The 72089-nt window shown below is 44.5% G+C and overlaps 2 protein-coding genes across 3 annotated transcripts; both read right to left on the bottom strand.

Annotated features, from left to right (window-relative positions):
• Positions 1-21736: 21736 nt before the first annotated feature.
• On the bottom strand, positions 21737-47746 carry LOC132832626 (interferon-induced very large GTPase 1-like). Its single transcript, XM_060850709.1, has 5 exons — positions 47537-47746; positions 43600-43875; positions 43205-43483; positions 30479-30586; positions 21737-27360 (listed from the first exon to the last, which is right to left on the bottom strand). Exons 1-5 carry the CDS (start codon positions 47652-47654, stop codon positions 22343-22345), a joined length of 5799 nt encoding a protein of 1932 aa, XP_060706692.1. The 5' UTR covers positions 47655-47746; the 3' UTR covers positions 21737-22342.
• Positions 47747-55207: 7461 nt separating this feature from the next.
• On the bottom strand, positions 55208-66827 carry LOC132832389 (class I histocompatibility antigen, F10 alpha chain-like). 2 transcript variants are annotated; one of them, XM_060850344.1, is made up of 8 exons: positions 66667-66827; positions 64922-65182; positions 60431-60706; positions 60036-60314; positions 57635-57754; positions 57158-57190; positions 56417-56449; positions 55208-55421 (listed from the first exon to the last, which is right to left on the bottom strand). In XM_060850344.1, the coding sequence occupies exons 1-7, from the start codon at positions 66716-66718 to the stop codon at positions 56421-56423; spliced, it is 1050 nt and encodes a 349-aa protein (XP_060706327.1). In that variant the 5' UTR covers positions 66719-66827; the 3' UTR covers positions 55208-55421; positions 56417-56420. The 2 variants fall into 2 exon arrangements, with proteins under 2 accessions (XP_060706327.1, XP_060706328.1); XM_060850345.1 differs by lacking the exon at positions 64922-65182.
• Between the last annotated feature and the right edge of the window lie 5262 nt (positions 66828-72089).

Here is a 72089-nt window from a genome sequence, read left to right as displayed (position 1 = left end):
AATCAGAAAGCAGGACGATGGCTCACGGACTCTCGGATCTTGAAATATGAGACAATCTTAATAGAGCAGGATGGTCTTGTGTTAGTCACAGATAGTTGCTTGAATCCAGCTGCATTTCTGTGTCGGGGAGAGGGGCTGGCCCTTGGCAATCCAGAACATGACTGCCTTGATATTACTGAATATTAGACTAAAGTGCGACTGGACCTAAGGGACGTCCCACTGCATGCGGGAGCTCGGTTGTTTATCGACGGGTCCTCCCAGTGATTGAGGGTAAAAGGCACAATGGATATGCTGTACTAGACGGGATAGGGGGAAGAGTTATTGAGGCTGAAAGACTGCCTGGTGGCTGGTCGGCCCGGGCTTGTGGGCTCTGTGCCCTAGAAAAAGCTCTCAGAGACATGGGTTTCTCAGGGGCAGGAATGGTTGCTGGATGTTCCAGGGTTTACAGCATTTAACAAGAATAGGGAGGGGGGAAAGAGCAGGGGGTGTAGCACTACTAATCAGAGAGGGTATCACAGCTCCAGAAGCTTCCATTGTCGAGGAAGATCTGCCGACCGAGTCAGGATGGGTGGAAATTAGGAACAGTAAGGGAGCAGTCACCTCGTTAGGGGTTTACTACAGGCCCCCCAATAGCAGCAGGGAGATGGAAGAACACATAGGTCGGCAGATTTTGGAAAAGTGTGGACGTAATAGGATTGTTGTAATGGGTGACTTTAACTTTCCCAATATTGATTGGAACCTCCTTCGAGCAGAAGATTTGAATGGAGCTGTTTTTGTAAGGTATGTTCAGGAGGGTTTCCTAACTCAGTACATTGACAGGCCGACGAGGGGAGAGGCCATTCTAGACTTGGTGCTCGGAAATGAGCCGTGGCAGGTATCAAATCTTGTGGTGGGAGAGCATTTTGATGATAGTGACCACAACTGCCTCACATTCTACAGAGCTATGGAGAAGGAGAAGATTAGGCAAAATGGGAGGATATTTAATTGGGGAAGAGCAAACTATGATGCGATTAGACATGAGTTAGGAAGCATGGATTGGGAGCAATTGTTCCATGGTAAAGGCACTATAGACATGTAGAATCTGTTTAAGGAACAGTTGTTGCAAGTGATGAATAAATATGTCCCTCTGAGACAGGCAAGAAGGGGTAAGATAAAGGAACCTTGGATGATGAGAGCGGTGGAGCTTCTCATCAAAAGGAAGAAGGTAGCTTACATAAGGTGGAGGAAGCTAAGGTCAAGCTCAGCTCTAGAGGATTACAGGCAGGTGAGGAAGGAGCTCAAAAATGGTCTGAGGAGAGCCAGGAGGGGGTACGAGAAAGGCTTGGCAGGAAGGATTAGGGAGAACACAAAGGCATTTTACACTTATGTGAGGAATAAGAGAATGGTCAAAGAAAGAGTAGGGCTGATCAGGGATAGCAGAGGGAATTTGTGTGTGGAGTCTGAGGAGGTAGGGGAAACCCTAAATGAGTTTTTTGCTTCTGTCTTTACGAAATAAATTAACTTTGTAGTGAATGAAACTTTTGAAGAGCAGATATGCATGCTGGAATGGATAGAGATAGAGGAAACTGAGGTGCTGACAATTTTGTCAAACATTAAGATTGACAAGTCACCAGGCCCAGACCAGATTTGTCCTCGGCTGCTTTGGGAAATGAGAAATGTGATTGCTTCACCACTTGCAAAGATCTTTGCATCCTCGCTCTCCACTGGAGTCGTACCTGAGGACCGGAAGAAAGGAAATAGGGAAATCCCCAGCAATTACAGACCAGTAAGTCTCACGTCTGTCATCTGCAAGGTGTTAGAAAGGATTCTGAGGGATAGGATTTATGACCATCTGGAAGAGCATGGCTTGATTAAATGCAGTCAATACAGCTTTGTGAGGGGCAGGTCATGCCTCACAAACCTTATTGAGTTCTTTGAGGATGTGACTAGAAATGTTGATGAGAGTTGAGCTGTGGATGTGGTGTATATGGACTTCAGCAAGCATTTGATAAGGTTCCCCATGGTAGGCTCATTCAGAAGGTCAGGAGGAATGGGATACAGGGAAACTTAGCTGTCTGGATACAGAATTGGCTGGCCAACAGAAGACAGCGAGTGGTAGTAAAAGGTAAATATTCTGCCTGGAAGTCTGTGGTGAGTGGTGTTCCACAGGGCTCTGTCCTTGGGCCTCTACTGTTTGTAATGTTTATTAATGACTTGGATGAGGGGATTGAAGGATGGGTCAGCAAGTTTGCAGACGACACAAAGATTGTAGGTGTCATTGACAGGATGGAGGGCTGTTGTAGGCTGCAGCGGGACATTGACAGGATGCAGAGATGGGCTGGGAGATGGCAGATGGAGTTCAACCTGGATAAATGCGAGGTGATGCATTTTGGAAGGTCGAATTTGAAAGCTGAGTACAGGATTAAGGATAGGATTCTTGGCAGTGTGGAGGAACAGAGGGATCTTGGTGTGCAGGTACATAGATCCCTTAAAATGGCCACCCAAGTGGACAAGGTTGTTAAGAAAACATATGGTGTTTTGGCTTTCATTAACAGGGGGATTGAGTTTAAGAGTTGTGAGATCTTGTTACAGCTCTATAAAACTTTGGTTAGACTGCACTTGGAATACTGCGTCCAGTTCTGGTCGCCCTATTATAGGAAAGATGTGGTTGCTTTGAGAGGGGTTCAGAGGAGGTTTACCAGGACGCTGCTTGGAATGGAGGGCTTATCTTATGAAGAGAGATTGACTGAGCTTGGACCTTTTTCATTGGAGAAAAGGAGGTGGAGAGGGGACCTAATTGAAGTGTACAAGATAATGAGAGGCATAGATAGAGTCGATAGCCAGAGACTATTTTCCAGGGCAGAGGCTGTTAACACGAGGGGTCATAGTTTAAAGCTGATTGGAGGAAAGTATAGAGGGGATGTCAGAGGCGGGTTCTTTACACAGAGAGTTGTGAGAGCATGGGATGCGTTGCCAGCAGCAGTTGTGGAAGCAAGGTCATTGGGGACATTTAAGAGACTGCTGGACATGCATATGGTCACAGAAATCTGAGGGTGCATACATGAGGATCAGTGGTCAGCACAACATCGTGGGCTGAAGGGCCTGTTCTGTGCTGGACTGTTCTATGTTCTATGTTTATGTTCTAACCTTAGAAGTCAAGGAAGGAACAGTGTACACAGAGTCCAAATATGCGGTTGGAGTGGTACATACCTTCGCAAAGATTTGGCAAGGAAGAGGACTGATAAATGGCAGAGGAAAGGAACTAGCACGTGAGGAATTGATAAAAACAAGTGCTGGAATCCCTGTTACTCCCGAGAGAAATAGCGGTAGTTCATATACCCAGACATCAGAAGGGGAATGACCCAGAAGTAAGGGGAAATAGACTGGCCGATGAGGTAGTTGAAGAAGCGACCCTGAATCCAGAAGGAGCAGTGATATACTCCCTAATACCTACAATTCCAGATCTTCAGGGAGCCCCGTTGTTTACTGCAAAGGAGGAAAAGGAACTAAAAGATTTAGCAGCTGCAAAGACAGCAGATGGGCGCTGGATGTTACCTGATGGGAGGGAAATGTTGAATAAAATGATGATGCGAGAGATTATGGTGGCACTTCTGCCTCACGCTACCAGAGATCCGGGTTCAATTCCAGCCCCAGGCAACTGTCTGTGTGGAGTTTGTACATTCTCTCTGTGTCTGCATGGGTTTCCTCCGAGTGCTCCGGTTTCCTCCCACAGTCCAAAAATGTGCAGGTTAGGTGAATTGACCCACAGTGTTCAGGGATGTGTAAGTTAAGTGTATTAGTCAGAGGTAAATGTAGGGGGATGGGTCTGGGTGGGTTACTCCTCAGTGGGTTGTTGGGCTGAAGGGCCTGTTTCCATACTGTAGGGAATCTAATCTAATTACATGGAACATTGTCATTGTTCCTTCCCCCTTCATTTATCCATCCAGCCTTGTGAACACACCTAATCAATGATTGACATCCCTATGAACAGCTCTTGGTTCCCCATAACCTGGGTGCCTCTGGCTAGGTCTCTGTGATCTGTACGTCCTTGCTTACTATGATGTGCCTGTACAGCTCGTAAGCAAAGCTTTTCACTATACTTCAGGGCACATGATAACGCATCAATTAATCATGATGCTGACCGGACATCACTATCATCAGACCATTCATCTACATTTGAAAGTTAGTGTTTATGTTCTCTTTTAAATGTTTCCCAGACTTGCTTATCTTGAAGGGCTGCTCAATTCTGTTATCCATTGTATTCAATGCAATCCCTATCAAATTCTGTTGCTCATCTTATATTTCCCATTGTCCAAGCCATGGGAGATACAAAAGGAGCTTAGTTCTTGCTAATTATTTGCAAGATTCATAATAGTATTTCGACTCTAAAGTTAGTTGTATGTAAAGTTTTATTTTCACACTTACTGTTGGCATTCTTTAGCTCATAAGTTGTGAGCAGATCCTGTCCCACCTGACCTTGAATGCACAGTTAGACACTCCCCTCTATCTTGCAGCTGCATTATAACTCATTCTAGTCACATGAAATATACTGCCCCTACTCTGACTAACATTTACCTAATAAGACAATACCTTTTTCATTAATAAGACTAAAACTCAATCACTTTCACCGCTCAATCAACTTGCCAGATCTGTTACGTTTTTATGAGACATAATCCCAACCTTAGGAGAAAGTGAGGACTGCAGTTGTTGGAGATCAGAGTCGAAGAGGGTGGTGCAGGAAAAGCACAGCCAGTCAGGCAGCATCTGAGGAGCTGGAGAGTCGACATTTCGAGCATAATTTCTTCATCAGGAATAATCCCACCGTTTATCCCTGTTATTGTGGGATCCTATTTTTATTTTTTATGCTTGCTACAAACATCAAGCTGTCTGTTTTCATAAATCTCTTACCAAACTGTCTCTTACAGACATTGTTTTTACAGAACTCCCTGTATATTAATTGGTAAGATTCTTTGTTCAAAGGGGACCCTGTTACCTTGGGATAACTCCTTCTCAAAGCTACCATTGTGCGAACATGTGACCTCACTTTAATGCAGCATCAGACAGGCGAATACCCTTACTGCAGTTATATTAATGCCAATGGGAACCATAATGTGCCACCTCTGACCAAGGGCTGCCCCAATAACAGATAAAACATTTCTCATTCCAAATTCTGAGTTCAAACTGGATATCTTCCAAAATGTTTATCTATGTTTTGAGAACAAACGACAACATCTTTCCACGACATCTTTTTATAAAGAAACTCACTTATTCAACTTTCCAATGAAGTAGGTTTGAGAGTTTTGAACCTGTGATGCTTTTGGATAACTCCTTGTTTTCGTACAGATTTCAGTTGAGTTTATGGGGTACTCTCGTTGTAAATGTCTTGGGAACTCCCTGTGAATACAATCCAATGTTCACAGGCTTTAACTTCTCTGACATAAAGTGACCTGATGATCTCTTCCTTAACTGTGCCTAATGGCCCTACACCTTGGTGCACCCCGTCCTGCCTCTTGGGAACCGCTCTTTCAATCCGAAAGCTCTTTCACAAAATGTGAGAGGAGGAAGGTCTTTGGGGAGTTTAAAACTAAAGGGCATCATTTTAAGGTGGGAGGAGAAAGATTTAAAAGGGACCTGAAGGGCACGTTTGGAATTAACTGCCAGAGGATGATGTCAATATTGATACAGTCACAACATTTAAAAACACATTTCAACAGATACATAAGTAGGAAAGGTTTTGAGAGATATGGGCTGAAAATGTGTTGCTGGAAAAGCGCAGCAGGTCAGACAGCATCCAAGGAGCAGGAGAATCAACATTTCGGGCATGAGCCCTTCTTCAGGAATGAGGAGAGTGTGCCAAGCAGGCTAAGATAAAAGGTAGGGAGGAGGGACTTGGGGAATGGAATGGGCGTTGGAAATGCGATAGGTGGAAGGTGGTCAAGGTGAGGGTGATAGGCCGGAGTGGGGGTGGGAGCGGAGTGGTCAGGAAGAAGATTGCAGGTTCGGAAGGCGGTGCTGAGTTCGAGGGATGGGACTAAGACAAGGTGGAGGGAGGGGAAATGAGGAAACTGGAGAAATCTGAGTTCATCCCTTGTGGTTGGAGGGTTCCTAGGCAGAAGATGAGGCGCTCTTCCTCCAGCCGTCATGTTGCTATGGTCTGGCGATGGAGGAGTCCAAGGACCTGCATGTCCTTGGTGGAGTGAGAGGGGGAGTTGAAGTGTTGAGCCACGGGGTGGTTGGGTTGGTTGGTCCGGGTGTCCCAGAGGTGTTCTCTGAAACATTCCACAAGTAGGCGGCCTGTCTCCCCAATATAGAGGAGGCCACATCGGGTGCAGTGGATGCAGTAAATGATGTGTGTGGAGGTGCAGGTGAATTTGTGGCGGATATGGAAGGATCCCTTGGGGCCTTGGAGGGAAGTAAGAGGGAGGTGTGGGCGCAAGTTTTGCATTTCTTGCGGTTGCAGGGGAAGGTACCGGGAGTGGAGATTGGGTTGGTGGGGGGGTGTGGACCTGACGAGGGAGTCACGGAGGGAGTGGTCTTTTCAGAACACTGATAGGGGAGTGGAGGGAAATATATCCCTGGTGGTGGGGTCCGTTTGGAGGTGGCGGAGATTACGACGGATGATACGTTGTATATGGAGATTGGTGGGGTGGTAGGTGAGGACCAGTGGGGTTCTGTCCTGGTGGCGATTGGAGGGGCAGGGCTCAAGGGCGGATGAACGGGAAGTGGAAGAGATGCGGTGGATAGCATCGTCGATCACGTCTGGGGTAAAATTGCAGTCTTTGAAGAAGGAGGCCACCTGGGTTGTTCAGTATTGGAACTGGTCCTCCTGGGAGCAGATGCGGCGGAGACGAAGGAATTGGGAAATGGGATGGCATTTTTACAGGGGGCAGGGTGGGAGGAGGTGTAGTCTAGGTAGCTGTGGGAGTCGGTCAGTTTATAGTAAATTTCCGTGTTAATTCGGTCGTCCGAGATACAAATGGAGAGGTCTAGGAAGGGGAGGGAGGAGTCTGAGATGGTCCAGGTAAATTTGAGGTCGGGGTGGAAGGTGTTGGTAAAGTGGATGAACTGTTCAATCTCCTCGTGAGAGCACGAGGCAGCACCGATACAGTCATCGATGTAGTGGAGGAAAAGTTGGGGGGTTGTGCCAGTGTAGCTGTGGAAGATGGACTGTTCCACATATCCTACGAAGAGGCAGGCATAGCTGGGGCCCATGCGGGTGCCCATGGCTACTCCTTTGGTTTGGAGGAAGTGGGAGGGTTGAGTCCCAACCCTCAAACTCAGCACCACTTTCCTAACCGGCAATTTTCTTCCTGACCTCTCCACCCCCACCCCACTCTGGCCTATCGCCCTCACCTTAACCTCCTTCCACCTATCACACTTCCAATGCCCCTCCCCCAAGTCTCTCCTCCCTATCTTTTATCTTAGCCTGCTTGGCACACTCTCCTCATTCCTGAAGAAGGGCTCATGCCCGAAACGTCGATTCTCCTGCTCCTAGGATGCTGCCTGACCGGCTGTGCTTTTCCAGCAACACATTTTCAGCTCTGATCTCCAGCATCTGCAGTCCTCACTTTCTCCTTTGAGAGATTTGGGCCAAACACAGCAAAATGAGACTAATTTAGTTGGGGACACTTAGCCAGCATGGACGGGTTAGTCTGAAGGTTTAGTTTCTGTGCTGTATGGCCCCACTGACATCGACCTTCAGGGTCACCTTGCCAGCATTTGTTAGTCCACATTCTCAAGGGGTCTACCATATCAGTGTTGCAGGGCTACCGCTGCTGGGACATGGGGGTTATGTGTGTCAGATGTAACCAGTGCAGGGAGGACAAACAGACAGACAGACTGAATGGAGAGGAGACCTCACCTACCTTTTCTTCAAATATTGTTGGGAGAGATTGACATTATGACATACTCCCAGGGGTCATGTCGAAGTATCCCTCACTGGGAAAATCATTCATGGAGAAAATATCTACTGTATGAAACCCAGAGCAATCCGGATGGATTCTCTTCACAAAAACCTTCCAGTCGACCAGCATACCTTCCCCCATCTTCTTCACAGTTACCCTCGAATGTATTGCAGCTACTCCACTGGCCTGGAGTTTGGGGGCTTTCTCTGATTGACTGGACATTGAACTGGTGTTCGGCTGAAGCCAGCATAAAGGTACACCAATTGCACCTCAGCTCAAATGATGATCTCCCAAAGTTCAATCACGATCCAGTCATGCTCTTGAGACCCTGTGATGATTCTCAACTCAGAACTTACACTTAATCTTAGACAAAAAGCCAAGAATCAATTGAAACACGAATTCAAGATTACAATTCACAACCAACAAGACCCACATTGGTAATTCTGGAGCCTTTTATGCCTCTAACCCTTTATTTGTGTGTATGTATCTGACATTGTGTCAGTACATGGCCATGTGTGTATGTGTGTGTCTGTGTACATGTCTCTGTGTGTCAAATAAGATCTTTATTCACAGATCCATGCTGATGATACCCAATCAGAGTATTATCAGTCAGGTACCCAATTAATCCATAATTTATAATAGATTCTCACATTTACTTTCACCCTAATGTGAGGCAAAAGGGTTTGTTGTTCCCTGTGTTCTCTCTTGCAACTTTTTTTGTCTTATTGGATTGCATTTACCACTTTCCAATCCATGGAAATCATCAAATATTCCTGCAAACATCTCACTCAACAGTGTCAACCTGAGATGTAAAGCCTCCATAATTTCAGCAGCTTTATCTGATCAAATCAAATCCCCTTCAGCTCTTCATTCTCCCCGATCATTCAGATCTATATTCATTAAATATGAGCACAAAGTAATCATTTACCTTCTCTGTCATTTCTGCATTCCCCAATATAAATTATTCAGACAGTCCTTTTAGTTGACTTCGTGACATTTTAATTAAATGCTTTCCTTTTACGCACCTATAAAAGCAATTACAGTACTGTGTTTTTGCGACATACCTCTCATATTCTATTCCCCATACCCCCTTTCTTAGTCCTCCTTTGTATTCTGTGAACTTCCCAAGAATTCCTGATATTCCTGATAACATTATGGATCCTTTCTTTTAACCATATGGAATTCTCAACTTCCTTTGTTGGTAGGACTCTGTAGGGCCTCCCTTCCATCCTCCTCCTCTAACCTAACTTTTTTCAGTGTTATTGACTCAGTGTTCTTGTTTTAGAGACAAAGTGTAGAGTCATGGCAGCGCAGGCAGTGGAATGTTCTTCATGCAGGATGTTTGAAGTGGGGGTGACCACCGATACTCCTGCCGACTTCACCTGCATGAAATGCAGACAGATCCTGCTCCTCACCGAACGAGTTAGGGAACTGGAACTGGAGTTGGACAAACTGAGGATTATTCGAGAGGCTGAGAGGGTGATTGACAGAAGCTACAGGGACATAGTTATGCCGGAGAACAGAGGTAGTTGGGTGACAGTTAGAGGTGGGAAGGGGAAGAAGCAGGCAGTGCAGGGTTCCCCTGTGGTCGTTCCCCTTAAAAATAGGTATACAGCTTTGGAAACTGTTGGGGGGGACAGCCTTGCAGGTGTAAGCTGCAGTGAAGGGGTCTGTGGCATGAGGTCTAGTTCTGAGACTAAGAAGGGAAAGGGGGAGAGGAGGAGAGCGTTAGTTATAGGAGACTCTCTAGTTAGAGGGACGGACAGGCAGTTCTGTGGACATGGGCGAGACTCTCGGATGGTTTGTTGCCTCCCGGGTGCCAGGGTCTGAGACGTCTCGGACCGTGTCTTCAGAATCCTTAAGGGGGAGGGTGTGCAGCCAGAAGTCATGGTACACATTGGCACCAACGACATAGGTAGGAAGAGGGGTGGGGAGGTCATTCAAGAACTCAGGGAGTTAGGCTGGAAGCTAAAAGCTAGGACAGACAGAGTCGTCATCTCTGGGTTGTTGCCGGTGCCACGTGACAGTGAGGCATGGAATAGGGAGAGAGTGCAGTTGAACACGTGGCTGCAAAGATGGTGTAGGAGGGAGGGCTTTAGGTATTTGGATAATTGGACTGCATTCTGGGGAAGGTGGGACCTGTACAAACAGGACGGGTTGCACCTGAACCAGAAGGGCACCAATATCCTGGGGGGTAGGTTTGCTAGCACTCTTCGGGGGGGTTTAAACTAATTTGGCAGGGGGATGGGATCCGGACTTGTAGTCCAGCAAGTAGGCTAGCTGTTTTTCAGGATGTCCAAGAATGTAGGGAGGCTGTGGAGAAGGTAGCACTGACAGGGAATACTTGCAGACATAGAGATGGGCTGAAGTGCGTATACTTCAACGCAAGAAGTATCAGAAATAAGGTGGGGGAACTTAAGGCATGGATCAGTACCTGGGACTATGATGTCGTGGCCATCACGGAAACGTGGATAGAAGAGGGACAGGAATGGTTGTTGGAGGTTCCTGGTTACAGATGTTTCAGTAAGATTAGGGAGGGTGGCAAAAAAGGAGGGGGGGTGGCATTGCTAATTAGAAATGGTATAATGGCTGCAGAAAGGAAGTTTGAGGGGGATCTGCCGTTGGAGGTAGTATGGGCTGAAGTCAGAAATAGGAAAGGTGCAGTCACCTTGTTGGGTGTTTACTATAGGCCCCCCAATAGCAGCAGAGATGTGGAGAAACAGATTGGGAAACAGATTTTGGAAAGGTGCAGAAGCCACAGGGTCGTAGTCATGGGCGACTTCAACTTCCCAAATATTGATTGGAAGCTCTTTAGATCAAGTAGATTGGATGGGGTGGTGTTTGTGCAGTGTGTCCAGGAAGCTTTTCTAACACAGTATGTAGATTGTCCAACCAGAGGGGAGGCCATATTGGATTTGGTACTCGGTAACGGTGGCACAGTGGTTAGCACTGCTGCCTCACAGCGCCTGTAGACCCGGGTTCAATTCCCGACTCGGGCGGCTGACTGTGTGGAGTTTGCACGTTCTCCCGTGTCTGCGTGGGTTTCCTCCGGGTGCTCCGGTTTCCTCCCACAGTCACAAAGATGTGCGGGTCAGGTGAATTGGCCAAGCTAAATTGCCTGTAGTGTTAGGGGTGGATGTAGGGGTATGGGTGGGTTGCGCTTCGGCGGGTCGGTGTGGACTTGTTGGGCCGAAGGGCCTGTTTCCACACTGTAAGTCTAATCTAAAAAAAAATGAACCGGGACAAGTGATGGGCTTGTTAGTGGGTGAACATTTTGGTGATGGTGACCACAATTCTGTGACTTTCACCTTGGTTATGGAGAGAGATAGGTGCGCACAGCAGGGTAGATTTTACAATTGGGGGAAGGGAAATTACGATGCTGTAAGACAGGATTTGAGGAGCATAAGTTGGGAGCATAGGCTGTCAGGGAAGGATGTGGTGGAAATGTGGAACTTTTTCAAGGAGCAGATACGACGCATCCTTGATAAGTATGCACCTCTCAGGCAGGAAAGAAATGGTCATGTGAGGGAGCCTTGGTTGACGAGGGAGATTGAATGTCTAGTAAAGAGGAAGAAGGAGGCTTACATAAGGTTGAGGAAACAGGGTTCAGACAGAGCAGTGGAGGGATATAGGATAGCCAGAAGGGACCTGAAGAAAGGGATCAGGAGAGCTAAGAGAGGGCATGAAAAATCCTTGGCGGATAGGATCAAGGAAAACCCCAAGGCTTTTTATGCGTATGTGAGAAACATGAGAATGACGAGAACGAGGGTAGGCCCGATCAAGGACAGTAGTGGGAGATTGTGTATTGAGTCGGAAGAGATAGGAGAGGTCTTGAATGAGTACTTTTCTTCAGTATTTACGAACGAGACGGATCGTATTGTTGAAGAGGAGAGTGTGAAACGGACTGGTAAGCTAGAAGAGATACTTGTTAGGAAGGAAGATGTGTTGGACATTTTGAACAACTTGAGGATAGACAAGTCCCCCGGACCTGACGGGATATATCCTAGGATTATGTGGGAAGCAAGAGAGGAAATTGCAGTACCGTTGGCAATGATCTTTTCGTCTTCACTGTCAACAGGGGTGGTACCAGGGGATTGGAGAGTAACGAATGTTATGCCCTTGTTCAAAAAAGGGAATAGGGATAACCCCGGGAATTACACGCCAGTTAGTCTTACTTCTGTGGTAGGCAAAGTAATGGAAAGGGTACTGAGGGATAGGATTTATGAATATCTGGAAAGACACTGCTTGATTAGGGACAGCTAGCACGGATTTGTGAAGGGTAGGTCTTGCCTTACAAGTCTTATTGAATTCTTTGAGGAGGTGACCAAGCATGTGGATGAGGGTAGAGCAGTGGATGTAGTGTACATGGATTTTAGTAAGGCATTTGATAAGGTTCCCCATGGTAGGCTTATGCTGAAAGTCAGGAGGCATGGGATAGAGGGAAACTTGGCCAATTGGATTGAAAACTGGCTAACCGGTCGAAGTCAGAGAGTGGTGGTAGATGGTAAATATTCAGCCTGGAGCCCAGTTACAAGTGGAGTTCCGCAGGGATCAGTTCTGGGTCCTCTGTTGTTTGTAATTTTTATTAATGACTTGGATGAGGGAGTCGAAGGGTGGGTCAATAAATTTGCAGATGACACGAAGATTGGTGGAGTTGTGGACTGAGAAGAGCTGTTGTCGTTTGCAAAGGGACTTAGATATGATGCAGAGCTGGGCTGAGGAGTGGCAGATGGAGTTCAACCCTGCCAAGTGTGAGGTTGTACATTTTGGAAGAACAAATAAGAATGCGGAATACAGGGTTAACGGTAGAGTTCTTAGTCAGGTGGAGGAACAGAGGGATCTTGGGGTCTATGTACATAGATCTTTGAAAGTTGCCACTCAGGTGGATAGAGCTTGTAAGAAGGCCTATGGTGTATTAGCGTTCATTAGCAGAGGGATTGAATTCAAGAGTCGTGAGGTGATGTTGCAGCTGTACAGGACTTTGGTTAGGCCACATTTGGAGTACTGTGTGCAGTTCTGGTCGCCTCACTTTAGGAAAGATGTGGAAGCTTTGGAGAGGGTGCAGAGAAGATTTACCAGGATGTTGCCTGGAATGGAGAATAGGACGTACGAGGACAGGTTGAGAGTTCTCGGCCTTTTCTCGTTGGAACGGCGAAGGATGAGGGGTGACTTGATAGAGGTTTATAAGATGATCAGAGGAATAGATAGAGTAGACAGTCAGAAACTTTTTCCCCGCGTACAACAGAGTATTACAAGGGGTCATCAATTTAAGGTGAAGGGTGGAAGGTATAGGGGAGATGTCAGGGGTGGGTTCTTTACCCAGAGAGTGGTGGGGGTGTGGAATGCGCTGCCCGTGGGAGTGGTAGAGTCAGGATCATTGGCGACTTTTAAGCGGCAATTGGATAGGTACATGGATGGGTGCTTAATCTAGGATAGATGTTCTGCACAACATCGTGGGCCGAAGGGCCTGTTCTGTGCTGTATTGTTCTATGTTCTATGTTCTATGTTCTATGTTCTATGGTCAGGGTTGTTTGACCTTTCATGAGGTTTTGTTCTTTGAAAAATGCATTCTTGCTGTACGTCATGCAACTGTTACCGAAACCTATTCATTATTGTGTTGAGACATTTGTTTTATTGTAGTTTCGCAATTCACCTCAAACAATTTGAACGCCTTTATCATTTCCCCTATTCAAATTTAACACCCTTCCTAAACTTGAAATATTCAGTTCCCAGGGCTGGTTATGATGCAACTATTGTTTTTGGAATGACAATTTTATATCCTTCATTAGTGCCTCTACATTGTTTCCCTTCTTGTGAATGCTTTGTGCATTCAGTGAAGGGCCCTGAGCTTTCTAATTTTAAAACTTGCTGTTTTCCCTGCCTTCTTGTCTCCCTGGCATCTTTTGACTTCCTGGTGCTATCTTTACTTCCTTGCGATTTGGGTTCACCTCAGCTCAGCAGGAGGATGGGATCCTGTTTTTAATTCCATTCCAACAGCACAAACACATCTCTGTGCAAGGATATCAGTTCCAGACACAAAAACTCTTACCTGTCCAAGAATGAAGTTGAATTGCTCTGAAGTCTGATACCTTCCCAGAGGGTTGTAAATCTGTGGAATTCCTTGCCCAGTAAAGTAGTTGATGCTACTTCGGTAAATATTTTTAAGCTAAGATAGATTTTTTTTGAAAAATAAAGGAATTAAGGGACACAGTCAGAGGGTGGGTAAGTGGAGCTGATTCCATGAAAAGACCAACCATGATCTTATTGAATGGTGGAGCAGGTTTGAAGGGCCAGGCAGCCCACTCTTGCTCCTGGTTCTTATGCTCTTATGCCCTCCCTTTACACCAGTTCTGTCGGCATATATTGAGACACTGGACCTTTCTGTTTACAAACTCACTTCTTACTTTGGATTGTTCAATGTTCCTATTCCATAGTCAGCAGAGACTTCATGTTACAATAATCACCATCCAATGTATCATTCCCTATAACATGTAGCACTCCTCATTCCAAAGAGCAATATCTCCTCTTTTATTGAACTGGAATTATAACATTATGGCAAGTTTTTTGAGCACACTCTTAGAGCTATTGCATTTTCCTGTTCTTTATAATCACCAGTTTTCCGAACCTGGTTCTGAATTAATTGATTTCACCACTATTCCCCTATTCGCAGTTCACATCAGATAATGGCTGATTCGTTGCTCAGCAGTCCCTGTGGTGTAGAAAACCGCTATTCAGACCCCAGGAGAACAGTGCACAGACACAGTACCACCCTGGACTTGGAGCATGTGCAGTGCAAGCTAATGGCCATGGGTGGTGCTATCTTTTCTCCACCTGCAGGCGGTGTGGATGTGGGAACTAGGAGGGAGGATTAGAGGTGGAGGGTGGACAGGGAATGGTTCTAAGCATTAAGAAATGATTGCAAACCTGCAAATTCAGTGTCCATAATTCAGGGCTGGAATTCCAGATATTTGGTCAAATGTCAGCGATGAAGCCGTGATACATTTCCAAGTCAGGATGATGGTGTTCTCATTTGTCTTCTGCCTTTGACCTCCTGGATGGTAGTCATTGTGGGTTTGAAAGGTGGTGTTTCAGGATCATTGGTGAGTTTCTGATGTGCACCCCCCACCGCTGTGGATGTCGCGCACTGCTCCTATTGAGCACCCATGCTTGAAGGAAAGCATATTTGTGAATGTGGTACCAATCAAGTAGGCTGTTTTGACCTGGATGGTGTTAAGCTTCTTACGTGTTGTTGTCTTGGCAAGTGTCGAATATTCCATCATACTCCTGACTTGTGCATTTAGATGGTGGACTGTCTTGGCGGAGTTAGGAAGTGAGTTATTCACCACAGAATTCCTCTTGTAACTGTGACTGAGTGTTGTTTAAGACAGAGTGTGAGCTTGTGAATTGGTGAGTGGGAAAACCTTGGAAATTAACATTAAGTTCTGCTTGGCTGCAGCTGTGGTGGTGGAATCCTGAACCAAGACTCCACTGGTCCCAGCACAGGCCCAGGACCAGGCCCAGGCCCAGGCCCAGGCCCAAGGCTGGCTCCAGCTCAGATATTCCTGCAGGATAGCCAGTTGTGGCAGTGGAGACCTCGCCAATATCCAGCATTGGGAAGGATAGCCAAACCGAATCACAACCACGCAGGCAAGTAGGAGCCAAACCCTTGGCCACATTAAACTGGACAAAATTCCAAATCTTTGTTTTAGTTTCTTGCTTTTTTTTTGTTCTGTTCAAAAGACGATGAAGAGTGGAAGCTCTTTACACTTACACTGTATTCCAATACATGTAACAATAAATCTAATCTAAAGATTAGTTAATAAAATATAGTCAAATTTGAATTTAGTATTGAATGACAATTTACCGTAGAAGTTTGGTTTATCTCAGTCTTAGTCAAGGATATATTTGCTATGTTATGAAGAACAACTTTGTGTAGTGAATTAAATAGCTATCTAGAGCTGTTCTCTAGCCAGCAGTGCCACATCATCGCTGCACCATTTATACAAGTATTTAAAAAAAGACCTTCCTGAACAATTGAATGATAGCAGCTGATCACTGAGAGCATTTTGAAAGAGTGTGAGAATGGAAACATAGTGGGTGAGAGAATTCAATGCAGTGAGGGCAGAAATACAAATCTCATCCTTAACATAAAAGGAGTGGACCAAAGAGAGAGGAGTGACAGAGATGAGCAGTGGGATATGCCAGCTGAAGACTGGAAACATTATTTAGGTGATCAAATGGGTGAGTCATGAGTGGATTTTGTTTCTTTTTCACATTATTTGTAAACCGAGACAGAAAGGTGCCACATAAAAAATATGCTAGATGATAAAAAACAAAAAAATACATAGGCATGATTACAGGACTGGCTAAATAACAGGAAACTGAGAGTTGGGAGAAGTAATTTTACATCAGCACATGGTAGATATTGGAGGGTGAAAGGAGCAGTGATGAGAGGAGGACAATGAAAGTACTGAAGGTCCGAGTGATCTTAGTGTGCACATCCATAGAGCCTGAAGGTAGCAAGGCAGATAGATGGTAATTGAGAAAGCATATAGGATACTAGCCTTTAACTGTGTTTTTTCCAGAGGGGTCATAAAGTCAGAGGTTCTGATATGTCTGTGTTTATCTACTTGAGAATGTTTTAAGTCTTTCTTTTAAAACACATGTACAATGAAAGGAAAGTGGCCATTTCTCCCAATACTGGGTTGTGTTTTGTTTGGTTTTAACAAGCTGTTATGTTTTCAGCTGCTGGTCAAGTTTTAGCTGGGAACCCAGAGAAGCTGCCCGACCCAAAGAAACAGCTCCATGCTGATCCTCTCCCTCCCTCTCTGATATCTCCCCTGTAAGAACCTGTGTTTGATTCTACCTTTTTTGCCAAGGGGGTGTTTGTGGGGATTTTGCAAGTATTTGGAACAGCATCATTAGTGGAGTTGATTGGGTTTTCAGATAAATTATGTTATTCTGTATTCTGGTTTCTTTTGTTCATGTATAAATAAATGTTATTTTGTTTAAAAGGGTGTGATTGGCCAGCTGCATCACTCCTGGAATATCCACTCTACACTTGCATCAAATAACTAGAAAAGTTAGGATCTGGGCTGCTTTCTTGAAATGCTTTGAGGGGGTCTGGCCTGGTCTATAATACTGGTTAATCCACAGCTGAGTACTCTCTGCAGTTCTGTTCATCACTCTACAGGATGGATGTGCTTGCAGTCTAAATGCTTTCTTTTATTCACTCGTGGGACTTAAGCATTACTAGCTAGACCAACATTTATTGCCCATTCTGACTTTCCCTTGAGAAGGTGGTGGTAGCTGACTTCTTGAACTGCTTCAGTCCGTGTGCTGTATCTTAATCCTTTTGGGAGGAAATTCCAGGATTTTGGAAGGGAATTCCAGGATTTTGATCCAGAACACTGAAGGAAGAGCATCACAGGACAGTGAACAGCTAGGAGGGGAATTTGCATGTTTCTGTTGTAGGGACACCATGGTAATTAAGAAAGATGGACTTTTTCATTGCAAGGCAGATACAGTATCAAAGCAGAGGTGCCTTGCTGCAATTGCATTGGGCATTGGTGAGCTCTTCAGTCCAACTTGTCCATGCTGACCAAAGACAGCACTTTTCAAACCCATGACCACTTCCGTTTAGAAGGACAAGTAAGATCCCTCTCATTCTTCAGAACTCAACTAACTATAGCTCCAACTCCACTTACTTAATGCTTTCTCATCAGTCACATGGCTGATCCCAGGAATTAGAGTAATTCTTCTCTGAAGAAGGAGAGGGGATTCTATTGGCATGTACAAATTCCTGAGGGACTTGTCAGGCTGAATGTTGAGGGGATGTTTAACCTTGCATGAGAATCTAGACCCAGGGCAAAAGATTCGATAATAAGGAATCTTCCATTCCTGATTAAGATGAGAAGGAATTCCTTCCCTCAGAAGATCATTACTAATTGAAATTCTTAACCCCAGTGTGATGGAAGTTGGGTTATTAAACATATTCAAGTCTAAGTTAAAATATTGATTGACAATTGTCATGTACCATCATGATAATGTGCTGAAAATAAAGCCTTGCTTTTTGTGGAGTTGCATGAAAAGTTTAAGGTTTTAAACAGTGTGCAAAATTCCCCAATTTTTCAGACTTTCAGACCCAGATTGGTAGAAAACACAGATCAGCTTTCTGTGCTGTGTAAGGATTACCCCTACTAATACACACATGCACAAAAAAACGGAAAGGAGAAATTAGGTTGTTGGCAGAGAAAAACTGGGAGGACAATTCCTCTTCATGGGTTACTGTGATGATCTTGATAATTCTTATGCTGGTCAGAACTTATTTTTCAATCACCTTTCTCCGGATGCTTCTAATAGGTTGCAAGGGACACACAATGCCTGGTTCACAGATAAAAGGTCTCTACCTTATCAATTGAAAGTACAACAACAGCTGAAGGAAATGTTGCCTTGTACTCTTCAGGTTTGCAATGAGTTTTGCTTGCACATAACAGACAGGCAGCTGCTGAAGTCGGGAGAACTGAACACCTCTCTCTCTTTCTGTAACTTATTCCCAGTTTGAAACTGCACTGTTCCCTGAGAACCAATCACAGTTATGGGCAGGCAAAAGGTCATATGATCTGGTGTCTACAACTGGTCACTAGTCCATAGACCAGTGAGCATCTTGTTGTAAACAAGAACTATATCTGTACATCCCCACAGATTCAATCTGTCTACAAGCTAAACTTCACTTAGCACTTGTTCAAATGGCTGTTTACACAATGTTTGCCATGTCTGTGAGACTGCTTACTTTTCAAACCATACAGCATCATTGTAAATCACTGGTGTTTGAAATAACATCCTGCTATTTAAGTCCACAATTTTAAAAAGTGCAAGAATAAAAAGATAAGGTCTTTACCTCGGGGATTTGAGCATGATGGGGAACAAGCAGCGGAGCAGAGTCCAGGTCACAATCAGGCTCACCATGATCTTATTGAAGAGTGAAGGCAGACTCCAGGGGCTAATGACCTACTTTGCTCCTATCTCTCATGATCCTGGCTACTCCAATGTTACTGACAGGATCTGTCAATGTGTTGTTCAAGCTGACAATCTCTTATTAATGAGGGCATCCAGGTTGGCCTTTTCCTGGTTTTCCAACATCTCCAGGTGGGTGAGCCTGCTGAAATCTACCTGGTGATCAGGTGACCTCCTCCTTGGATCCTGAGTCCAATGGTTTGTTGACCAGGAATGGCTCCTCATGTTGTGTGCCACTGCCACTGTTCTGCCTTGATGAGCTGATAGCTATGATGTAGTGGGTCAGATATTCATTTATATCCAGAAGAGATTCTGCAAGTATGGCTGCATGGCCTGATGTCCTTCTGGTGGTGGGTCTTTTTCCAGCCTTTGAGCTGCCATGGAGCTGAAGCCTGTCTCTCCGCCCTACCACCATCACCATTTTCAAATTCAATACTGTACTTGAACCTATCTAACTCCCTTTTTCATAAAAGTCTGAAACTCATTCCATCAAATGAAAAGTTTCAGCACTCAGCTCAGTGGCAGAGCTGGGTAGAGTTACCAACTTACTCTCTTTTCTGTGCCACTGAGGATAGTCAGAGCTCCTTGTTATTTTTCTTTCCCATTACCTTAAATCTGTGTTCCCTGGTTGTCACCAAATTGCAAAGAAGAAAGAGAGTTTGAGAAATGTACACTATTAGAGATGGATTTCCAGATCTTAGGTCCTTTGCAGCTAAAGGCAATTCAATCAATATTCCACCAATATTTAATGCTCAGGGATTGCATAATATGCTGAAGGTCGAGAATAAGAGATTTTATTCACTTTCTGTTCCAGCCTATGTTATCAAATATTAACAGTTATTTTTTGGCTCTTCAGAACTTGGAAATTACTGAAAACAGAGACATTTCCTCAGAGTTTCAATTTGTACTCATCAGGACACACACAAGAATATCAAAAGAATACAGATATTTCGACACCAGAAAAGTGGTGCTTATTTTTTGGGACAAGATGATTGATTCACTGAGCCATTGCCATAAAAAGAGAGGATATATAGGCTCCTCAATATCTCAGCTTTTTTAAGAAAAAGTGAGGTTAAATATATTAATTTTGGTTGCAGAGAAGGGATCCCAACATATAGATGTGTTTTCTATCAAGGGTCAATCAACCACGTTATGAGCTCATCTGACTACCTCAAGTTTTTTTTTCAAATGATACTCCCAGTACACTCAAGATTGTTCAGCAAATGTCTGATTGTTGAAGAGATTGAACAATAAATGTTTTGTTTCAGGTTTTACAGGCTTAGGTTGGTTAATTATGGTCTGCATTCTGCTATTATGAACAAAGGAACATACTGATTGAGTCAGTCAGCCTATCAGTGGGATATATTGCCACATATCTAGCATCACACTGACACGGAAATGTATACAAAGCATTGCTCAGTTGTGTGGGAGGCAGAACATATTTTTGAATGTCCTAAGGAAAATCCTGTTTGTGGAGAATACCACTCACATTACCACTACACAGTAACAGAGGGACTGGGCTTGTTTAGTCTTTCAGATGTTTAAAACTACTGTTAAATGTGGTTCTCTGATTAGTCTGCTCTTGCTGTAGTGAACAAAATGGAGACCAAGAACAAAATTAGGATTATCATAAATATTATTTTTTAAATTTCCAAATGTTTTGGGGTGTTAGTTACCCATTCCTTTCTACATAGCAATGCTTTAACCAATTAGGTTTACTTTTCAACCAATCAGCACCTCTACTCTTGGTCAATTATTGTTGTCATCATTTGGAATTTGGCATTTTTACATTTGTTCTGATAAGTGCAAAATGAAAAGCATTGGCATCATGTCTCAGCAAATATAAGGTATGAAACATTTACAGACACCCTCTGATTTATAGATACCATAGCAGGGTAGGGATGAGATATGGATTCCTGATGAAGGGCTTTTGCCCGAAACGTCGATTTTGCTGCTCCTTGGATGCTGCCTGACCTGCTGTGCTTTTCCAGCACCACACTCTTGACTCTGATCTCCAGCATCTGCAGTCCTCACTTTTGCCGAGGAGCAGGAGTCGGCCATCTGGCCCTTTGAGCCTGCTCCGCCCTTCAATAAGATCATGGCTGATCTTTCCATGGCCTCAGCTCCACTTACCCACCCTCTCACTATATCCCTTAATTCCTTTACTGTTCAAAAGATTATCCAACTTAGCTTTAAAAACATTGGATGAGGAGATATCATTAAGGGATATGAGGAAAATATTTCATTAAAACAGGTCAAGCACTTAACAGATAATATATAGAAATCTATCCTCCACTCATTTACTTTCTACACAGGTTGTCCAATCAGTTATTTGTTCTTAAAGGCAACACTAAGTTGGATTAAATCATTTGTTTTATTGACAAGGAGGTGATCGCTGATTAAAGTTTATATTTTATGAAAAAAGTTGAATCGAGGAATATCTTTATAGAAAATTCAATTACATTCAAAACTGTAGAGCAGAATACAGATTGATTGGATACAATTTCAAACTATCACCAGCAAAGAATTTCAGAATACGATCTTAGTTGGTATTGTTTGGATGAAAATTTTAATATTCTATTGGGATAATATTGCCAGGAATCATATTTTCTCCAATAATTGTTCGTAAACAACAACAAATCTGTCATCTGTTATTTAATTATTTAAGGAAAGTCTCGATAATAATAAAACACCAAAGCCTAAAGGAATAGTCGTGTTTGTTAATCACATGTTTATTATTTCTGCTTCACAGAATGAGAAACCTGTTACAATTACCACTTTATTCTGAATAATCCATATCGTTGTGACAGCAATTACACTGATTCAGCAATGGCAGTCTTATTTGACTTTCAAAGAGATAGTTCAAAATAGAAGATCAGGTGAATTCATGACAGATAGTTGGAAGAACAAAAAGGCAGCTTCCCTTTTCAGATGAGATCCTTTTAGTGACATTAAGAAGAGGAGTGTCAACTTCCTGCCTGGCAGTAAAGCAGGAGACCCAATCAGATACCTGTCTCACTCTGGTTTGTAGGCATTATAGAAATTACTTATTAAAGGTGAATAAACAATAACCCCAAATTTAATTTTCTGGTCAATTATTCACATGTGGGAACGGGTTTGTTTTTCCACCTGCTAACCATCAGCTGCACATTTAGAAACTCCTTCAAACCTGGTAAATAGGCTGGAAATTTCTCAGAGCTGCTGTCTCTGCCACTCCATGACCTTCCAGTAGGCCAGGGTGTGAGCTGAAGAGATACCAATAAAGCACTTTGGAATGAAGGTGGGAGGTGGGGCTGGCAGATTTCTGGAGATGAGTATCATAACAGGGAGGTGGGGGGGAGCAAAGAGGAAGAGGCAGACAGCTTCCGAGAGTAAGTGGGATGGTATGGATGGGGGCGAAGAGGAAAAGGGGCTTCTCAGGGTCTGTGTTTGAAGTCAGCAAGCTATTTTAACTCACTAATTGTTAATTTGTATTTATCTTCAATATCTTTTTCAACTTGTTCCCAAGATATATTCCAACTAGAAATGCTGTCTGCTGGTTTCGCTGAGTATTTATCAGCAAATTTGGTGTTGTATTTATAGAAAACCCATTTCCAAAAGGCTGACGTCTCGATGCTGGTATCAAATGGAATGTTCCAGCGTTTGTACCGATCATTGAGTTGCCTGTAGTTCTTGGTAGGAAACCATTTCCCGCCGGTATCTTCATTCATGAAACTGCCATCACTCCCAACAGCTGTTGTACAATTCTCTGACACCAATATCTCAGTAGTGAAATATCTTTCTCCATTCAGCCCTTTGCTCCGGTGATATTCAGTGCTGTGCTGTGAGTGCTCCCTGCTTGTACAATCACACAGGACTCCACAGAAGGGACACCGCTCCCCACAGCCGCATAACATTGTGTACAGTTCACTGGATGGATCTGTGGGGAGAGCAGAGATTTTCCCAGCAATATCCTTCCCCCAATCTTGAACCCTTTCCTTCAGATCATTTGTACTGATAAAGTTTTCAATTTCTTGTTTGAAGTTCTGGGCGTTAATCTTTTCAGACTGAAAAGTAACAGGTCCCAGTGTCTCTTGTGGAATCTGTATCTCATCCCCCAGTTTTGCCCTAAATGTCTGAATGATCCCAGTCACTGATTGCTCATTATTTGGATGTGTGATATCTGTCAGAGTTTCCCTCACCTGGGTGATAACCCCTTTCAGAATAGTGAGTGCGTGAGAGCACAGCAGAGGGACTTGTCCATCATCTGTGGCTGTACAATAAAGGACAACTTGTTCTTTCAGCCAATCTTTTTCAAATGACATGGTGTGATTTATATATCGGTAATATTGTTCAAAAGTATCTCTCTCCTTCAAGTGAAGCATCAGAGCCACTTGGAAGTTTTTCCGGTACAAGAATTTCCCTCCCTTGCAGTTGTACCTCATGTGATGAGCAATATTCGATCCCAGTTTGTTCTCCACAGCTTGGATTATGGCTGGAATCAGGCAATTTTCACAGAACATTTCTGCTCTCCGTTTAGTTTGGTCTTTCTCCTGGTAGGTGTCCTTAAAACTTTGGCAGTAAGCTGCTTTCTCCTTTTGTAACTGCTCCACAGGGTTGTGTTTCTTCAGGAAGTTTTCCTGCACTTCTTCATATTTTTTAATGGCAAATCCACAGATATGAAGTTTAAAATCCACACTGAATTGTTGAGTAAAAGTGAATCTCTGATCCTGGTGTGTCTGGATTTTCCCATCAATGACTCTCAGGAGTTCTCTGCAATGATTAGAATCATAATCCTGTTCCTGGTTCACTGTCTGATTCACAAACTGTTTACACTCCCTCACCCACTGAGCACACAGCTCCTGGGCACTTGGTATGTCATTTTTACCAGAAAAAAAAGACTTCACTTTATTAACACATTTCCAACCATATTGCTGAATATGGCTGTCATTTACTTGGAGTTTTACGTCACTCAGTTGACATAGGGTTTTCTTGCTAAGTTGCTCATTGAGGAGTTTGGTGTTCGCAGGCATGTTCTGCTGTAGACTTTGTTCCATGTCCTTCATTATATTGGCTTTTGGGGGTGGTGAGTAGTTAAACATTGAAATTGTCTCTTGCCACATTTTCTCAAACGCGCTCTCCAGTTGTGTTTCATTCATTTCCCTGTTTTCCTGTCTGCACTGCTGTAGGAGGTTATTGACCTGTTCTTCAATCTGACTCTGATATTGTTCCTTAATCTCATTCACCTTCTGCAAAGCTCTCTTCCTTTGCACTGCTTCATTACACTTTCTGTCCATGTACATCCCACGTTCAATGATCAGAGAATTGATGCTTCCGACAAAATCTTCCCTGTATTTTTCGACAAGGTTTGAGTTATTGTCAGTGGAATAATATTCCTCTAATTTTCGGAGAGCTTTTCCTTTCTGATCATTGAGCAATGCAATCTGTTCACTTTTCAAGTTTTGAGCTTCCCTTTCTGGATCCTGTTTTGTATTAAAGATTCGGTTCTGTGCCCTTTGCAGGAAGGAATGTATCTCTTTCCTCAGTTCCCACTCCAGGTCGGTGTATGTGACAGAGAGTTCTTTATAAGCTTCGGCTACCAGACTGTTCCGGAAACTGAAGATGAAATTCTCATATTTCACTGCGTTCCACAGGGATTTAGTCCACTCGATAAACTCCGAGATGGTCGACAGTCTCCCTTTTCTTCTCTTCTCTTTCAGATTCTGAAAAAGCCTTTTCTTCAGCTCAAACACCTTGTGGCTGTAGCTGGTATTAACAGCTGCCATGGGTGGATTCCCGTGCCACAGGCCTGGGATATTCCAGTTATTCTCCATCGGATCATACTCTAACACATCGGAGAACTTGCTGAACTGTCCATCCCTTTTTTCCATTTTAGCTGCTGCCCGTGTCACCACATCCAGCTGTTCCAGCAGAAGTTTGCAGCCTCTGATATTCTGATCATGAGCAGCCACGTCACTCACATTCTGGTGAACAAAGTAACAAACTGGCCTTTTCCCTACTTCTCTCATTCGTATAAATGCATGGACCACTATCTGCAGCACGTCTTTCATCTCGGTGGAGTTCTCCATGGCCATATTTATCAATGTGACATCACTTAACCCGATCACCAGGGTGGCGAGCTCATTGTCATGTTCATAGCTGCCGTCAATGTCTGACAGTTCTGGTGCTTTCAGCCCCTCAGTGTCGATCACCATGATGTACCCACAGCCCAGCTCCTTCTGCAGATCTCCTGTAACCTTAATGAGCTGCATGAAGGCCCCACGGGTGCAGCGCCCACTGCTCACAGCAAACTGCAAACCAAACATGGTGTTGAGAAGTGTGGACTTGCCTGTGCTCTGCACACCCAGTACCGTCAGCACGAACACATGGGTCTCTCTGCCAATCCTGGCTTCAACTGCCTTCAGTACATCAGCGACCCACTGTAAAGGGATGTTGGAAACATCTCCATCGATGAGCTCCAGAGGGAACCCATCCAACATCAGGTCAGCAGCAAAGTGGGGTAATATTTGCACTGTGTCTCTCTCTTCCTCATTACGGTTCTCCTGTTTTATCAGTGTTTCATAGATCAGTCCGATTTCTCGCATGAAGTGTTCAAGTCCAAGGGAGCTGGCAGTTATCTGTCGGTCTAATTCCTGTAACTGTTTGTTGATTGTCGGGTCTTTCTGCTCTGTTGACTGTCCCTGAGATTTCTCATACAAAGCTTTATACTGTTCACGTAAAACAGAGAGAGTGTCTCTCGATCTGGAATCCAACCGGAATTTCATCCACTGCAGGAAATATGTCCTCTCATCCCTGTCTCTCAGGGCTGTCATAAATCTTTCCATATCAGCCGATATACCTTTCTCTCGCTGCTGCTTTAGGAGTTTCCTCTTCTCTTCCTCAAGGTCATTCCAATATTTTTGTGGTGAACTCTCTTTTCCCTGTTTTAGGCGACATTGTTCTTTTTCTATTTTGGAAACTTGTTGCCAAGTGAAACCCTGAAAAGACATGTTTTTTGATTTGCATTGGCTAATGGTCTCTCCTTCAATAGGGTTAGAAATGTTACCAGATTTTTCTTTACCCTGTGAACACAGCTCGTCATCCTCATCTATTGCAAACCCCATCTCCCTTGCAGTTACTGCCAGTGTCTCCAAATGGCTGGGGTTCCGAATATTATTTTGATGGGTTATTTCCAAGGCCTTTTTCAATGTGGATCGCAGTGTCTTAGTAAACTCTGCATTGTTTCTTTTTCCTTGAAAGAATATTTGTTCCTTTTTAAACACTGAGGATGTAATGAATTCCTTTAAATGCCCTTTAGTCTCACTGCTCACACTGCTCCCAGTGAGCACTATGTATGTACTCGCTGGAGACTGGGCGAGAGACTTCAGGGTCTTGCTTGAGCCACTGTCAACATTATCAACCCAAATAAAAACAGCTGAAGAGATGGTTGTCAGAAACTGAACCTGTGTGTGAAACTCTTTACCGTCACCTCGAAGGTTTAATATGGTCATTGGCTCTGGGAAAAGGTCCAATTCCTCACTCCCACTGGGCAGGTACCAGCACAACTCGACAAGACCATCAGAAATCCTGCGAGGGATATCACCGCCCTCCATGTTGTGATGGATGAAGAAGTTGTGATGTTGCTGGGAGGGGCTGAGGACTTCATTTAGAATCATTGATTTGGAGATGGAGCAGGAACCGAGTCGAATGAAGGAAAAGATGGGAATGTCGGCAGTCACCATATTTGTTTCCTTAAAGACTACACTATCTCGGAGTGAGAGTGGGCACCACTTCTTCACAATGGAGCGCAGGGCCCACAGGAGGAAGGTGCAGCCTTTGTTGCCAGCAGGCAGTAACAATGGCAATGCAAACTGGCACAGGGACATCTTTACCATCAGCTCCTGCTGCACGAATGGGTCAGCACACAGGAAAATAGACACAATGATATCCAGGGGATGGTATAAACCTTCACTGCGTTCATCCTGAGATAGAAAATCCAAGTTTTCTGATTCTGACTGATTTTGTGTCTTAGTTAGTTCATAATTAAAATTTCTTGCCCTGGAATGAACCATCATTAAATTCCGGAGAAAATATCCTGGTATTTCCTGAGGTGAATCAGGTGATTGATTTTGAAGTGTTTCTGTATTTATGCTGAGAATGTCACTCAGGATCAGCTTCTTACTTTGATACTCTAATTTCATGAGGAGTTTGGGAATACTGTTTCCTGTATTAACTTTTCCATAACTAATATCAGAATAATTGTTTTCAGAAACTGAATTATCTCTTTGGACTGAATTCTGTTCTTGTTCAGTTGTGGTTTTGTTTCCTTCCACTGAGTTATGTGGTCCTGTGCTGTGTTCTGATTCTCCCAGAACAGGCTTTGTTGTGAACTGTGAGTTAGATTCAGTTATCATCTGTTCTACCTCAGTATCCATGGCTTCCTGATGGTGGAGAGCGTGATCAGGCTCTGGTTGTGCCGAAACTAAGAAAGATATCATATTAAATTATCTGATCAACATTATTCAGCCAGTAGTTCAAACAGTGCTGTAAAAACCAGAATTATACTGCTCTGTTCCCCTATCACCTTACACACTGCATCGGCCAACTCTGGCCATAAGCCCCCAGCTCATGAATTCACTCTCATTCACAAATTCCCCTTGGTGTCACTCTGACTATCGTTTTCATATTGTTTTCTAGAGTCATTTCTTGTACAGAACTTAAATATTATTGAACAAAGTCTCAATATTTCAAACATGTTTGGGTCCTGCATTCATGAGGATTCAAAGGTGAGGCATTCATGATTACCAACTCAAAGACCAATCAGTATTAACCTGCCTGATTTAAAATTTAACAAAGCTTGGCTGTTAACTGTTGATCAGCATTATTGGGTTCAACACAGCCAAGAGTCATCTAGACTTGAACCATGAGCTTGCTGTCTCTCCATGGATGCTGCTTGACCCACTGTGATCTCCAGCATTTGTTATTTTCAGTACAAATTCCACTTGTTGACCAATCATGATCCTTCTTTAACATAGGAGAAATGTTGGTTTTACCTTTGGATTTGTTCACATGCAAAGCATCTTCATGTTTGTAAGATAAAAATCTTTGACAAAATGTGTTTTTTCAGCAATATTATTTTCTTGCTCTGTATCAAGAAGAAAATAACTGCTCTCCTGTTTTCTACATATCGCTTCTTAGATATCAGAGTACCTGGACAGCAAGAAACCTCGGCTCCATTGATCTTACATTCCTGATGTACATGCAGAATGTGGTTTTACATTACATGACACTGAATTGCTTTGTTAACTGCTGCCAGTCCCACTCTGTGAGCTGCTGCATTCAGTCACAAATGTGGCTTCAATTTGGGATCTGCAGATGATGTATTATCAACAAAAATCCAAAATGGGTCTTTCAGGAACTTCCCTCAGTTATTCCTCATGTCTGTTTGAAATCTTTCTCCTGTCACTTAAAAATATGCCATTCAGTCTCAAATACCTGCACCCACCTCTGTAACCCTAGGGAAAAAGCTCCTAACATTCACCTTATCTCTACCCCTCATGCTTTTATAAACCTCTATACGGTCACCCTTCAACCCCCTGCACTCCAGTGAAAAAGTCCCAGCCTATCCACCATCTCCATATGCTCAGACACTCCATTCTTGGTAAGTCACTTCTGAAATCTCTCCAGCTTAATAATACCCTTCCTATGACAGGGCGACCAGCAATGGACAGTACTCTAGAAGAAGTCAAGAGTGTGGTGCTGGAAAAGCTGGGTCAGGCAGCATCCGAGGAGGAGGAAAATCGATGTTTTGGGCAAAAGCCCTTCATCAGGAATGTGGCTTGTGGATCAGGGATGAGAAATACATGGAAAGGGGTAGGGTAGGTGGGAAGGTACCTGGGAAAGTGATAGGTGGATGAAGGTGAGGGAGAAGGAGATAGGTCAAAGGAGGGAGTGATGGACAGATCCGGAGCGTGTGCGACTTGGTGGCTTGGGAATGGGATAATGTGGGGGGAAGGGAAATGAGGAAGTTGTTGAAATTCACATTGTTGATCGTGTGGTTGTTGGGTCCCAAGGCAGAATGTGAGGCGTTCCTCCTCCAGGCAGTGTGCGGGAATGCTTTGGTATTGGAGGAAGCCCAGGACCTGCATGTCCTGATCGGAGTGGGAGGGGGAGTTGAAGTGTTCAGCAACGGGGTGGTTGGGTTGGTGGGTGCAGGTGACATAAAGATGTTCTCTGAAAAGATCTGCAAGAAGGTGTTCCGTCTCCCTGATACAGGAGACCATACCGGGTGTAGCGAATGCAGTAGATGACATTGGTAGATGTACAGGTACTCGAGAAGAAGCCTCCCCAATATCCTGTATTATCCCAACAAGACATCCATAATGACATCATGATGGACAATGTTTTATAAATTCCTGAAGTCACAAGCAGAGTAGGTTTTAAAGGTCGGTGGGACAGGGTCAGGATGGGAGTGAAATGGGTCTGACAGGGTTTAACAGTGACTGGGAGGATGGGACAGGGTCAGGAGGGGAGGGGAATGAATCTGACAGGGTTGAACAGTGCCTGGGAGGGTGGGACAGTGTCAGGAGGGGAGGGGAATTAGTCTGACAGGGTTTAACAGTGACTGGGAGGGTGGGACAGGGTCAGGGACTGAGGGGAATTAGTCTGACAGGGTTTAACGATGTCTGGGAGGGTGGGACAGGGTCAGGAGGGGAGTGAAGAATTTCCAAATCAGTCTACAGACAGAAATTGATATCTCATTGACTAAATTATGCAGAAGCTGGAATAGAGACCTCCAAAACTGAGAAAATAAAAGAGAATGTTTGAAATGGAATGAAATATAGTTACACACTCTGAAATATTCTCTCTCACTTACTGGACCCAGGATTCAAACACCCTCAGCACTGACTAACTACATTCACACAGCACAGTGCAGAAGGAATGAAGGGTGAAGGAGTGGAGGGAGAGGGAGTATGGAATGGGAAAATAGGGGGTGAGGATTGGATGGAGAGGTTGTGGGGGGATGGAGTTGGGGAAGAGAAGGATGAGAGAGTCATGAAGAACTGAACCGTGAGGAAACTGATGAGTGTCCCATCCAGGAGAATGTAACTTTACACCTTTCAATCCCTCTCCCATCATTCCCAACACTCTGTCCCCTCAGTCACTTACTGGGAGCTGTTGTGTAGGTCCCACTTGGGGAACCTGCAGAAACAAAATAAACATCCATTAGGATGGGGAATAATCCATTCTCAGAGAGTGAGAACACAACAACTGTGAGGGGATGGAGATTGTGTCAGAAATCCTCATTCCCACACTCCCCTCCATCCTTACACTTTTTGGAGATTCTGGAGATCCCTCCCACCCCATTGATATTCAGTCTGTGAGGATGTAAGTGTGTGTGATGGGTTTATTGATCAATGTTAGACCTGATCTAGGCCAAAGGATGATCAGACAGGGAACAAGACGGGTTTATATGTGTGTATCTGTGCTGGAATTCAATCAGTTCCATTCCCCACAGTACCCTATACTCCCAGTACTGGAGATTCCCCCACACTCACTCTGTCCTCTCACTTCCACATTCCCCTCTCTCTGAATCTTACCTCTCCAGGGCCTTTTCCAGATGATTATTCCGAAAATTGCAGCCATTGCAGCGATTAATCCAATCAAAAGTATAAGATGGGAACGTACCATACTGTTTTCTGGGATTTCTGAAACACATTGGAATAATATCAGGATTATCTCTGTTCCTGGATCCACTCTCGGTCTGTGTTGATTGGGGACAGTTTTAGTTTCACCCACCCATTGGGAATTGATGGACTTGGTTCAATAAATTTTGAACTCCAGATCTCATTGATGGGATCAATGTAATAACTGCACAGAAGATGGTATCCATCACCGAACCACCCTTTATTTATACATAAACAGTCCTTGACTTTAGGACTGACTCTTTCAGAGTCAGGTAGCAGAGTGTCATCATCTCTGACACTTCCCTTTTTATTTGTCAGCCAGGGCTCCCTGATTGGGGCTGGATCAATCAGGGAACTCATATTCTCTGAGGTCCTGCTGGCTAGCCTCGTTACAATCACAACTTCCCTCCCCCTCTGAGTCTGAGAACATAGGCCAGCCATTTTCCTTGGAGAGCATCCTGGGGTGTTTTAGCACTGGGACAGCTTCCTCCATGTTCAGCAGATAATAACAGCAGCATCGACTGCACAGGAGCTCGCCTCTTGTGACAGGAGTGCCTTGGCAGGATTTTATTTTCTTCTTCCAGTGGCAAAGGCATCAAGTTGGCTCCTCCATCATGTCCATCTCAGATTCTAAACTCTCAACAATGCTTGACAGATATAGTGAACCCATGAGTTCTGGCAGCTCAGGGGGGTATGGTATGTTTTGCTCCTGCATTGTTTACAAATTTACAACTTTCAAACAGACCTTGCGCTGGGTGGGGGGGTTCAGGACCATCACACCTGCCTGACCTTTCCACATCACTGGTCCCGATCTCACATGGAGAATGCCTCTTTCCCATACAGGACCATTTCCATCATTCTTACACCAAACCTCCTCCCCTTACTGTGATGATACTGCGACTTTAAGAGATTATTTTGTCCTGTTTCTTTTCAAAGAGAAGTTGTAAAGCAGAGGTGTCAAGCTGTCTGGTTGGAAAGCCAGTGAAGTGACTGGCTTACGAGGCCTTGGGTTTTTTAAAGCAGGAACAATAGAAGCAGCCTGGATGGGTGTGGCCAGCTCTCGGACCGAGATTTCTAATTTGTAGTTTTTTAGCTTTGCAATTCAGCATCAGTTACTGTTGGAGTCTCAACAGGCTCGGAATTACAGTAAATGTCTCCTTGCTGCTCCTCTCTCTGAGCTTTCTCTTGAAGCTTTTCCTTCTGGCTTGCTGCAGTTACCTGTGAGACAAATCTATTTTCTGAACTTTGCCAAGGGGTGTGTTTATGAGATGTTACTACATTAAATCATTAATTAGTAATCGGCACTGTGTCTATTGATTTGTTAATTTTTCTGATAGATTTATATATTCTTTGGTTATATTTTATCTCTAGTGTTTTGATAAAGTGTGTTTTGCCTAAAGCTGAGTAGTGTGACCAATCGAATTGCATCTGGAACACAGCATTTTACATGTGCCTTTAAAATAAGATAAAGTTAGGTCCCAGGCTGCCTTCTTAAAATATTTTGCAGGGGTCTGGTCTGATCCTTAATTCCTTGTATTAAACAGTTTCTCTTGTTTGGCGGAGACTTGTGTCCAGCATTGGTGTTCCTGAGGCCATTACACCCCACCCCCACAGGTCCGGGAAGATCAGATTCAACCTGGTGCAGAGTCTTCTACCCATCAGCAACTCTGCTGGTCCCAACTCTGCTGTTGCATGTGGGGTGATCCCATAATCAAATAAGAACCATGATACCTTGGTAACTATCAAGAGGGTCGGCTGTTTTTCAAGCCAGCCTTTAAAGTTTGGACTGCTTTTTCTGCCAGGCCAGTCAATGTTGGGTGGTATGAAGCTGTTCTTACCTGAAGAATCTCAAACCATTTTAAAAACATGACAAAATTTCTGTCTTGTAAATTGTGGTCCGTTCCTTGTGCTACCTGGGAGGCTTTATCGTGCTACTCCAGAGGCTTTAAACTAGTAAGGGGATGACTCAAATCAAAGTAACAGTGAGTAAAGAGAAAGGGCTGAGGCTGGTACAGCTCTAAGGGGAACAGCTCAAATCGTCAAAACAGGCAAGAACTTGGCAGTGACCAAGGTCAGAATGATAAACTGCATTTACTTCAATGTAAGAGGTCTGTCAGGGAAGGCAGATGAACTTAGGGCATGGTTAGGAACATGGGACTGGGATATTGCAGCTATTACAGAGATATGCCTCAGGGATAGACTGGACTGGCAGCTTAATGTTGCAGAGTACAGATGCTGTGGATGGTTTGAAAGGGGGGTAAGAGAGGAGGGAAAGTTTTTATTTCAGGATAACATTACACTGTACTTAGGGAGGCATACACTGGGAGATTGACCAGTGAAGTTATGTAAGTGGAACTGAGAAATAAGGAAGAGATGAGCACCTGGTTGGGATTGTGTTATAGTTCCCAGTAGTCAGCAGCAAGTTGAAAAGCAAATACATAAGGAGATCTCAGATATCTCTGAGAATATTAAGGTGGTAACAGTAGATTTTAACTTCCAAACATAGACTGGGACTGTCATTGTGTTAAAGGCTTGGATTGGGAGGAATTTGTTAGTGTGTATAAGAAAATGTTCTTATTCAATATATACATGTACCTACTGGAGAAGGAATGATACTTGACCTTAAAGTAGTGATGGAAAAGGACAGAACTGATCAAAATTGGAAGAAAGCCAATTTTGCTAGTATTAGACATGAACTCTCAAAAGTTGATTGGGGGAGTCGGGGGGGGCGGGGGGGTGGTTGGAGTGGGGGTGTGGGGGTGCTATTTGCAGGTAAAGGAATGAATGAAAAATTGGAGGCCTTTAAAAATGAGACAATGAACGTTCAGGGACAGTATGTTCCTGTTCTGTGAAGGACAAGGCTGGTAGGTGTCGGAAATGCTGGATTAAAGCCAGAAGTCATTGCGAATGAACGTGATTTGGTAGCCATTATAGAGACATGGTTACAGAATGGTCCTGACTGGGAGTTAAATATCCAGGGATACTAGACTATTCGGAAGGATAGACAAGAAGGTAAGGGAGGTGGTGTAGCTCTGTTATTCAAGGACAATACCAGGGCAGTGCTGAGAGATGGTATAGGTTCTATGGAGAATGAAGTTAAATCCATTTAGGGGGAAATGAGAATTTCTAAGAAGAAAAAATCCCTGATTGGTGTAGTCTATAGGCCATTAATTAATAACATCACATTGGGTGGACAATAAACAAAGAAATAACTGCAAAAATGGTGCAGCATTTATCATGGGGGATTTTAATCTGCGTATAAATAGTTGAACCAGCTCAGTCAGGATAGCCTTCAGGAGGAGTTCATTGAATGCATCTGTGATCATTTTCTTGAACAGCATGTAATAGAACCGACAAGGGAGCAAGCTATCCTAGATCTGGTCCTGTATAATGAGACAGGAATAATTAACAACCTCATACTCAGGAATCCTCTTGGCAGGAGTGATCACAGCATGGTTGAATTTAAAATACAGCTGGATAGTGTGAAGATAAAATCCAATCCCAAGGTCCTGTGCTTAAACAAGGGAGACTACAATAGAATGTGGGAGGACTTGGCTAAAGTAGACTGGAAACAAAGACTTTGTGGTGGGACAGTTGATAAGCAATGGAGGACTTTCAAAGCAATTTTTCAAACTGTTCAGCAAAAGTATATTCCAGTGAAAAGGAAGGACTGTAAGAAGAGGGGTAATCTGCCATGGGTGTCACAGGAAATAAGGCAGGCTATCAAATTGCAAGAGAAGGAATACAATGTGGCCAAAAACAGCTTGAAACTAGAAGACTGAGATAACTACAAAGGTCAACAGAGAGCTACAACAAGATCAATAAAGAAAATAAAGATACAGCATGAGTAAAAAAGCTAGCACAAAATATAGAGACCGATAGCAAAGGTTTCTCTAAATATATAAAACGGAAAAGAGTGGCTAAAGTTGGTCCTTTTGAGGATGAGAAGAGGCATTTAGTTATGGGAAACAATGAAATGGCCAAGGCATTGAACGGGTATTTTGTATCAATCTTCACAGTGAAGGACACTAATATCATGTCAGTAAGTGACAAAGAGGTGAAGGTAGGTGAGGACCTGGAAACGATGCTTATTATAGAAGGGTTAGTATTGGGCAAACTGATGGTGCTAAGGATAGATAAGTCTCCTGGCCCTGATGGAATCCATCCCAGGGTTCTAAAAGAAATGGTGGAAGATATAGCAAGTGCAGGAAATTTGCTGGACTCTGGGGCAGTCCCGGCAGACTGGAAATAGCAAGTGTGATGCCACTGTTTAAAAAGGGAAGTAGACAAAAGATGGGGAATTATAGACCAGTTAGCTCAACCTCTGTTGTGGGGAAGATGCTTGAGACTATTACCAAGAAAGAAATAGCAGGGCATCTCCAAAGAAATTGCCCTGTTGGGCAGACGCAGCATGGGTTCATGAAGGGCGGGTCATGCTTCACAAATCTTTTGGAATTCAATGAAGACATTTCGAGCAAGGTGGACAATGGGGACCCAGTGGATGTGGTGTACCTAGATTTCCAAAAGGCATTCGACAAGGTGCTGCATAAGATAAAGTAGGGTAGAGGTATTATGGGTAGAGTGTCAGTGTGGATAGAGAATTGGTTGACTGACAGGAAACAAAGAGTGGGGCGAAATGAGTGCTACTCTGGCTGGCAATCAGTGACTAGTGGTGTGCCTCAGGGATCGGTGTAGGGACCGGAATTATTTACAATTCATTTCGATGATTTGGAGTTGGGGAACCACATAAAGGGTGTCAAAGTTTCCTGATGACACTAAGATGAGTGGCAGAGCAAAGTGTGCAGAGGACTATGAACCTTTGAAAAGGAGCATAGACACATGGAGTGAGTGGACAAAAGTCTGGCAGATGGAATACAATGTTAGTAAATGTGATGTCATCCATTTTGGTTCGAGTAACAATACAAACAATTATTACCTGAATGGTAAAAAGTTACAGCATGCTGTTGTGCAGAGGGACCTGGGTGTCCTTGTGCATGAATCACGAAAGGTTGGTCTCCAGGTAAAACGAATAATTAAAAGGCAAATGGAATTCCGTCTTGCTTTGCTAAACGGAGTGAGTTTAAAAGCAGAGTGGTAATGTTGCAGGGAGCTGGTGAGGCCACACCTGGCGTACTGTGTGCAGTTTTGGACTCCTTACTTGAGAAAAAATGTATTGGCACTGGAGCCTGAGCAGAGGAGGTTCATTAGATTGATTCAGGAGTTGAGGGGGAGGGGTTGGCTTCTGAAGAGGGACTGAGTAGACTGGGATTATATTCATTGGAATTTAGAAGACTGAGGGGGGATCTTACAGAAACATATAAAATTATGAAGGGAATCGACTAAACAGAAATGGAGAGATGCTTCCACTAGTGGGTGAGATGAGGTCAAGAGGGCATGGCCTCAAGGTTAGAGGTAGCAGTTTTTGGACTGAACTGAGAAGGAATCTCTTCACCCACAGGGTTGTTAATCTATGGAATTCCTTGCCCAGGGAAGTAGTTGATGCTACTTCAGTAATTTTTTTTAAAATAAAGGAACTAAAGAATACAGTGAGAGGGTGGGTACGTGGATCTGAGTCCACAAAAAGATCAGCCATGATCTTGTTTAATGGTGGGGCAGGCTGGAAGGGCAGGATGGCCTACTCCTGCTCCCAGTTCTTAGATTCTTATGACGAGAGAAATTGAGGTCCTGGTCAAGAAACAGAAAGCTGCATTTGTCAGTTACAGACAGCAGGGATTGTGTGAATCCTGAGAAGAGTATAATGACAGGAAGGGTATACTTAGGAGGGAAATCAGGAGGACAAAAAAGGGACATGAGATAGCTTTAGCAAATGGAGTTAAGGAGAACCCAAAGAGATTCTCCAAGTGCATACGGGCAAAAGAGTAACTAGGGAGAGAATGGGGCACTTAAAGATCAATGTGGCCGTCTATGTGTGGAACCACAGGAGATCACTCAGATACTAATCACATATTTAATATCAGTATTTACTGTGGAGAAGGATATGGAAGCCAGGGAACTTGAGAAAATAAATAGAGATGTCTTGAAAACCGTCCACATTACAGAAGAGGAGGTGCTGAAGATCTTAAAATTAAGGCAGATAAATCCCTGATCAGGTGTTACCCAGAATTCTGTGGGAAGCTAGGGAAGAGAATGCTGGGTGCCTCGCTCAGATTTTTGTATCATCAACAGCCAAAGCTGAGGTGCCCTAAGACTGGAGGGTGGCTAATGCGGTGCCACTACTGAAGAAAAGCTGGAATGAAAAACCAGAGGTGAGCCTGACTCAGCGATGGGCATGTTGTTGGAGAGGATTCTGAGAAATAGGATTTACATGCATTTGGAAAGCAAGGACTGATTAGGGATAGACAACATGGCTTTGTGCGTGGGAAACTGTGTTTCAGTAATTTGAATGAGTTTTTTGAAGAGGTAACAAAAAAGATTGGTGAAGGTAGAGGGGTAGATGTTGTCCATATGGACTTCAGCAAAGTATTTGACAAAGTTTTGCATGTAGACTGGTTAGTAAGGTTAGATCACATGGGACCAGAGGAGCTAGCCAGTTGAATATAAAAATTGGCTTCAAGGTGGGAGACGGAGGGTGTCGAAGAGGATTGCTTTTTGGACTGGAGGCCTGTGACCAGTGGTGTGCCACAAGAATCGGTGCTGGGTCCACTGCTTTTCATCATTTATATAGATCAGTTGCAGATATGAACAGAAGAATGGTAGGTAGAGTTTAATTTTGGTATGAGGGGCTGCACTGTGGGAGAACAAATGTGAGGGAAAATGATACAGTTAATGGAAAGACTCTGAATAACACTGATATAGAGAAGGATCTTGGGATTCAAGTTCATAGCTCCTTGAAAGTGACCACACAAGTAGATAGAATGGTAAATATGGTATATGGCATACTTGCCTTTACTGGTCAGGGAATCGACTAAAAGAGTCAGGGTGTCATATTGCAGCTTTGTAAGACTGCTACACTTAGGCCACACTTCGAGTATTACATTCAATTCTGGTCGTCACATTAGAGGAAGGGTGTGGAAGCTTTGAAGAGGGTGCAGAAGAGGTTTACCAAGATGCTGCCTGGATTAGAGGGTATGAGCTATAAGGAGAGGCTAGAAAAACTCAGGTTGTTTTCTCAAGAGTGGAGGAAGCTGAGGGGAGACTTGATAGAAGTCTATAAAATTATGAAATGCATGGATAGGGTTGATGGCTAAAATCTTTTCCCAGAGTAGAAATAGCTAATACTAGAAGGAATGCATTTAAGGTGAAAGGGGGAAAGTTCAAAGGAGATGTGATGAGCAGGTCTTTTTACACAGAAAGAGGTAGGAGTCTAGAACACAATGTCCGGGGTGGGAGTTGAGGCAGGTACGATAAGGGCATTTAAGGGCGTTGTAGATAACCACATGAATATGCAAGGAATGGAGGGATATGGACCAATAGCAGCCAGAAGGGATTGGCATCATGTTGGGCATGACACTGTGGGGCAAAGGGCTCATTCCTGTGCTGTACAATTCTCAGTTCGATGTTCTACATAAAGGATTTGGATGTGAGTATAGCAGGTGTGGTTAGTAAGTTTGCAGATGATATCAAAATTGGCAATGGACAGTGAAGAAGATTATCTCGGAGTACAACGAGACCTTGACCAGATGGGCCAATATGCCAGAGAGTTGCAGATTGAGTTTGAGATAAATGTGAGGTGTTGAACTTTGGTAAGGCAAACCAGGACAGGACATTTGGTTACAGTTAATGGTCGGGCCTGGGGAGTGTTGCCAAACAAAGAGACCTTGAGGTGGCGATGCACAGATTGTTTAAAGTGGAGTTGCAGATAGACAGGATGGTGAAGAATCTGTTTGGTATGCCTACCTTCATTGAGTAGAAGAGCTGTGATGTAATTGGTGAGGCCACCTTTAGGATACGGCTTTCCATTCTGGTCTCGCTTCTTTGGGAAAGAGATTGTGAAACTTGAGAGGGGAGAGAAAAGATTTGCAAAGATGTTGCCAGGGTTGGAGGGTTTGAGTTAGAGGGAGAGACTCAGTAGGCTGGCACTTTTTCCCATGGAGCGTCGGAGGCTGGTTAATAAAATCATGAGGGGCCTGGATAGTGTGAACAGGCAAGGTCTTCTTCCCCAGGGTAGAGGACTCCAAATCCAGACAGTACAGGCTTAAAGTGAAAGGGGTAAGATTTAAAAAGGATCAGAGGGGTAGCCTTTTCATGCAGAGGGTGATGTGTGCATGGAATGAGCTTCCAGAGGATGTGGTGGAGGCTGGTATAATGACAACATTTGAAAGGCATCTGGGTGGGTATATGAATAGGAAGGGTTTCAAGGGTATAGACCAAATTCTGGCAAATGGGACCAGGTCAGATTGGGCTACCTGATCAGTGCAGAAATGTTAGACTGAGAGCTCTGTTTCTGAGCTGTATGACTCTGTGTTGGGTTGAATGTGTTGAAAAAGATGTGTGTGGCTTTTCTATCATCATCCAAGAGTTTGGTGAAGGGACCCTATGCACACCCACTCAGTTTGGGTTGGTAACTACAATAACTAAGAACATTGAGCCCATGAAAGCACCTGTAAAGTCAACGTGCAACCAAATCCAACATTCACCCGGCCATTGCCTTGAATGTGGGTGAGCTGTTGATGGTAATTTTTGTCCTTGTTGGCACTCTGGGCACTGCCCCTCCAAAACAGCTATGTCTACACCCAGGCCTGGCCACTCGACATTGTGTCTCACCAACATCTTCATTTTGGAGACCCCTGGTCGAGTTCAGTCAGTGTTTGGCAGTGACCCTTGCTCAGGCCAATCACTCCTGCTCCCCAGAACAAGATGCTGCCCTCGGCCATGAACTGGCCTCTCTGGGTCCAAACATTTTTTAATTCAAAGGATTGCAATGGCCTTTTTGTTTCCCCCATAACTACAAGTTGTTTCAGTTTTGAAGGGATTGGATTTTTCTGTGTCCAAAGTCTGTTATTGTCAGCCCTAATCAGGAGCACATCCAAAATATTTAATTCCTGAAGAAGGGCTTATGCCCAAAACATCAATTCTCCTGCTCCTTGGATGCTGCCTGATCTGCTGCGCTTTTCCAGCAACACATTTTTCAGCCAAAATATTTAATACCATTATAGACTCTACCATTGGGGATACAACCAGTGATGTATTTGTTAATGGTAGGTGGCTCAATCCATCACAAATTTTAATTCATAAAGGTATTGGTGGCACGTCCTGACTCCAAATATGACCATCAATCCTTCCTTCTGTATCTGGGTGTATTTACGTGCTGCATCGGCCAAAGTCCTAGATGTAAATTCTCTTGGATGTTCCTCTCTATTGAGCCATCAATGCTGTGCGGGAAAACATTGTATGTCAATACTAGACCTTTCTTGGGATCCTTGGTGGATGATAGTTGTTTTGTTACTTCATTGAAAGCACGGGCTTATGTTTGCAACCATTTCCCAGACTGATCCTTTCTGTCACGAGTTGATGTTACGATGCCAGGACAGAGGCCAGGTTTTTTATATATTAGATTAGATTACTCACAGTGTGGAAACAGGCCCTTCGGCCCAACAAGTCCACACCGACTCACCAAAGCGTAACCCACCCATACCCCTACATTTACCCCTTACCTAACACTACGGGCAATTTAGCATGGCCAATTCACCTGACCCGCACATCTTTGGACTGTGGGAGGAAACCAGAGCACCCACACAGTCAGTCGCCTGAGGCGGGAATTGAACCCGGGTTTCTGGCGCTGTGAGGCAGCAGTGCTAACCACTGTGTCACCGTGCCACCCACCAAAGGTTAAGTACAAACTTTCCAAAATAATTCACCAGCCCAAGATGCGACCCAAGCAACAGGCGTAACCTGGAATTGACAAATCTGTAGCCCAAGTCAATCACTTGGGGGACCTGGGACACACATTCTTCCCTTCGTAGGTATATGCCTGCCTTGGACAACCATCTTAGGACTCTTTCAGTGCTCCTTATTAATTTTCCATGTTATTGGTTCATTTGTCATTTAAGTAAATGATGACCAGGGTAGACCATGCAAGATGTTCTCTATTGTTCACTGAAAGATCGAACAGGCTGACAATACCTCAAATGACAGTGTTGTATCTTGGTACAATCCCTGATGGATATTAATTGTAGCATACGTCTGGGAACCTGGTCTAATCACAATTGCAAGTAAGTGTGGCTCATGTCCAGCCGTGTGAAGGAGAACTCCCATCCTGCACCAACGTTGGGCACAAATCCTGAGGGGCTGCCTATCTATTCTGCTGTCAAAAGCAGTTTACACTTTGTTTAAAATCCCCACAAAGGCAAACCGACCCACTGGGCTTCAGTACCATTCCAATCACTGCTGCCTATTCCACAAACTGGACTGGTTTGATCATTCCTTCACTTTCCAGCCTTCTAATTTCTGCCTTGACATTTGCCCGTAAGGCCAATGGCACTGGGCAGGCCTTACAGCATCATGGGATTGATTCCTGGTCAACATGCAAGGTGGCTTGACTCCTCTGATAACCCCTAGATCTTCCTGGATGATCTACAGGTAAGTAAATTGAATTTCACTCAAGCAGCCATTTTCTAATTGAAACATATTGAGCCATTCGGGGTGAATCTCTCACAACTGATTTCGCCCCATTAAGCATTTGTTTGGGAAACGTGGGAAACATTAATCTTGGATTTGAAGCTTTTAGCGCAATCACTGGTAACTGAACTGGTTCAACTTGCTGCATTTTCCAATGATAAAGCCAGTTGTAGTGCCTGCTTGAAGTCCAGTCGAGCTTCAGCCAGAAGGTGTTTCATCATAGTTACATCAGTAATTACATCATAGTTACATCAGTGATTACATCATAGTTACATCAGTGATTACATCATAGTTACATCAGTAATTACATCATAGTTACATCAGTAATTCCACATAGCATTCTCTGTGTATCTCATTAATGGTTAAACCAGTCTTCTTAACTGAGTCAAAAATCCTGATGTGGATTCCCCTCGTTCTTGAATTGCCAAATAAAAATAATCATGTCTCGGAATTAGAGGAAGCTTTTGCTCATAACATTCCTTAATTATCTCCATTAATGCTTGATAGGTTTTAGTATCTCTTGCCTGAAGGAAAGCTAGGGTCCTAATAACAGAAAACTCTGCAGCTCCACAGACTGTCAGGAGAATTACATGTTGCTTTTCGTCTGCCACAATGTTGTTTGCCCAGACAATATGCTGCATTATTTTCACAAACTGGGCCCAGTCCTTGATCGCAGGATTGAATGAGTCAAGTTTCCCAAACAAATGCTTCCCTGATTGAAAGCTGCCTGTTCTGAGCAAGTTTCTTCAGGATTGTGCTTTACCCCCATCGCCACTGAAATAACCCTACAGAAGCTCGTGTTCCCCTAGCAAGCCACTCGTTGTTTACACATGATCAGTCCTTAACTTTAGAAGCCCCTCATTCAGAGTCAACTGCCAGACCCTCAATACCTCTGACACACCCTTTTTTTAATGTCAGTCAGGACTCCCTGATTGGATCAGGTTAACGGCCCAATTAGAGACCTCCTATTGACGGGGTGCAGCTGGCTGACCCTGGTGTAATCACTACAGGAATAAACTGGTGCTGGAATCTGGGACAAGGGAGAACCACCTTCAAATTAGGGTGAAATTATTTAGGAGGGAAATCAAGAAACAATACCTCAGAAATTCGCTGATGGAAATCTGGAGTTAGAACATAGAACATAGAAAAATACAGCGCAGTACAGGCCCTTCAGCCCTCGATGTTGCGCCGACCGAAGCCTACCTAACCTACACTAGCCCAATAACCTCCATATGCTTATCCAAAGCCCGCTTAAATGACCATAAAGAGGGAGAGTCCACCACTGCTACTGGCAAGGCATTCCATGAACTCACAACCCGCTGAGTAAAGAATCTACCTCTAACATCTGTCCTATACCTACCACCCCTTAATTTAAAGCTGTGTCCCCTAGTGGGCGGCACGGTGGCACAGTGGTTAGCACTGCTGCCTCACAGCACCTGAGACCCGGGTTCAATTCCCGACTCAGGCGACTGACTGTGTGGAGTTTGCACGTTCTCCCCGTGTCTGTGTGGGTTTCCTCCGGGTGCTCCGGTTTCCTCCCATAGTCCAAAGATGTGCGGGTCAGTTGAATTGGCCATGCTAAATTGCCCATAGTGTTAGGTAGGGGTGAATGTAGGGGTATGGGTGGGTTGCGCTTCGGCGGGTCGGTGTGGACTTGTTGGGCCGAAGGGCCTGTTTCCACACTGTAAGTCTAATCTAAGTCTAATCTAATCTAACAGCTGACTCCATTAGTGGAAAAAGGTTCTCACTGTCAACCCTATCTAAACCCCTAATCATCTTGTACACCTCTATCAAATCTCCCCTAAACCTTCTTTTCTCCAATGAGAACAGCCCCAAGTGCCTCAGCCTTTCCTCATACCAAATTGCTGTGAGCGCTGAGGATCAATTGAATATTTCCAGCCTGAGATCAGGAGGGTTTTGTTGGGTAAGAGCAGCAAAAGACACGGAGCAGGAATGGGGAAAGGGAGTGAGGGACAGATCAGAGCAACCTCAATTCATGGTGGAACAGACAGACAGACACACACACACACACACACTCACACAGACACTCCAGTCCCTTACCCCACTGATTGAGCTTGCCCTCTGCCAGGCTGCTGTGTTCAATTTGACAGGAGTATTGATCCTCATCCCCAGCATTGATCTCAATCTCTTTCTGGATCTGTTGGGTCCCATCGTGGTTCGGTCGTACCCCTGAGGATTGGGTCTCAGACATGACCTCTCCATTCCTTAGCCAGGTCACCTCGATGTCTACAGGATCAAACTCAGTGACCAGGCAGGAGAGAGTGAGTGGCTTGTCCTGACCATTGGGCTCCCTCCTGGAGATGAACACTTCAGGCTGAACTGTGATGGGAAAGGGTGAAAACACAAACAATAAACAGACACTGAATGGAATGGGAGAACAGTTTCATAGATCAGTGGGGTTAGATCAGAATATGGAGCAAAACAGAAACACATACTTTTCCTTCCAAAATACCGCTTTCCAGCGTCCAGATATCGCTTTAAATGCTCAACAAACCCTTGCTCGAGATGTGTTTCCCAATATTTGTTCCAGGATTCATCAGCATTCCATTTCTCTTTAGTCTTCACTGCATTGTGATTGGTTGCGATCCATCTCATTCTATCTGGATCTAAGCTGAGGTAATCCTTTCCATCAAATCCAACTCGCATTGATCTCTTAATAGAGCCGTCATCAGTGATCTCGGCAATTGCTATCCATTGAAACGTGTGAATTCCTGCCAATGATCAAACAGGAAATAGTATTAAATTGTTTGCATAAAATGACAATCACTCTGATCAGAGGGGAAACATAATCTAGTATCAGGTAGAAACAGTGATTACTGTCCAGTACTAAATGATATCAGGGGTCAGTGCTGGGGGATGGACTGAGTGGAGTGACCCAGGGGTCAGTGCTGGGGATGGACTGATTGGAGTGTCCCAGGGGTCAGTGCTGGGAGATGGACTGAGTAGAGTGACCCAGGGGTCAGTGCTGGGGATGGACTGATTGGAGTGACCCAGGGGTCAGTGCTGGGGAATGGACTGAGTGGGGTGACCCAGGGGTCAGTGCTGGGGGATGGACTGAGTGGAGTGACCCAGAGGTCAGTGCTGGGGGATGGACTGACTGGAGTGAACCAAAGGTCAGTGCTGGGGAATGGACTGAGTGGAGTGACCCAGAGATTGGTGTTGGGAGATGGACTGAGTGGATCATTCATTCGATCATAACCATCTCTTGATCTTCATTAGTGTGACGCAACTTTATAAATATCTCAGTCAGAATAGGGAAAAGGAATAAAGTAACACTCTGCAAATCTCCTGTTCAAATTGTACTCCATATGGAATGCTGAAATGTTACAGGAGACAGTATAACTCAGGCCAGGGCACTGCCTGTCACTCATTGAAAAGAAAAAGAATAAAATTAGACTTGTTTTCAAAAAGTAAGTTTCCAGATCTCAGGGCATGCTAAAGTGTAATACAGTTCATTAATTTTCATAATTGTTTTGAAAAGGAGGAAATGTTGGAGATATTTTGCACACAGGAAGGCTCCTACAAGCTGCAAATGATGCTCATTATAGTTTGGTACTGACCAAGGATAACTTCCCTGCTCTTCTTCAAAGGTTCATCTGCATAAAGCCAACGGGGACTCTGTTCAGCATCTCATCTGACAGACAGTGACTTCAACAGCACAGCATTCTGTAAAGCCTGAACTGGCATGTTCAGTGTAATTGTTGTATTAATATCCTGGGGTAGGCTTTGTACCTACAACCTGCTGATGCAGAACCCAGAGGGGTACCATCTGCACCATATTCAACATTACTCTTCAGTGAGTGACCCTGAACCCTGGGGAATGGGGTAGGAAGCTCGAAAGGAGACAGAGGGAGAACAGAGTCTCATTGAAACTGGTGAAAAGCTGTAATAAAAATGGATTTATACAGGAAACACAGAAAGCTAGCACACAAGGGCAGCAGGTAACCAGGAAGGGGCATGAAATGTTCTCCCTTGTTTCAAAGGGTTAGAGTGTAAGTGTAGGGAAGTCTTAATATAATGGTACAAGATGCTGGTGAGACCACATTTGCAGTACTGAGAGCAGTTTTATTCTCTTATTTAAGGAAAAATAATATTTCATTCCAGGCAGTTCAGAGAAGATTCACTGGGAGGATCCCTGGTGTGGAGGGATTGTCATATGAGCAAAGGCTAAACAATACTGACCAAGTTGATAGATGAAAGAAGGGCTGTAGGTGTCATATACATGGACTTTAGAAAGGCATTTGATAAGGTTCCCCATGGTAGACTGATGGAGAAAGTGAAGTCACATGGTGTGCAGGGTGTTCTAGCTAGGTGGATAAGAAACTGGTTGAGCAACAGGAGACAGAGAGTAGTAGTTGAAGGGAGTTTCTCGAAATGGAGAAAGGTGACCAGTAGTGTTTCACAGGGGTCAGTGCTGGGGTCACTGTTGTTTGTAATCTACATAAATGATCTGGAAGAGAGCACTGTTGGAATGATCAGCAAGTTTGTAGATGCCACAAAGATTGGTGGAGTAGCAGAAAGCATAAGGGACTGTCAGAGAATACAGGAGGATATAGATAGACTGGAGAGTTGGGCATAAAAGTGGCAGATGACTTTCAATCCAGACAATGTGAGGTGATATATTTAGGTAAGACTAATTCTAGAGTGAATTATACAATGAAAGGAAAAGCCTTGGGAAAAGTTGATGAACAGAGAGATCTGGGAGTGCAGGTCCATTGTACCCCGAAGGTTGCTGCACAGGTGGATAGAGTGGTCATGAAGGTATATAGTATGCTTGTGTTCATCGGACGGGGTATTGGGTATAAGAGCTGGCAGGTCATGTTAAAATTGTACACGACATTGGTTGGGCCACATTTAGAATACTGTGTACAGTTCTGGTCACCACATTACCAAAAGGATGTGCCAAAAGGATGTGGACGCTTTGGAGAGGATGCAGAGAAGGTTTACGAGGACGTTGCCTGGTATGGAAGGTGCTCGCTATGAAGAGAGGCTGAGTAGGTTAGATTTATTTTCACTAGAAAAAAGGAGATTATGGGGGGAACCTGATTGAGGTTTATAAAATTATGAAAGAGACAAGCTTTTTCCCAGGGAGAAGGATTCAATAACGAGAGGTCACACTCTCAGGGTGAGAGGTGGAAAGTTTAAGGGGGATACACGTGGCAAGTACATCACACAGAGAGTGGTGGGTGTTTGGAACGTGTTGCCAGCAGAGGTGGTAGAGGTAGGCACGGTAGATTCATTTAAGATGCGTCTGGACAGATACATGAGGAAGTGGGGAGCACAGGAATACAGATGCTTAGGAATTGACCAACAGGTTTAGACAGTACATTTGGATCGGGTCAGGCTTAGAAGGCTGAAAGGCCTGTTCCTGGGCTGTAAATTTTCTTTGTTCTTCGTATGGGAGTCTATTTACTGGAGTTTCGAAGGATGAGAGGTGATCCCATTGAAACATATCAGATTCTGAAGGGGCTGGACAGGGTAAATGCTGAGAGAATGTTTTTCCTCATGGGAGAGTCTAGGCTCAGAGGGCACAGACTCAGAATAAAGGGGCGCCAATTTAAAACTGAGATGAGGAGGAGATGAGGAGGATTGATAGTCCTTGCCAGAGAGAGCTGTGGGGAACACATCCTTTGCATGTTTAAGGCTAAGGTCAGAGGTCACATGACACCAGGTTATGGTCCAGCAGGTTTATTTGAAATCACAAGCTTTCGAAGCGTTGCTCCCTCATCAGGTTAAACATTCAAATTGTGATTCTAGATAAACCTGCTGAACTGTAGCCTGGTGCCACGTAACTTTGTCCACCCCAGTCCAATCATATTTTAAGGCTGAGACGGAGAAATTTTGGATCGATCGGGGAATCGTGAGTTTGCGGAGAAAGGAAAGTGAATGTGAGGAATGTCGGATCAGCCATGATCCCATTGAATGAGGGAGCAGGTTCAACAATTCGAATGGCCTACTCCTGTTCCTATTTCTTACACAGAGAGAGAGATCAGACAGACAGTGAGAAAATAATCCAAATTGGAGAAATGGAAGCCCAGCAGCTCAGTGGTTAGCACTGTTGACTCACAGCATCAGGGACCCAGGTTCAATCCTAGCCTCAGGTGACTGTCCATATGGAGTTTACACGTTCTCCCTGTGTCTGCACTCTCTGGGTGCTCCAGTTTCTTCCCACAGTCCAATGCAGGTTAGTGGATTGACCATGCTAAATTACCCATAACGTCTCAGGACGTGCAGGCTCGGTGGGTTAGCCATGAAAAATGTGGAGTTACAGGAATGGAGTGGGTGGGATGTTCTTTGGAGAGTCAATATGGACTCAAGTGGCCTGCTTCCACATTGTAGGAATTCTATGAAATTCCGTATCACTGAACTTACCAGATGTCCGGTTTGTCCTTTTCATCATTGTATTCAGATTCTCCTTTGCCATGTCTGATCGTGTATTCCCGAGACCTGTGAGATATTGCCAATATTCTGCATCAAAATAGTCCACCATGAACTGCTACCTGGGGACCATCCGACCAACATTAGTGTCATGGTAATTGAGTTGAACTCCATTGACTATCACAATGTTAGTCACCTCCGGAAAATCCTTAATGCCAGAGACTGCCGTGTAGATCACAGTCAGTGAGTGGGTGTCTGCAAATATCAGTTAAAGAAGGGGTTAATAAACATTTACACAGTATTGAAGTCTTATGCCCCAGAAATTCCGACACACCTAACCAAGATGTTTCAGTACAGCTCCAACACCAGCCTCAATGTGACAATGTGGAAAATTGCTCAGGTATGACCTGTACACAAAAAAGCAGGACAAATCCAACCCAGTGAATTAACCACCCCACAGCCTGTTCTCGATCATCAATAAACTGATGGATAGTGTCACCAACAGTGACATCAAACAGCAATAACCTGCACAGTGACGTCAGGTTTAGCTTCCCCCAGGACCACATTACAGCCTTGGTTCAAACATGGACAAAACAGCTGATTCCAGCAGTGAGGTGAGAGAGACAGCCCTTGATATCAGTATCACATTTGACCGAGTGTGGCATCAAGGAGCCCAGCAAAACTGGAATCAATGGCAATCAGCTTTCTGTTGGTTGGCGCATGGGAAAATGGTTGCAATTGTTGGAGGTCAGGCATCGCAGCTCCAGGACATCTTGCCAGCAGCTTCTCAGGCACTTTCCCTCCATTATAATGTCAGAAATAAGAATGTTTGCCGATGATGGCACAACGTTCAGCATTGTTCCGACTCCTCAAATATTGAAACAGTCCATTTCCAAATGGAGCAACACCTGGATAATATTCAGGCTTTGGCTGGTAAGTAGCAAGTTATATTGGAACCAACCACAGGTCTCATGTACTGACCAACTGAAATAGGTGAGAATGCAATGTCTCCCTTTAATATTCAATGGTGTTACCATCACTGAATTGTTCAGAAACTGAAGTGGATTAACCATGTTACTGTAAGCAAGAGCAGGTCAGATTTTAGGAATTCTGCAGTAAGTAATTCACCTCTTCATTCCCCAAAAACCAGCAATGTCATCATTCATTCTTTATTTAAACCAATGCACAGCAGTGTGTACCATCTCCAAGATTCACTGCAGAAACTTAACACAACTTCTCTGACAGCACCTTCCAAACGTGTGACATCTACCATCTACCTTCGAGGAGGACAACAGCAACAGATGCAAAAGTACACTAACCCCTGGAAATTCCCCTCCAGGCCACAAAGCATCATTTGGAAATATATCGCCATTCCATAACATTTGCTGGTTCATAATCCTGGAACTCCCTGTTTAACAGCACTGGGTGTGTGTCCAAACCCCACAGCTCGCCAGCACCCTCGCAAGGGCATGTGTTCGCTTTGGAATGGTCAGTAGCAAGGGGGCAAAATTTTAACGAGAGAGGCAGGAAGTTTAGAAGGGATTTAAGGAAAAGTCTTTTTCACTGAGAGGGGGTTGGGCTGGAATGCACTGCCTGGGAGGGGAGTTGAGGTGGGAACAGTCACAACAGATCAAAATTATTTGGGTGAGCCCTTGATGAGCACATTCATGGTTCCGGGCCGATCACTTGGAAGTCAGACGAATGTAGATTTAGTGTATTGCTGGCAGTACAGACTCGATAGGTTGAGGAGTCGCTTCTTTACTGGATGGATATATAACTCCAACTCAGGATGAGTAATAATTGCGAGCCCAGCCAGCAACACCCACCACAATTGCATCCATCTCTAAATTTTAATAGCAACTTGCACAGACATAGTCGATCACAAACCTTGGGTCTTTCATTAACCTGCAACAGTGACCTGTGACACAACCGGTATATCATTGTCCTGGACAAGTAACCTAGAATGCATTGAAGAAGGATATTGAGGAAACCTTCCTGACCAGGGAGCATCCGGAGTGAGGAATTCAGGACAACCCAAGGGCAGGTTTGTGGTTTATTGCCAAAACCTGGAAAGATGTGGTGTGAATGAATCCGGATTGAAATGAAGAGAAACAGGGATATTTGGGAGGATGAAGTGTGAGACCATGGGGGACAGTCACTGTGTGAGCAGTCTCTCTGTCAAACAGGGGGATGCACAATCCCGAGCAAGATCCCCACTGTCCTTCACTGAGCTTTTTAATCAGCCCTTTATACACGGCCAGTAGGATGTTGGTGTCTGAGATAACCCGACCTATTCAACCATGAGGGCATCACAGCTGGGCCTAGGCTGGGTTAAACATGGAGTCTCCTTCTCCTCCCCACAGTGTTTACAAGACTTTAGACCAGGAATGATGAAGCTGTTTGGCTTCTCCCAATCGATGTGAAAATTAAAATTCTCCAGTGGAACCATTTCCCATTTGCTCGGAGTTTCTCTGATCTCGGGGTTTCTACATCCTGCTGTCAGGAGACCAGGACACAAATCCCATCAGAGTCTCCCAGACTGTGCTGCCTTCAATGTGTAAAAGATCAGGCTGGCTGTATAACAGGGGGCTGATCAAACATCCCCCATTTCAAACTCTCCCCAAGAGTTCACCCCAGACACAGAGACAGAGAGAGAGAGTGGAAAGCTGAATTCTGTACTTACCGGGAGAGACCCGGGAAAAACACAGGGAGATGGAGAAAAGGATCAGCAACATTCTGGGAATCCACTCTCCCTATTCCAATCAGGGATTGGGAAAAAAAAACAGAGGGGACAACTGCTATTGAGAGTCTGGAAGAACAAAACACTTTCTCTGACTCCACTAGCTGAGCTGCAGGTCATTTCCTGAACTTCAAGCTGCAGAAGCAGAGAGTCAATGATTGGTCCCAGTCTCAGTAAAATATCCACTAAAGGGATGAACAGATTTCTGTCACCAGTTACCAGGGAGATCAGACTCAGACAGGTTGAGTTACCTGCAGTGAAACAGAAACTGTCAGAAATGCATTTCCCCCCCAGCAGGAATCAGGGTGTGGTCTTTGTATTTAAGGACCCCTGTCCCAATGGAGAAGTCTTTCAGTTTTTTTTATTTCAAAAATATACTTTATTCATAAACATTTTGATGATCTGTACAATCGGTCAGGCCATACATATGTAAACATTCCATTTCTTTGCATACAGAGACAGTAATCATTCATATATACAGGTCTGTACAATTACTATCCATATATTTAGCTGAGGTGTCAGCAGAGCCCCCTTACTGCGTGGGCCCCCTGTTGTTAGACAGGCAGCTGTTACACGGTGGTCTTTCCCCACCGCACCTTGGCAGCAGCTGCCCCAAGCTTCAGCGCGTCCCGCAACACATAGTCCTGGACCTTGGAATGTGCCAGTCTGCAACACTCAGTCAGGGTCAACTCCTTCAGCTGGAAGATCAACAGGTTTCGGACCACCCAGAGAGTGTCCTTCACCGAGTTGATGATCCTCCAGACACAGTTGATGTTCGTCTCGGTGTGCGTCCCGGGGATCAGACCTTAGAACACGGAGTCCCGCGTCACGGCGCTGCTCGGGACGAACCTCGACAAACACCACTGCATTCCTCTCCAGACTCCTTCTGCATAGGCACATTTCAGAAGGAGGTGTGTGACAGTCTCTTCCCCCCCGCAGTCGCTTCGAGGGCAACGTGCGGTGTGGCTGAGAGTCCGGGCGTGCATAAAAGATCTCACAGGCACAGCCCTTCTCACCACCAGCCAAGCCATGTCTTGGTGCTTGTTGGAAAGTTCTGGTGATGAGGCATTCTGTCAAATGGCTTTGACAGTCTGCTCAGGGAACTGCTCGATAGGATCCACCCTCTCCTTTTCCCGAAGGGTCTCAAGGACACTATGTGCTGACCACTTTCTGATAGACTTGTGGTCAAAGGTGTTTTTCTTCATAAACTTCTCCACGAAGGACAGGTGACACGGAACGGTCCAACTACTTGGACCTGCTTGGGACAGGGATTTACAAGGATGGTTGTATTTTTTCGAAGTAAGGAATTGGATACCTTTTTCGAACTCTTTTCGTGTAGCTGTGGCCTCCAGCAACAGTGCAGCCTAAACTTGAACTGAGGGGTTGTTTAATGTGAAGCTGATTGAAACTGGCCATTAGTCCCCAAACCAAAATATATCCCAGTGAAAGGGAAGGACTGTGGGAGAAGGGGTCCACCTGCCATGGGTGTGTAAGGAAATAAGGGAGGCTGTCCAATTAAGGGAGAAGGCACACAACATGGCAAAGCCCAGCAGGAGACTGAAAGGCTGAGAAAACTTTCAAGGTTGACAGAAAGCTGCAAAAAGCTATAAAGAAATGTCAGATTATGAGAGTAAACTAACTCAGAATATAAAGATAGATGGCAAAGGTTTCTACAAATATGTAAAATGAAAAAGATTCGCCAAGGTAAACATTGGTCCTTCAGGAGGGTATTTGGAAATGGGATATGAGGAAATGGCTGGGGCATTGAACAGGTATTGTATTTTGTGTCAGTTTCCACAGTGGGGGACAGGAATAACATGCCAGTAGCTGACAAGGAGACAAAGGTAGGTGAGGACCTGGAAAGCATAGAAAGGTAAGACAATGCAAGACAGCAATGCTGTGAGTATCCAGGGAGGCTCAGAGTGAGGGAATGTTGTGACACTGGGTGAGGAGCCCAGAGATCTGGCCTGGTCCAGTCAATGAGCTGGGTGTGGGCCCTGGACACATAGTGTCCTTGCTGCAGCATTACAGTGATATGTACCTCCCAGGGCAGCCCACAATGCAGTGCCCTGTAAGTGGATCGGAGATGCACCTTGAGGGTTTTTGGAAGTTGGCTCATGTTGAATACCAATGTCTGTGAGGGTGGGTTGGGTGCAGCTGTTGCCCACCAATCATGCCCTGAGAGGTTGATGCCCGGTCTCCAACATAGTTTCATTTGGAACCTGCTCTGATTTCCTTGTTGAGTTCCCTGATGTTGAGCTTTGTTTAGTGACTGTGTTAAGTTGGGAGGTGCATATTAAGGAGTTGAGTTCTGGTGTTTAACAATCAATAATCCCCATAAATAGGCATCTCAAGCTGCTTTGTGAGAATCTCACCACGCCGCTAGTGAAAAGTATCAAAGATGCAATGACATGATGTCGAGGTCCACTCATCACTCAATTCTGTTGAATGTCTCTCGACAGCCCATGTCAATCTCCTACAACATTCTACCCTATGGGCCGAGTGGCCTCCTCTGATGCAGTAACCATTCTACACTTACACGTGTGAGGCAGGAAATTTAAAGTTTATCTGTATTTTCAATAAAATTTGCTGGTATAAAACTGGAGAGCTCCTCCCAGGGGTCTAGGACTAGGAGCTAATTAATCTCACTCTTATTTAAAGATAATTCATTCTTGTTCAAGATTCCACCATCAGAGAAAATACTCCCTCTACCTTGCTTTAAATTAGATAATCTCACACTGTCCCACACTGGGTCACACTATGATGGAATTCTCTCAGTTAACCTGTCAATGGCCTTTCACTCTGCCTTCTAACCAAGTGTCATCTGTAAACTTGGATAGAATACTCCCTGTTCATTCAGCCCAGTCATTAAAAGCTAAGGCCCCAGGACAGCTCCTTTGGGATCGACCAAATCCTGCTGAAGGGAACACATTATCTTGATCCCATTCTCTGTTTCCTACCCTCTCACTTCTCAGCCATGTCAAAGATTCCCTCGAATTTTATGTGCCCTCATTGTCATGAACAATCCCTTGTATCGATCTGATTAATAACCTTCTGGAAGTCCATCGAGACCATGTCCAGAACCCATCCAAATCATCACAGACTGAGAATAGAGTCAAGAACAAAGACAATCTGAGCTGATTCAAAAATGTTTCTGAAATTCTGAAGAACAGTTGAAGAGTGCCTAACGCAGAATGATGATTGTATCACTGCTCATTGTGCTGTGTATTATACACTTAATATTAGGGATAAGAGCAGAAAAATAGGGAAAAGAGAATGTAGAACTGAGGGGACAGTGTAAGTGTGGGGGAATCTCCAGTCCTGGGAGTACAAGGTACTGCGTTGAACAGAACTTATTGAATTCTCACACAAAGTTGCACATATGCAAACGCATCTTGTTGCCTGTCTGGTCTGTCTTTGTGTGATCAGCCCACACCAGGGATAATATGAACATTAAACCCACCTAACATCTTCCCCCCAACACACACACACAGACACACTCACAGACACAGACACATACACACATAGTCACACACACATAGACACACACACAGTCACAGACACACACACGGTCACAGACACACACACACATCACAGTCTCTCTCACACACACACACACAGATATATATACACACACACACACACTCTCATCCAATGAATATCAATGGAATGGAAACCATCTTCAGAAACTCCATAAAATGTAAGGATGGAGGGGAGTGTGGGAATGAGGATTTCTGACACAGTCTCCATTCCCTCACAGTTGTTGTGTTTTCACTCTCTGAGAATGGATTATTCCCCATTCTAATGGACATTTATTTTGTTTCTGCAGGTTCCCCAAGTGAGGCTCACACAATAGCTCCCAGGAAGTGACTGAGGGGTCAGAGTGTTGGGCTATACCAACCCCCACAACAAACAACCTGAGTTGCTGTGATGAAACAGGATGAATATTGGTGAGACTCTGGGGAGACATTGTTTGTTCTTCTTCACCAACATTGTTGCTTCATGGAGCTCTCAATCTCCATTGACTGTCTCACTTTGCTATTTTACAATAGTCAGGACAATTGAATTTTTTTTGTCGGAAGGACACTTCAGAGATGGAAATTAATACACAAATTCTGGGATTTAGCAATCATGCTATGTTTCAATTCGTGAATTGAAGTCGTGAATATGTTTCAGTGACTAACCTGCATGGTAACCCCATCTACAAATATTCCACCTCGAACCCAGGTTTCATTCCAGGATTGGACTGTCCCTGGTGACCGAATATCATTCAAACTGACGGGAATTTTGTTCCTGCAGATGGAACGAGTGTGACACAGACTTGCAGGAAGTGACTGAGGGAACAGAGAGTCAGGAATAAAATCCATTTTCATTTTATTCACATTTCTTACATTCTCATTATTCAAGCACTGTATCATTTTTCAAACCGGAATTACATTGTACCAAAAGATAGCTGACATCGTTTAAAAGATTCTGACAGGATTGAGCATTCCTGATGAAGGGCTTATGCTCAAAACGTCGAATTTATTATTCCAGAGATGCTGCCTAACCTGCTGTGCTTTAACCAGCAACACATTTTCAGCTGTGATCTCCAGCATCTGCAGACCTCATTTTTTACTCGAGGATTGATCAGGAGCAATGACTTTTTTTTATCAAGAGTTATCACCTCAGTATAATCATTAACATGTCCAATTGGAGGATAGACTTGAAGCTGAAATCTCATTCCTGGAGAGTGGACAGGACAGGGGTCACTTTACGATTCTCTCCTGATAACGTCTCAAGGATTGTGTGGGTCATTTAGCTGATGAGCCTGCCCTTTCCTCCCTCCAATAGCTGCTGGGTCACCAGTTAGTGAAGTATTCCTGATTCTCAGCAGCTGCCTGGCCCTCTCTTCACACTCCCCCCCCCCCACCCATCCCCCCTCCTCCCGGGGAATGAACACTCCCAGACATTATCAACCATCCAGCTCTGAAACACACATATGAAATAAACCTCAGTCTGTGCTTCTTGGTTAGTTTGGGGAAGGCTTGCTGGGGAGTTGGATGGTCTTAACTCCCCCAGTTCACACTGAATTGAAGCTCAACATCTGCTGATTCCAAGAGCCACAAGCTGCTGCTGTGTAAATGAATATAATCGTTCCTGTGGAATCATTAATAAAAACATCAAAATCAATAAGACAATAAATAACTTCTAGCGATTACAAATGACACATATTGGTGATTGTAGTTAAACAATGGTGATAAATAGTGACAGATTTAAGTATTCAACAATAAATCAGATTTAGAGTATTTATATAGATATTTATCTAAGAATTAGAATTTGTAAAACTGATATGTATGTACAGAGCTTACATAACATGTGAAATTTGTTAATGTCAGATACAAAACCAATTTCCTTCAATATAAAAACTGTCCCTGAGTTCCCTCAGGACATTGCTTCAGTTCAGGTCAATCAGTGACACATTGAAGACAGTGAAGATGAGAAAGTGTGAGGGAGGAACCATCCGTGAAGATCCCTCTGACGGTGACACTGCACACATTTCTGGGACGGGATGGAAACACGGCTGGAGAAGGTCTCACTTGAAGAACCAGGATCCAAACTTGTGGATCTGGGATTCACTGCTCAATCTGTGGAAACGCATTCCCTGGAAAATTGATCTCAGTCCTGAAGGAATTGAGTGTGAGCAATGAGCTGTAATTCTGTGTGTCTGCTGTGATATGGAAGGACAGACAATGGTGTCCATATTCACACTGGAACAGGAGAGTCCCGTTATTCCACAATGAGGCTCCAGGAATGTCCTGTAGCGGGGCCCACGAACCCCCAAGGTCAGGAATGGAGAGACACAAGGCAATCACTTCAGGGTGGGGAGGGGAGGGGAATTAGTCTAACAGGGTTTAACAGTGTCTGGGAGGGTGGGACAGGGTCAGGAGGGGAGGGGAATTAGTCTGACAGGGTTTAACAGTGTCTGGGAGGGTGGGACAGGGTCAGGAGGGGAGGGGAATTAGTCTGACAGGGTTTAACAGTGTCCGGGTGGGTGGGACAGTGTCAGGAGGGATGTGAAAATGTCACAAATAAATCTAGAGAATCTACATCTAAATAAACCTAAGTCAGAGAAAAGTTGCCATGTCACTTACTGAATCATGAAGCTGCACCAGAGACTTCAGAAGCTGAGAAAATAAAAACAGAACATGAGAAATTATATCAAATATAAAATGAGACAGTGTGAGATATTCTCTATCACTCACTGGACCCAGGATTTAATCGCCCTCAGCATTAACTAACCAGACTCTCCGAGCCCCCCCCCCCCAGTGGAAATTAAGGGTGAGCGAGTGGAGGGGGGGCAGTGGGGGAAGGAAATGGAGGCTGACAATTCGAAGGAGAGACACTGGGGACATGGAGTAGATAAACAGGACGATAAGAGAGTGTTGGCTGAGAAACAGCATTGTGAGGAGACAGACCCGTCACCCTGAGCAACACCCTGGCAAATATAACTCTACACTCTAATAGGGGCAGCACGGTCGCTCAGTGGTTAGCACTGTTGCCTCACAGCACCAGGGACCCGGGTACAATTCCCACCTCGGGTATCTGTCTGTGTGGAGTTTGCACATTCTCCCCGTGTCTGTTTGGGTTTCCTCCGGGTGCTCCGGTTTTCCACAATCCGAAAATGTGCAGGTCAGGTGAATTGGCCATGTTACATTGCCCATAGTGTTAGGTGTGTTAGTCAGAGGTAAATATAGGGTAGGGGAACGGGTCTGGGTGGGTTACTCTTCAGAGAGTTGGACTGAAAGGCCTGTTTCCATACTGCAGGTGGTCTGATCTACACCTCCCATTACCTTATCCATCATTCCCAACACTCTGTCCCCTCAGTCACTTACTGGGAGCTGTTGTGTAGGTCTCACTTGGTGAACCTGCAGAAACAAAATAAACATCCAGTAGGATGGGGAATAATCCATTCTCAGAGACTGTAAACAAATGTTCAAAATTTATCAAGGTGATGGCACACAAACAAGGCAGTAAGGAAGGTTTTACAGAGATTGTGTCAGAAATCCTCATTCCCATACTCCCCTCCCCTCCATCCCCACCAGATGCAGAAAACCCCTTCCATTCCATTAATATTCACTCAGTGAGGATCTGACTGGGTGCAGTGGGTTTAATGATCAATATTAGACCTGGTCTGGGCTGATCACATAAAGGAAGATCAGACAGTGAACGAGACGTGTTTATACGTGTGTATCTGTGTGTGGGGATTCATCAGTTCCATTCCCCACAGTGCCCTGTACTCCCAGTACTGGAGATTCCCCCACACTCACTCTGTCCCCTCAGTTCCACATTCCCCTCTCTCTGATTCTTACCTCTCCGTGACCTTTTCCAGATGATTATTCCGACTATCCCGACAATAACAGCCAATAGAATAACCATTGATGCAATGAGACTTCCAAGATGGGAATACAGCCAATTGCTTTTCTGATTTTCTGAAACACATTGGAAATATATCAGGATTCTCTCTGTTCCTGGATTTATTTCTAGCTCTGTGTTGATTAGGAACAATTTTAACTGCTCCAGGCTGTTGGGAATTGTTGGGATTGGTTGATATGCTGGTTTGACTCTCTCCCGATTTCACTCTCCAGTGAAGTCACCAAGGATCCCATTGATAGGGGTATAAACATCGTGTTGTACCTGTCCTGGGGGTTACCTCCCCAGACAGTTCAGTTCCCATTCTCCCCGATATCTCTGTGTCCTGTCCTTACTAGTGCTGGTGGGGTAGATCGGCCTTGCGTGAGGGGAAGGAGTAAGTGAATGGTTGGAGGGATGTAGTCAGGTGTCCCAGAAAGGCACTTCCTCAGTGGTTGGGCAAGGGGCAGTTTGGGATCTCACTGGTGAGTGTTGGGGATGTTAAGTACCAATGGAATGGTGTTTGGGTGCCAGAGTGGGCTGGTGAGGGGGCCTTGTTAGGCATCCAGTTGTGGAGTTCTGTGTTGTGTCCCAGTTGTCTGTCCAGGGTGATACACTGCGAGTCTGACAGACCTCAGGAGGCGGTGAGCTGGTGTTGGTGCTGGGGTGAGGTCAAGTGTTGGTTGCAGAATGTCAGGTCATGGGTTTGAGGGGATGGAGTCAAAGAGTTAAAGAGTCACACAACAAGTGTGTGTGTTCAGTCCAACGAGCCCACACTGACCAGATATCCTCGTCAGTGTGTGAATGGAGGGATCAGCAGTACGTTTAGCGATGGTCGTTTTTCTAGTTCTCTGGTGTTAGGGACCAGACCAGGCCCCTCAAAATATTTGAAGAAGGTAGCCTAGATCTGAACTGCTTTTTATTTTAAAGCTAGATGGGAAATGCACTGTTACAGATCCAACGCAAGTGGTCAAACAACTTGATGTTAAGCAAAACACAATTTACATAAATGCTGTAATTACAATACAAACAAAAGAAACAGAAATTTAGAATAACTTAACAATTGAAAAATGCAACCGAATACACTACCTATTACTAATTAACTGCTGCAATATTGTAACATCCTATACACCTTGGCAAAAAGGTAAATTCAGACACAGATTCTTCCATGCAGTTCTCCAGTCCATGAGGAAAAAACATCCAGAAAAAAATGCAAACAGTAGTAACCAGGTGACATTCACTGAAGCTGCCAACTCTTTTGCGATCCCAAAGGTTTCTGATGTAACTGAAAAAACCAAACTGGATCTGTGAGAGCTGGCCACGCCCATTCAGACTGCTTCTATTGTTCCAGATTAAAAAACGCCCAGAGGCCTCACAACTGGTTTACCTCAGTCATCATCAGCAGGGAGTTTGGTGCCTCTGCCTTACAACCTCTCTTCAAAACAAAAACTAAGACACAAACAACCTTTTAAAGTGACAGCATCATCACATTAGGAGTTAAAGAAGCTTCCAATCCCTAATCTCAGAACTTGAGGTCTTTCCAGAGGATTCTAGATGCGAGGTAATTGTCCATCGGAAGTTGAAACTTCCCGGACAAATCCCATTCAGTGAGTGAGGAATTCTGAGGGGTCCAGACCCTCCTCTCTCAGGGTGTGGTGTCCAGTCTCTGACTGCCTGGCTACTGGACAATCTGGGCCCATGTCTGGTGCTGAAGCCTGGAATACAAGGGAATCTTCTTGTAATTCTGGTGAGATTATTCTGGAGTGAAATCGATGAGTACTTCACCAATAACAGGGCTGTGGGAATCTGGAATCCCCAAAAGGCTCTGGAAGTTTGGGATTCAGAGACCCTTTCAAACTTAGAATCAAAATTTTTAACTCAGTGAGACCAACATTGACATGTCAACACAGAGAACAAGGTGGGTAGTTGCAAACAAGGAAGTGAAAAAGTGTCCTCGAAATGGTTTCATCTGTCACATGTATATATACACACATACACACACAAACACACAGAGACACACACACATGCACAAACACACATATACACACACACAGACACACACACGCACAAACACACATATACACACACACACACAGACACAAACACACAGACACACGCACACCAATGCACAGACACATATACACACACAGACACAAACACACAGACACATACACACAGACACATACACACAGACACACACACAGACACACACACACATATACACACACAGACACACACAAACACACATATACACACACAGACACACACACGCACAAACAAACAGACACATACACACACACACACAAACACACAGACACAGACACACACACACACACACACACACACTCTCCAGTCCCTTACCCCACTGATAGAGCTTGCCCTCTGCCAGGCTGCTGTGTTCAATTTGACAGGAGTATTGATCCTCATCCCCAGCATTGATCTCAATCTCTTTCTGGATCTGATGGGTCCCATCGTGGTTCGGTCGAACCCCCGAGGATTGGGTCTCAGACATGACCTCTCCATTCCTTAGCCAGGTCACCTCGATGTCTGCAGGATAAAACCCAGTGACCAGGCAGGAGAGAGTGAGTGGCTTGTCCTGACCATTGGGCTCCCTCCTGGAGATGAACACTTCAGGCTGAACTGTGATGGGAAAGGGGGAAAACACAAAAAATAGTCAGACACTGAATGGAATGGGAGAACGGTTTCATAGATCAGTGAGGTTAGATCAGAACATGGAGCAAAACAGAAATACGTACCTTTCCTTTTGAAATAATCCTTTCCAGCTTCCAGATATCTCTTTAAATATTCAACATATGTATCTTCCAGGTGTCTTTTCCAGTAGTTGTTCAAGGAATCATCAGAATCCCATTTCTCCTTCGTCATCACTGCAATGGGATTGGATGCGATCCATCTCATTCTGTCTGGGTCTAAACTGATAAAGTCCTTTCCATCAAATCCAAATCTTATAGATGTCTTAATGCTGCCATCATCACTGACCTCAGCAGTAGTTATCCGTTGAAAAATGTGAACTCCTGTCAGTGATAAAACAGTCATAGATAATTAATCATTTATTTTACCAGAGGAACAATCTGATCAAAGGGGAAGGGGGATCCTGCATCAAGCCCAGGAAAAGGGGGTTACACACGGTTCTAATCTCCAGGGTTCCAGACTCGGGCAGCACTGACCCTTTCTCCAATAGTTGCCTCATTCCTCAACCTAGAGCAGACAGGGAATGGGCTCTCCAATTTGGGTCAGAATTCCAGCGCTCACATTCCCACTGTCCTGGATCGACAGCCCCGTTCCACGTGGTCATTTATTTTGATCACAGGTTGCATTCTGGGGGATGTAGTCCATGTCTGTCTGTGACCACTCTGTCAGCCTCCCACAGGCACTGACCCACGATCGGACTCTGTGTGTCCTCTCCCTGTGTGGGGCTGTGAAATCTCTTCCCCAGAGCCTGGCTGAATGGAGATGAGGATCAATCTCTAAGTTCCTCACTAACTGTATCCATTGCTTTCTGTCAGTTTTATAAATGATTTGGATGTGCATATAGGAGGAATGGCTAGTAATGGTTAGTGCAGATGACACCAAAACAGGAAATGTAGTGAGCAGTGAAGAAGGTTATCTCAGAGTACAATCGGACCTTGATCAGATGGGCTGAGGAGTGGCAGACGGAGTTTAATTTTGAGAAATATGAGATGTTGCATTTTGCGTAGATCATAGCAGCATTTATAGAGTTAATGATCGGGTGCTGGGGAGTGGTGCCAAACAAACAGACCTTGGGGTGTAGAATCATAGTTCCTGAAGGTGGAGTTACAGATTGACAGGATAGTGAAGAAGGTGTTTGGTCTACTTGCCTTTATTGGTCAGTGGATTGAGTACAGGAGTTGGGATATCATGTTGCAGTTGTACAGGACATAGCATTCAGAAAGTGGCTGAATCAATGTTAAATTCTATACTTGCTGCATTAGGAAATGTGAAAGGGTTCAGAAAAGATTTACGTGGTTTGGAGCTATAGTGAGAGACTGAATAGGCTGGGGCTATTTTCCCTGAAGTTTATAAAAACACGAGGGGCATAGATAAGGTGAATAACCAAGTTTTTTTCCCCAGGGTCAGGGAGTCCGAAACTGAAGGGCATAGGTTGAAGGTGAGAGGGAAAAGATTTAAAAGGGACCTAACAGGGAACTTATTCACGCAGAGGATGGTGCAAGTATGGAATGTGCTGCCAGAGGAAGTGACAGAGGCTGGTACAATTACAGCATTTAAAAGGCATCATGGGTGGGCTTATAATAGGATGGGTTAAGAAGAATGTGGACTAAATGCTGGCAAATGGGACTTTGATCAGTTTAGGATTTCTGGTCTGCGTGGACAAGTTGCACTAAAGGGTCTGTTTCTGAGGTGTGCAAATCTATGAATCTACCTTCTGTACAATTTCCTCTGATTATTACAGTGTTTTTACATTTGTTCTTGTTGGTTAATCCATTCCTCACAAATTAAACAGAATGAGTTGGCTTCTTTTAGGCAGTTTCCCAGAATGCCCTACTCCAAGTCCCAGCTGGTCCAAAGGGGTCTCACTATATCTGCACAACGTGATTCAAAAATATCTCCAGATCATGAATGGACTGTGACAGTCAAATATTCTCTTTAATATCCCTCCGGTTCTCAATTCATTAGTTATCACACTGTTTGCTGATTGGCTCATAACTCAACATGAATAATATTAATGATCATGCCTTCAATTTCTTCATTTGTTAAAAATATTTCTTCATTACTAGATTTGTTTACTTTACAATTTGTTTTTTTTCTGTTTTAATGACAACAGATAATATATTTCAGTACTACACTTGATTTCCTCTTATCAAACACATTTCCAGTTAATTCTAGTAACATGGGAGTTCAGAGGGAGAGTGGGCAAGTCAACCCTTTGAGTCCACTCCACCATTTAACATGATCATGGCTGACCTTACCTACCTCCTCTCTCTATATTTATGACTTCTTGTTCGAGGCTGTCCCACAAAGGGAACATCTGCTAGACATCAATCTTATCAATCCCCTTTAGCATTTTATATTCCTCAATCAATCTCCCTTCATTCCTCTGATCGTCAGTGAGTGAAAGCCAAAGCTATACAATTGCTTCTCGTACAATAACCCTTTCATCCCTGGAACCAGCCTGGTGAACCTCCTCTGAACTGCCTGCAATGTCACCACATCCTCCCTTAGGGAAGGAGACCACAACTGGACATCATTCTCCAGGTGTGGTCCCACCAATGCCTTATATAATTGTAACAACACTTCTTTGCAATAAATACCAGTATTCCATTTGCCTTTCTTATTATATGCTGCACCTGCATATCCACTTTCTGCAATTCATGCCCCAAAAACACCCAGATCCCTCTGCACTGACACACTGTGAATCTACTTCCCAGTGCAATAACAATTTGTCTTATTTTCCAGCCAAAATGAATAACCTCACACTTATCCACATTAATCTCCACCTGTCAGAGTCTGGCCCATTCTCCTAGCCAATATCCATTTGGAAACTTATTATCTCCTCATCATAGCCTGGTTTCCCATGAATCTCCATTGTGGGTAAAAACCTGGTCATCAGGTGTGAGGCACTGTCATTGCTGTTACACGTGGCACAGGTCTGGCCTATTCCCAGAACCTGCGCCGCTGCAGTCACCCGGGCCATCTTCCAATTTATATGGAGGTCAAAGATGACTGGGTCTGAAGAGACTCGATGTATAAAGATCTGGGCAACGGGGGAAAAAAATACACCCCCTGATGGCCAGTTTTGTGTGTGGCTGCATCAAGCTGTGTGTGGATCCCCGGTACGCAAACACCAAGTGTCACTACATACTGAGGTTCTACCTGTCCCCGGTGTTGTGAAGGATGGGCCTGGCCTCGCTGCCGCGGAACGCTCCAAGTAGTTGGACCGTTCCGTATCACCTGTCCTTCGTGGAGAAGTTTATGAAGAAAAACACCTTTGACCACAAGTCCATCAGGAAGTGGTCAGCACGTAGTGTCCTTGAGACCGTTCGGGAAAAGGAGAGGGCGGATCCTATCGAGCAGTTCCCTGAGCAGACTGTCAAAGCCATTTCGCAGAATGCCTCATTGCCAGAACTTTCCACCAAGCACCAAGACATGGCTTGGCTAGTGGTGAGAAGGGCTCTGCCTGTGAGATCCTTTATGCATGCCCGGACTCTCAGCCGCACCGCACGCTGCCCTCGAAGCGGCTGCGGGGGGGACGAGACTGTCACACACCTCCTTCTGGAATGTGCCTACGCAGAAGAAGTCTGGAGAGGAATGCAGTGGTATTTGTCGAGGTTCGTCCTGAGCAGCGCCGTGACGTGGGACTCCGTGCTCTACGGCCTGTTCCCCGGGACACACACCGAGACGAACATCAACTGTGCCTGGAGGATCATCAACTCGGTGAAGGACGCTCTCTGGGCGGTCCGAAACCTGTTGATCTTCCATCTGAAGGAGTTGACCCCGACTGAGTGTTGCAGACTGGCACATTCCAAGCTCCAGGACTACGTGTTGAGGGACGCGCTGAAGCTTGGGGCAGCTGCCGCCAAGGCGCGGTGGGGAAAGACCATGTGTAACACCTGCCTGTCTAAAGAAGATCAGGGGGCCCATGCAGTCATTTGGGCTCTGCTGACGCCTCAGCTAAATACGTAATGGTACAGACCTGTATATATGAATGATTACTCTGTCTCTGTATACCAAGAAATGGAATGTTTACGGATGTATGGCATGACCAAATGTACAGATCATCAAAATATTTTATGAATAAAGTATATTTTTGAAATTTAAAAAAAAATGGCTCTGTTGACGCCTCAGCAGAATACCTGGATGGTCAATGTACAGACTTGTCCATACGAATGATTAATTCCAATCTATGTATGTAAAGAAATGGAATGTATACATATGTATGGCATCACCATTTGTATAGATATCAAAATAATTTGATGAGTAAAGTATATTTTTGAAATAATAAAAAAAGATGTTTTGTTAAACCTCTGTAAAATAATTTGACTGCACTGTGTCTACATTTCCCCAAAAGATATGAAGAACTGAGATGAATGTTGGTCGTGCACTGGGGGTGGAAAAGGCTCACAGAAATAGGGGAAGAGGCCTGTTATGTCTCTCCCAATCCTGGGGCCCACATGTCAGGGTTGGGGAATGAATGAGGTTTTATGATGAAAGGGAACAACAACAGAGAAATTCAACAAGCCTGATCTTACCAGATGTCTGGTTTGACCTCTTCATTATTGTACTCATTGTTTCCTTCGCCATGTTTGCATGTATGTTCACTAGCTCTGTGACATAATTCCAGAAATTCATATCGAAGTAATCTGCCAAGAACTGCTGCCTGGGGAAGCACTGTTGGGTTTTACTGTCACGAGAACTGATGATAACTCCATTGACTATGGCAGTGCTTGCAACCTCAGGAAAATCCTTCAATCCAGCAACAATTGTGTAAATCCGAGTGAGTGCATTAGTCTCTATAAAGCATACAATAAAAGCAGGGAGTTACTCAACACCACCATAAATATTATATTAATGTACCTGGGCCACAAAACCAGAATCACATCACAGATCCCAGGGACATCACTAATGTGAGAGATTGCCCTCAAAATTACTTTCAACATGTTATATCTGTAAAGGTCAGGCTGAAAACAATTACACACACTTCCAGCTGGTCAAAGTGAGGCCCATCCACACAGTGACAATCTCCAATAACCCACCAAATTATAACACTGTCAGAATCCTACCTGATATAATCAACAGAATCAGATTCAATTGGGTCAGAATTAGCTGCTGCAGCCTCTCAGAACAGGGAGGAAACACAGAGTCAGGGTCACTCAGATACTCGATGGAATCAGTGTGGACACAGGGAGAGGCTGGGACACAATCCAGTGATTGGATATTAAACAGAAAATCACTAACCTGGAACAAGAACTTGAGACACACATAGTGTATCACTAACCTGTAACAATATCCCAGGATAACTTGAAGAAGGATATTGAGGAGGCTCTCCAGGCCAGGGAACATCTGGAGTGAGGAATTCAGGATAACCCAGGGGCAGGTATGTGGTTTATCACCATAACCAGGAAAGGTGTGGGGTGAGTGAATCCAGACTGAAATAAAGAGAATCAGGAATATTTGAGGATGAAGTGTGGGGGACAGGCAGCTGCCACCAAGGCGAGGTGGGGAAAGACCACCGTGTAACATCTGCCTGCCTAAGAACAGGGGGCCCACGCAGTCATTTGGGCTCTGCTGACTCCTCAGCTAAATATATGGATATATGGATGGTAAACGTACAGACCTGTGTATACAAATGACAAATGCTGATCTCTGTATGTAAATGTTTACATATGTATGACATGACCAACTGTACTGACCATCAAATTATTTTATGAATAAAGTATATTTTTGAAATAAAAAAAAGACAGTCACTGTGTGAACAGTCTCTTTGTCAAACAGGGGGATGGATAACCCCGAGCAGGATCCCCACTGTCCTTCACTGAGCTTTTTAATCAGCCCTTTATACACGGCCAGTAGGATGTTGGTGTCTGAGATAACCCGGCCTATTCAACCATGAGGGCATCACAGCTGGGCCTGGGCTGGGTTAAACATGGAGTCTCCTTCTCCTCCCCACAGTGTTTACAAGACTTTAGACCAGGAATGATGAAGCTGTTTGGCTTCTCCCAATCGATGTGAAAATTAAAATTCTCCATTGGAACCATTTCCCATTTGCTCGGAGCTTCTCTGATCTCGGGGTTTCTACATCCTGCTGTCAGGAGACCTGGACACAAATCCCATCAGAGTCTCCCAGACTGTGCTGCCTTCAATGTGTAAAAGATCAGGCTGGCTGTATAACAGGCGGCTGATCAAACATCCCCCATTTCAAACTCTCCCCAAGAGACTCACATTCACCCCAGACACAGAGAGAGAGAGAGAATGGAAAGTTGAATTCTGTACTTACCGGGAGAGACCCGGGAAAAACACAGGGAGATGGAGAAAAGGATCAGCAACATTCTGGGAATCCACTCTCCCTATTCCAATAAGGGATTGGAAAAAAAAACAGAGGGGATAACTGCTATTGAGAGTCTGGAAGAACAAAACACTTTCTCTGACTTCACTTGCTGAGCTGCAGGTCATTTCCTGAACTTCAAGCTGCAGAAGCAGAGAGTCAATGATTGGTCCCAGTCTCAGTAAAATATCCACTAAAGGGATGAACAGATTTCTGTCACCAGTTACCAGGGAGATCAGACTCAGACAGGTTGTGTTACCCGCAGTGAAACAGAAACTGTCAGAATTGCATTTCCCCCCCAGCAGGAATCAGGGTGTGGTCTTTGTATTTAAGGACCCCTGCCCCAATGGGGAAGTCTCTCAGTTTTTTTTTATTTTCAAAAATATACTTTATTCATAAACGTTTTGATGATCTGTACAATCAGTCAGGCCATACATATGTAAACATTCCATTTCTTTACATACAGACACAGTAATCATTCACATATACAGGTCTGTACGATTACTATCCATATATTTAGCTGAGGTGTCAGCAGAGCCCCCTTACTGCGTGGGCCCCCTGTTGTTAGGCAGGCAGACTTTACACAGTGGTCTTTCCCCACCGCGCCTTGGCAGCAGCTGCCCCAAGCTTCAGTGCGTCCCTCAGTACATAGTCCTGGACCTTGGAATGTGCCAGTCTGCAACACTCAGTTGGGGTCAGCTCCTTCAGCTGGAAGATCAACAGGTTTCGGACCACCCAGAGAGCGTCCTTCACCGAGTTGATGATCCTCCAGGCGCAGTTGATGTTCGTCTCGATGTGCGTCCCGGGGATCAGACCTTAGAACACGGAGTCCCGCGTCACGGCGCTGCTCGGGACAAACCTCGACAAACACCACTGCATTCCTCTCCAGACTCCTTCTGCATAGGCACATTTCAGAAGGAGGTGTGTGACAGTCTCTTCCCCCCCGCAGCCGCTTCGAGGGCAGCGTGCGGTGTGGCTGAGAGTCCGGGCGTGCATAAAGGATCTCACAGGCAGAGCCCTTCTCACCACCAGCCAAGCCATGTCTTGGCGCTTGTTAGAAAGTTCTGGCGGTGAGGCATTCTGCCAAATGGCTTTGACAGTCTGCTCAGGGAACCGCTCGATAGGATCCGCCCTCTCCTTTTCCCGAACGGTCTCAAGGACACTACGTGCTGACCACTTTCTGATAGACTTGTGGTCAAAGGTGTTTTTCTTCATAAACTTCTCCACGAAGGAGAGGTGACACGGAACGGTGCAACTACTTGGACCTGCTTGGGACAGGGATTTACAAGGATGGTTGTATTTTTTCGAAGTAAGGAATTGGATACCTTTTTCGAACTCTTTTCGTGTAGCTGTGGCCTCCAGCAACAGTGCAGCCTAAACTTGAACTGAGGGGTTGTTTAATGTGAAGCTGATTGAAACTGGCCATTAGTCCCCAAACCAAAATATATCCCAGTGAAAGGGAAGGACTGTGGGAGAAGGGGTCCACCTGCCATGGGTGTGTAAGGAAATAAGGGAGGCTGTCCAATTAAGAGAGAAGGCACACAACATGGCAAAGCCCAGCAGGAGACTGAAAGGCTGAGAAAACTTTCAAGGTTGACAGAAAGCTGCAAAAAGCTATAAAGAAATGTCAGATTATGAGAGGAAACTAACTCAGAATATAAAGATAGATGGCAAAGGTTTCTACAAATATGTAAAATGAAAAAGATTCGCCAAGGTAAACATTGGTCCTTCAGAGGATGAGAAGGGTATTTGGAAATGGGATATGAGGAAATGGCTGGGGCATTGAACAGGTATTGTATTTTGTGTCAGTTTTCACAGTGGGGGACAGGAATAACATGCCAGTAGCTGACAAGGAGACAAAGGTAGGTGAGGACCTGGAAAGCATAGAAAGGTAAGACAATGCAAGACAGCAATGCTGTGAGTATCCAGGGAGGCTCAGAGTGAGGGAGTGTTGTGACACTGGGTGAAGAGCCCAGAGATCTGGCCTGGTCCAGTCAATGAGCTGGGTGTGGGCCCTGGGCACATAGTGTCCTTGCTGCAACATTACAGTGATATGTACCTCCCAGGGTATACCACAATGCAGTGCCCTGTGAGTGGATCGGAGATGCACCTTGAGGGTTTTTGGAAGTTGGCTCATGTTGAATACCAATGTCTGTGAGGGTGGGTTGGGTGCAGCTGATGCCCACCAATCATGCCCTGAGAGGTTTATGCTCGGTCTCCAATATGGTGTCATTTGGAACCTGCTCTGATTTCCTTGTTGAGTTCCCTGATGTTGAGCTTTGTTTAGTGACTGTGTTAAGTTGGGAGGTGCATATTAAGGAGTTGAGTTCTGGTGTTTAACAATCAATAATCCCCATAAATAGACATCTCAAGCTGTTTTGTGAGAATCTCACCACGCCGCTAGTGAAAAGTATCAAAGATGCAATGACATGATGTCGAGGTCCACTCATCACTCAATTCTGTTGAATGTCTCTCCACAGCCCATGTCAATCTCCTACAACATTCTACCCTGTGGGCCGAGTGGCCTCCTCTGATGCAGTAACCATTCTACACTTACACGTGTGAGGCAGGAAAGTTAAAGTTTATCTGTATTTTCAATAAAATTTGCTGGTATAAAACTGGAGAGCTCCTCCCAGGGGTCTAGGACTAGGAGCTAATTAATATCACTCTTATTTAAAGATAATTCATTCTTGTTCAAGATTCCACCATCAGAGAAAATACTCCCTCTACCTTGCTTTAAATTAGATAATCTCACACTGTCCCACACTGGGTCACACTATGATGGAATTCTCTCAGTTAACCTGTCAATGGCCTTTCACTCTGCCTCCTAACCAAGTGTTATCTGTAAACTTGGTTAGAATACTCCCTATTCATTCGGCCCAGTCATTAAAAGCTCAGGCCCCAGGACAGCTCCTTTGGGATCGACCAAATCCTGCTGAAGGGAACACATTATCTTGATCCCATTCTCTGTTTCCTACCCTCTCACTTCTCAGCCATGTCAAAGAGTCCCTCGAATTTTATGTGCCCTCATTGTCACGAACAATCCCCTGTATCGATCTGATTAATAACCTTCTGGAAGTCCATCGAGACTATGTCCAGAGCCCGCCCAAATCATCACAGACTGAGAATAGAGTCAAGAACAAATACAATCTGAGCTGATTCAAAAATGTTTCTGAAATTCTGAAGAACAGTTGAAGAGTGCCTAACACAGAATGATGATTGTATCATTGCTCATTGTGCTGTGTATTATACACTTAATATTAGGGATAAGAGCAGAAAAATAGGGAAAAGGGAATGTAGAACTGAGGGGACAGTGTAAGTGTGGGGGAATCTCCAGTCCTGGGAGTACAAGGCACTGCGTTGAACAGAACTTATTGAATTCTCACACAAAGTTGCACATATACAAACGCATCTTGTTGCCTGTCTGGTCTGTCTTTGTGTGATCAGCCCACACCAGGGAAAATATGAACATTAAACCCACCCAACATCCACCCCCGCCACCCCCCCCCCCACACACACACACACACACACAGACACACACACAGACACACACTCACAGACACATACACACACACACACACTCACAGACACGCACACACACAGACAGATATATACACACACACACTCTCATCCAATGAATATCAATGGAATGGAAACCATCTTCAGAAACTCCATAAAATGTAAGGATGGAGAGGAGTGTGGGAATGAGGATTTCTGACACAGTTTCCATCCCCTCACAGTTGTTGTGTTATCACTCTCTGAGAATGGAGTATTCCCCATTCTAATGGGCATTTATTTTGTTTCTGCAGGTTCCCCAAGTGGGACCTACACAACAGCTCCCAGTAAGTGACTGAGGGGACAGAGTGTCGGGTTATACCAACCCCCACAACAAACAACCTGAGTTGCTGTGATGGAACAGGATGAATATTGGTGAGACTCTGGGGAGACATTGTTTGTTCTTCTTCACCAACATTGTTACTTCATGGAGCTCTCAATCTCCATTGACTGTCTCACTTTGCTATTTTACAATAGTCAGGACAATTGAAATATCTTTTTTTTGTCAGAAGGACACTTCAGAGATGGAAATTAATACACAAATTCTGGGAGTTAGCAATTGATTTTGAATGGGAAGTTGAGTATGTTAGTTGTGGGAGCAAATCTCTGGTTCGGATAAGGAACCGATAATGACCGGGAACTCAGTTTCTGAGTGAGTTCACTCACAACTGTCAGTTAGAAATGGACACTTTCTGCCTGAGGTTGGGGTGGTTTTGGTGTTCGGTTGAAGGTGGTGTCGATTACAGAGTTTCCTGCCTATCCTGTAGATTTTCTCCATGTCTGTGGGTGAGTTGCTGGAGGATTGTTACGACATAACAATGAGGAAAATGGCCAAAGGAGCTGATGCAATGTCACAGCCATGTCTTCACTGAGTTGGGTTTGTGCTGGATCTGTTGATGGGTTTCTTGACGGGAGACTCCTGCAAAGTGGGCAAATATGAGTTAATGTTCTCAAAGCATGACTTAAGAGGCCAAACACTCCCAGTGGATTATAGAATGTTCAGGCTTGTGACCACCAAAACTGGAGATGGCTCATTTGGCAAGGCACCAAATAAACTGAGAAACTTCACCGTGTGTGTGCAGAGGGGGAGCTGGGGCCTCAATGAGAGCACACACACACACACTCCAACAACCCAACGCCCTACCTCCTGCACTGCTACCTACAGCATGTGTGTAAGAGTCTGCAGATCACTCATCAGCCATCTCAGAACCCACTGCAGCAGAAAGAGAAGCAAGTTATCTTTGATTCCACAGGACGGACTTCAAAGGACAGGACATTCCATTGGTAACGGGGATCTTTGACACATGGTGAACTTATCAAAGAAATAATATGATCAGAATGGTCTCTGAACTGTGTAAACAAGTAAATAATTCACACAGCAATACAACAGTATATTAAATCCTGCAAAAATGGAGTGGTTTATGATCATCAATAAATACGTTCTCATGTCTCTATGTTTACAATAACTCCATTAAACAACCTGGATGGATCCAAATTAAGGTCCAAAAATTGACCTTAATCATGTTCTATTTAAAGATTACAAAGTACACCCACTGCTATATGTAACAAAGGACGTCAATCACAAAATGAGTGCGCAAATAATGTACTGAATGCTGTAAGTGTAAAACAAAACCAAAACCAAAGGAGGGAAATACTCATCAGGTCTGTCAGCACTGGGATCGAGAGAAACAGGGTAAATGTTTCAAGTCAATAACTTCAACAGAATGGCAAAACATGAGAAATGTGAGAGATTTTAAGCACTTAAAGTGGAGAAGGATGAGTAACGACAACAACTAATGGTCTGTGATTGGACAGGAGAC

This window comes from Hemiscyllium ocellatum, chromosome 35 (genome assembly GCF_020745735.1).
Source record: "Hemiscyllium ocellatum isolate sHemOce1 chromosome 35, sHemOce1.pat.X.cur, whole genome shotgun sequence".
In the NCBI taxonomy this organism is placed as follows: Eukaryota; Metazoa; Chordata; class Chondrichthyes; order Orectolobiformes; family Hemiscylliidae; genus Hemiscyllium; species Hemiscyllium ocellatum.
The sequence above is the reverse complement of the archived record's forward strand: the minus strand, read 5'-3'. Positions and strand labels throughout refer to the sequence as shown.

Coding starts and splice junctions, on each gene's coding strand:
- LOC132832389 (XM_060850344.1), bottom strand. CDS start 66,718: ATGTTGCTGATCCTTTTCTCCATCTCCCTGTGTTTTTCCCGGGTCTCT. Junction 65,183..66,666: donor TTTTTCCCGGGTCTCTCCCG/GTAAGTACAGAA, acceptor TATGCTTTATAG/AGACTAATGCACTCACTCGG. Junction 60,315..60,430: donor GGATTATTTCAAAAGGAAAG/GTACGTATTTCT, acceptor TTCCCATCACAG/TTCAGCCTGAAGTGTTCATC.
- LOC132832626 (XM_060850709.1), bottom strand. CDS start 47,654: ATGGTGGACTATTTTGATGCAGAATATTGGCAATATCTCACAGGTCTC. Junction 43,484..43,599: donor GCGGTATTTTGGAAGGAAAA/GTATGTGTTTCT, acceptor TTCCCATCACAG/TTCAGCCTGAAGTGTTCATC. Junction 30,587..43,204: donor GGGCAAGCTCAATCAGTGGG/GTAAGGGACTGG, acceptor AATGTGTTTCAG/AAATCCCAGAAAACAGTATG.